The sequence below is a fragment of the Mytilus trossulus genome, chromosome 3 (genome assembly GCF_036588685.1).
Source record: "Mytilus trossulus isolate FHL-02 chromosome 3, PNRI_Mtr1.1.1.hap1, whole genome shotgun sequence".
Lineage (NCBI taxonomy): Eukaryota > Metazoa > Mollusca > Bivalvia > Mytilida > Mytilidae > Mytilus > Mytilus trossulus.
This window is the reverse complement of record NC_086375.1, coordinates 27223529-27295617: the sequence shown is the minus strand read 5'-3', so window position 1 is coordinate 27295617 and position 72089 is coordinate 27223529. Positions and strand designations below refer to the sequence as shown.

At 32.5% G+C, this 72089-nt stretch overlaps 4 protein-coding genes and 1 long non-coding RNA gene across 5 annotated transcripts in view; all 5 read right to left on the bottom strand.

The window, feature by feature from the left end:
• Window positions 1–39873: 39873 nt before the first annotated feature.
• Window positions 39874–41013, bottom strand: LOC134710596 (uncharacterized). The gene has a single exon (XM_063570970.1). The coding sequence runs from the start codon at window positions 41011–41013 to the stop codon at window positions 39874–39876; it is 1140 nt and encodes a 379-aa protein (XP_063427040.1).
• Window positions 41014–41069: 56 nt separating this feature from the next.
• On the bottom strand, window positions 41070–42947 carry LOC134710595 (zinc finger MYM-type protein 1-like). Its single transcript, XM_063570969.1, has 2 exons — window positions 42890–42947; window positions 41070–42244 (listed from the first exon to the last, which is right to left on the bottom strand). Exons 1-2 carry the CDS (start codon window positions 42945–42947, stop codon window positions 41070–41072), a joined length of 1233 nt encoding a protein of 410 aa, XP_063427039.1.
• A 15785-nt stretch (window positions 42948–58732) lies between these two features.
• LOC134710594 (uncharacterized) lies at window positions 58733–59872 on the bottom strand. Its single transcript, XM_063570968.1, has one exon. The coding sequence runs from the start codon at window positions 59870–59872 to the stop codon at window positions 58733–58735; it is 1140 nt and encodes a 379-aa protein (XP_063427038.1).
• A 56-nt stretch (window positions 59873–59928) lies between these two features.
• LOC134710593 (zinc finger MYM-type protein 1-like) lies at window positions 59929–61806 on the bottom strand. Its single transcript, XM_063570967.1, has 2 exons — window positions 61749–61806; window positions 59929–61103 (listed from the first exon to the last, which is right to left on the bottom strand). The coding sequence occupies exons 1-2, from the start codon at window positions 61804–61806 to the stop codon at window positions 59929–59931; spliced, it is 1233 nt and encodes a 410-aa protein (XP_063427037.1).
• A 9438-nt stretch (window positions 61807–71244) lies between these two features.
• LOC134709328 (uncharacterized) overlaps window positions 71245–72089 on the bottom strand; it is a 1232-nt gene continuing 387 nt past the window's right edge. Inside the window, exon 2 of the long non-coding RNA XR_010105948.1 lies at window positions 71245–71460. This is a non-coding gene — a long non-coding RNA (uncharacterized LOC134709328). The remainder of the gene's footprint in view (window positions 71461–72089) is intronic.

The window sequence follows — 72089 nt, the reverse complement described above, 5'->3', positions numbered from 1 at the left end:
GGAAAATCTGGTATTGTTAGAGAAAATCAAAGCGTAAAAATGCGACTGAAGCCAGAAATGTTAAAAAAATCTTGCTTTTTTCGAGATAATTATACGGTATCTGCTTCATTTGCTTGACTTATACTAAAATCCTTTGACATCTACGGAAGGATATTTTTTTTTTATTCCAAATGGTTCCCTGTTATTAATAAGAACCAGTTTTAATCTATCAGCAGTGGTCTTCATTAAGAATACTCAAGTATTTTCAAAGGTTTTTCATTAGAAGTAGATACAAAAATGATTATTTGGGAAGGATATTTTTTTATTCCAAATGGTTCCCTGTTATTAATAAGAACCAGTTCTAATCTATCTGCAGAGGTCTTCATTAAGAATACTAAAGTATTTTCAAAGATTTGCATTAGAAGTAGATACTAGAATGATTATGTGGGATATGTTATACTCAGTATAATTATATCTCCCCACAATAAAATATGAGAATGCAACTACCAGGAGGTCTGACTATAAAATAAGACACGGACACTTTATTCACAGTAGTGTCCGTCGGATCGAATTTTGTCAGAAATCTTTACGAGCATTTTCACGCGTTGGATTATAATAAGTTCTTTTGGAAGTTGTTTATTCTATCATAGAAATTTTTATGAGTATTTTCACGCGTTGTAGGAAGTGGTTCCTATGGAGGTTGTTGGTTCTGGGGTTATTTAAAAAATACAAAGACTTTTACACAAAAAAAATAAACAAACAATTGAAATTATAAGTCGCATTTTATTATTTGTTTTTTAAAATTGGTAACTATTTATTCCATACTGCATTCAGACAGGAATAAGGAAGTAAAAGCAAATGCAAACAAAATATACAGCAAAATATCTTCGCAACATGAATATTATATTGTTTTGATTTTTGTTTCTAATCTAAATACGGATCTTATTTGACCAACAAGATGCCAAGCAAATAGAGATAAGAAATTTACAAACGGACAGTTTAAACAGATATTAGAAAGTCAATGACTTTCTGTGTTAATAATATAAGATACAAATCAATTCAGATATAGTGTACAAGAAAACATAAACTGTTGTTTTCTAGTGAAAAGAGAAAAAAAGAGGTTAAAATTACACGAATGATGCAAATGCAACCTTTTGATAAACAATAAAATTGACAAAAGTTGTTTTATTCTTGTAAATTGAAAATGTTTGACACAAAGAAACCGTATACATTTATTTATCTTAAAAAAAAAACACCAAAAAGAAAATAAAAAACAACAAATAACAGAGGAAGCAATATAGACAATAAAATGCTTCTATGGAAGAACCTATAATGGTCTTGTCTACAAACTGGAAATGATTACATACAAATTTTCCACGAAGACAATAGTAAACATATAAATAATTAAATGGACGCAAAACACAATCAATGTTTTGCTACTTTGGAGAAAAAATTAATAAAATGGAAACTGAGAAAACGATTCAAATACAAGGAAAAAAAACACCCAAAAAACACGGTCACATTTGGTTTCAAACAAAAACTTTTACTATTGTTAAAATTATTATATGACAATGTGTTTTTTTTTAATTCGTATTTAAAATCATATTAAAATTCCATTGGTAAACATATTCCAGATTTTATGGTTATTATATATTTAAAGCTATAGTCACGTTTGAAGATTTGGAAAAAAAAACAAACAAATATGTGCTTGCACTCTTAAACTAAAAAAAAAATATTCGATGATTCGACGAAATTGACCCATTTTATAATGCATGTTAACATTGCGTAAAAATGTAAATGTTTTTCGTTACATTATATAACTTTTAATAGACATTCAGTACTAAAATAACAAAAATTGTTTACAAAAACTACGCTGTTTCCTGAACATGTCATTCTGTTGAAACAATAGAACACTGGAATGCCATTACGTATAGGTCAAATGTCACTCCGCCATTATACTTAAACATAGGGTGGTATTTAGTCTGCATTTTGTCATACATGGATTTTTGGAGAAAAAAAATCTTATGTAAGATTTTTTTTATTTGATATAAAGTGATGTACAAAGAAGAATGAAGATTCACCCAAAAGGGGGAAAACAATCTTAATTCGGAAAAGAACAGACAAGACCAATGCTAAATATAAAAAATGACAAAAGGGCGAACAACTGTTTGTACACATGCAGAGAGTTAGATATTGCTTGCAAGGACCAAACCTTGAATTGGATGTGTTTAGACGAGGGTGCATTTATATATTTGTTCAAGAAAACAATAGCCCCTTTTGGTTGGATTTTTGGATGACAATGTTCGTTTTAACGATTTGATTTATGCTTTAAAAAAAGGAAACTTCTTATTTTGGATATAGTTTTCACATCATCACACACATTGAGTAGTAGTTTTTTCAAAAAGAAAGTATTTTTTCTTTGTTTTATATTTAATTTTAAGATTTGAGACGATATTCAATACACACTTTTTGCTAATATTAAGTTTTTTTCAAAAAAAAAGTAGCATTGTTTCGTCTTGTAGTTGAATCTGTTTTTTTGTATAATTTCGTTTTGTTTTGTAATGTTTTTGTATTACGGGATATTCCCTTGTTGTAGAACATGGCGTATTGTCGCGAATACTATTCATGCCATCACATAGATTTTCCTCAAATATACCCGCGAATCAAAGAAAACGTTTAGAGACATGGGATATTTGGCCCTTATTGATTTGGTACCTGTAGATTTTATTTAGTAGGCATTTTATAATTATTTGTAAATGCGTTTTATTGTGTTTAAACCTTTGGGTTTTTGATCTTTTAATTTTAAGAATAGAGATGAAATTTGAACAGATTATAAACGTTCAAAAATTTACTTTTCGTCATTTTAAAATTGATTATTAGGGGTTGTAACCAATTGGCTTATAAGTTAAAAATATATACTAAATGTTCATTGTGTATATTTCAGATTTTTACTGCATATTTGCTGGTATTTATTCTGTTTAATATAGTGCTAAATCATATATTTTTTGTTAAAAATTTATAGAAGATAGAATTAGTTCAACTAAATATTTGCAAAAATAGTTGGTTTGAATTGTAATTATTTACTGATATTTCCTGGTAAGGTTTCAATTGGACCAAACCCTTAACCGATAAAATTACAATTATCAAAAGGAGACATTCAAGTTCACTTTCAAAACTTTATATTTCATGCATGCTTTTGGGAATGTTTATAAAAAAGCCATACCAGTAGCTCAAGTTTAGGTAAAAGAAAACACAGACGCAATAGTTTTGCGTGTTCTCGGACCGAAAAGGGAAGCAAGAGTTTTAACTGCGAATTTGGCATTCGCACATAATTTGGAAAGCTTGCAAGACTACTCCTTTTATTATATTTGCCCCCATCTATCTGATTTCATGCATAAACCGCTTCCTAACATCCAATACAAATATGCGCATTCTGATGGAAAGCATATCATCAAATATATATAGTCACGGAGACTCCCGAGTAAGTAAATTTCAAGACATTTATTAAAACGCACTAAGAAAGTTCTTCGTCGGAAATAACAAAAAAATATTCCGAAACAAAAACAAAAAAACAGCAAAACAAAAACTAAACAAAACAAAAAGCAACATGGCGCATTGAATTACTTTAATATAGAAATAGCTTTCTTATAATGCAATTTATAAGAAAACACCCTCAAACCTACGGGATCTGATTGTCATACTGATCCCCTTTTAAGATAGATGAAAACATAACACCCCCATATGAGTCCGCGGTCAGCTAAACTATGTCGCAAGCACTAAACTCGTACAGACTTCACACACATTATATTATTGATGACTTCTAACAGCACACGGTAAATAACGAAGAAGAATATATTACTTGTAAAAAAATATATATTTCACTTCTCTTTGAAGGTTTCAACATAGACCATTATGTAGAAAAATTGCTCCTCGGTTGTCAACTTTGCGGATTAATGCTTTAGGACCCGTGTTCGAGCCAAGGGCACCTTTATACCATTAATAAGTCAATAAATTAATTTTTCCATCTGATAAGTTGACAAGATATATCTTTATCTCAAGACAACAATAGCTACAATTATTAGTTCAAAGATGTTTATCTTGAAAAATGATTTATTTAAAATATGGTTCCGTTATGTAAAGGGAGCTAACCGCTATATTTAATAAATCTCCGGTAATAGTCATGTTGATCGTAAAGCAGAATACCTATACTTACTGTTATAAATTTAATTTTATTAAATAATTTGAAAATATGTATAGCAATTAAGCATCAAATAAAGTATTTCAAATTCTTACTTAAATATTGGTTCTAATTGACAATATTGCATTTTTAATGAAAAGCGTTGAATTAAAGCATGAATATGCCAACTTTTATAAATTTAATTTTATTAAATAAAATGAAGATGTATAAAGCAATTAAGAATAGCACAAATCAAAGTATTTAAAATTCTTAGACACCTAAATAACTCACAAATGTTGCATTTTTAATGCAAAGCGTTGAAACAAAAGCTTGACATGAAAATATACAGACACGAACTAAAAAAAAAGAAATACGTCCGTGTAAATTGAATAGAAGATCGGAGTTGAAAATGATAAATTGTAAAAAGTCACTGACGCCGTCATTAGCAAACGAAATAATCTGATGTTAGCCTAACAAAAAACATAAATATTTTTTTGTAGGGAGAATCTTTGTGTAGAAACTACAAATTAAGACCATGATAAATGATTCACTCCGTTAGTGTCTATTTACTAATTGGAGCTTTCTTGATGGAGGAAATGAATATAGTAATAATTTCTATTTACTGACCAACTTTCTTTACAGAAAATCGATTCAGGACGGAAAAATACGGATATATTCGGATGTTGTTTGATAGACAAAGATGTATCTCTTTAGGAAATGCATGAAAACAAATACATCGTTATATGTTGCTTGCTGAGAACACAGTTGTGGTCCTTGACTCTACATTTGTCTTAAGACTTTACAATAGCATGGTTAATTAAAGTATGAAATTTGCTAAGAAAGCAGTTGTGTTGCTTTGCTTACATTTGTCTTAAAACTTTACAAATAGCATGGTTAATTAAAGGATGATTTTTTTCGTGATATTTTATTTTTTAAATATTAATATTTTCAAGAAAAACGAAAATAAAATAAATGAAATTTCACACAAAATGCAGAGACTGTTTTCTAATTCAATACACTATTAAATAAACATGCGATTTTGAGTGAAAAGTACGCTAGGGAAATAGTCGATTTTTCTGTTTCTGCCGTCGTCTCCTTTCCGTATTCACACTTTTATTAACTTTTTTCGTAAAATGCAGTAATTTAACACCTTTGTCTAGAACAAGCGTACTCCCTACGGACTAACTCTCATCATTAAACTTTACAAAATTACATTTCAACACATTGTTTACATATTTAACACCTAAACCAATGATGTAGAAGACAACGTTTTCAAATTTTTAACACCAGAGTTTGTCCGTGTACCGAAAAACCATATAAAACTGAATAAAAATTTCGCAAAATTCGTTTTTGAATTAAATGAGGAAAAAAGCTATACGTTAATAATGTCTGGGTACCTTGTATAGCAAAAACCTACATACAACACCTCTTGAATTAATGAAAACAAAAACCCATGGTATTTCTCTCCTCTGACACCGCTGAACCATTTATTTTTTAATTGGTTTTGACAAGTAGATACAAATACGAGAAATGATATATTTGCTTGGCTGTGTAAATTGCCCTGTTTTTGCTCCTATTTCAGAATTTAATTAGTATATCCCCACTATTTCCTTCAGTTATCAATTTGAAACTCTTAGTTTACGACAGTGTCTAGTTTGTGAAGATTTACGAGTGTACCGTCTAAAAACAGCGATAACAAGACACATATGAAAATTGATAAAAATAGTAAAAAGAATGGTACAGATTTAAAGATTTAAATTCTCATTGATGCTATTTTGGTAGTCTTTCAACCTACAGCGAAAGAGCTTCAAATGGATAAAGGGATAATCATCAACGAACCAGTAACCAAACAACGAAGGTTTATACAAAAAACCAATATCTATAGTAGGCAGCTGGACTCTTTTTTATTGTCAGATCTTTTATGTTTAATTTGGTAACTGGTATTTTATTTATCAACCCGTCTTTTGGTGGAGGTCGTTTTTCTCATTCTTTGGTATTCTGTGTAGTATTATGTAATTTGTTTGTATTTTCGTTTTTGCCATGGTGTTGTCAGTTCCTTTTTCGACGTAAGGGTTTTGAATGTCCCATTAGCCTCTTTTTGTACCGGTTCTATGTACCGACTGTCAGTGTTTCAGTGGCATGATTCCCAATGAGACCAACTTCATACAAGGCACCAAAATGACACAGAAATTAACAACTATAGGTAACTGCGTGACCTTCAACAATGACCAAGGCCTATACCGCAGTCATATTTATATCGGAGACAAACGCACATTGGTTTTTGGCTACAAGTTATATTTCACTATTTTTGGTCTTTACGAACTTGTGTGTTGACAGCAGAATTTCGACAGTATGCATACAATTAAAACTTGACAATTTCAAGTCCAGCGTACTATAATGTTTAGATGTAACTAGAATACACATGACTGGTTTTCCATTGAATATGAAAATGGTTGGCCGTTTAGGAGTTGAGGTAAAACAGCCTTTTACAACAAAAAACAGAAAACGAGTTTATATATAAAAGCTGTTCATCGAACATTTTAATTTCTTATTCAAATCCATGTTCAGTAAATTTACGTATTTTAACTGGGATATGTGCAAGATATAGACTACAAGTGTTATCCGAAACATTTTGGTTTAAAGACAACAGGTTTCTGACCGTAAAGCCAAACCGTCCGTTTGTCCGGTCTTGTTAGTGCTCTAACGTGTACAATTCTTGTCAGATTGATATTATACTTATATCATTTATGTTTATATCAGCAATGTCTAGGAAAAATTTGAATATCAGTTCCAATATTTATTTTTAATCAGGAACATATATATTATAAGAAAACAAAACATATTATAGATATATAATAATTAATATACTTTATAACTTTACCACAAGAGAGACGAACGATACAAAAGGGACATTCAAGCTCCAAAGCAGAACATAAACTGACAACGCAAAAGAAACTAAAATAAAAGACAATCTGACAACGCCAAAAACAATAGAAGACAAACAGACAAACAACAGTACACAAAACATCATAGAAAACTAATGACTGAGCAAAACGAACCCCATCCAAACACTTGGTGGTTATCTCGGGTGCTCCGGAACGGTAAGTAGAACCTGTTGACCATGTGGCTCTCGTCAATGTACTAATGTTAGTACACACTCGATAATACTTCTAATTCGGTAGGTCCCATTCGGATTAAAAGAGGACGAGATTGAACAACTGGAACATAACAGCTGTCACCTGTAAAATGGAAAGTCCATAACTTCCAACCCAACTTTTGATTACGTCAATTTTCGGAATGATTAATTTAATTACACCACTTGGAACTCTTCGTTTCAGGATTTCACTTCAGTAGGACGCTAAAAACCAAAGCATAAAAGTCTTGGATGTAAAAATAAATACCTGCATGAATACGTAAGGGACCTAAAACGAATAGCAAAATGTATCAAAAGTCGATTGAGGGAGTTAAATTATGTAATATCGAACATACAGGAAGACAAATATATTTTGGCACAGAATGCATTCATTCAGGTCTATTCTTGATCTTTGTAGTTTCATATTTGTTCAAACTTGTCAAGTGTTATTTTCAATCTGTATACCGGAGTTGATCGCAAACTTATTAAATTGAGAATCACCCTCATTTAAAGTATGCACAGACAAACCAAATTTTCAAAGGGAAAACACAGAAACATATAACCTTCTTAACATGACACATGGGGTGGAATTAGATTGGTTTTTGTTTGCCGTACGTCCAGTGGTAAATATTTCATGCATGATTAGGACGAGGAGTTTGGAATATTCAAAATAATTCTTTATATTGCAAGTTATATTCTGAACATATTTGAAGACATCGAATAACTGTTGTTTGGGATTTCTAATCGACGAGCTAATCTGTCTTCCAACATTTTGTTTCTCTGGTCTTTTTTGGGGTAAAGTCTGCGTGGTAATTTCCCAATTTTTTTTTTTTTTTATTTTTGTCTTACGTTCAGTGGCAAACATGTGACACAATGAATGCAGCATTTAAATCGTAAATGAAATTTCTAAGAAGATAGACATTCGGATGCTTTCTTTATATTTTATTGATTTACATAGTGCATCTATTGTCGTCTGGTAATAAATATTTCATAATTTTTGGTCCGACTTAAATTTGCCCGCACCTTAATCAATTGTCACCCTTCGCAAACCTCAACTTTTCACAGAAGTGTTATTGAATATACGTTTACAACAATAATGTTATTATTTTACTTAATCTTTCAATACATAATTGTCACATTTATAGTTTGTACATAGATCCCTTCATTTTTATCGACATTTAATGGCTATTTAACGTCCTAAGAAGGGTTGATATCGCTGGTTCAATGAAATTCTACCTGTGAAATCATAGTTTTGGCAGCAATTTAATTTGAAAAAATTCTGAAATGTTTGTATATGGTTCGGCAACTTTATATACCGAAATTAAGATTTTTACAGCCAAAACTAAAATGTCGTAAAACTTACACATGGGTAAATTATCAATTATTTATATATCGGACAATACTCAAGTCACTTTTCTGCGATAAAATCGCTATTACACTCATAAAGATCATTTAAGGGGAACTCAATGATTATATTTAAACACCAGGGCGTGAACAGACAGCAACTTTGGTCCGTTGTAATTTTCTCTAAATATATTTCAAATAAACGTCCTCCCGTCATCAAATTCTCTTATCTGTCGGCGATAGCTGCCAATTTAAATTTCGAATACCTTCATAAATATATTTTCCGATTGGATCACCAGATAAGAGCAATACAGACAGTAATATCCAAAAATAATAAAACGGTAGCTAAACACCCCGGGTATAGTAAAGTGAGTTTTTGTTCGCTCTTAGGTGATAAATTTAAAGCCGAGGAAAGGGTTATTGAAATCCTACTGAATAGCTGATCTCCGGGTGAATTTTTAGATGTTACAGATAAAAAGTGACGCTCATTATTGTTTTCATTGAAATTATTATATGCTTTATTGAATCGGCTCTATTGTTGTGTTGATGGATAAAATGAAATCTATCCATAGATATTAGAGTAGATAATTATATGGCAATAAGTAATTATATTTTTGTCAGTATTAACAGAGAAAGTTTATTAAGCATGGTCTATTATATGGTACTTTTTTAATTCTTTCATTGGATATTCACGTTTTCGCACTTCGGTGTAAATAAGACATCCTTTGTGAATTTAATGTAGTCTTATTACAAAGAACTTTATTTTTTCAAGATTTAATTACCGTGGTATAAATCAGCACTTTTTTTGTGGGTAATTATATTGACACCTGATGTGCTACCTTTCTGCTATTACTACGCTCAAAATTAACATACACGGCTAATAAGAACATTGTCCCGTTTCCTAGGTCCATTATGAATTTGTCATGTAAGTCATAAGATATTGGTTATGTATTTGTGTTTTTTTAATTCATTAAGTAAGACAAGCATGGCACTTTTGATGGGGTTGTTGCTTAACGTCTATTTGATTGACTAACAAGGACAGGATACTGATCTCAAAGAATATTTTAAAATCTGAAAATCGAATTCGATTGATTTATGCTTTATGTGCAGTGGCAGTTAACTTTATGTATTTTCTGAGACATGTAATAAAACAATACATCTGATAGGTATAGGCACTGCACAATGTGTTGTTCTGGATGAAAAGATTGAAATTTGGATTGTAACAGTAAAATAAAAGTATTGTGGATAGGGGCAGCTGTTTCCTCATGAAACAAGTCATACAGACCACTCTTACAGTCGTTAACGTGTATTGCGAACCTTGCATTTTCGCTACTCGCATTATAGACATAGTATTCTTTACCGGACAAGACGTGACTGTGTATTTGTGCACCCCGCATTGCAAATTACACAACCCTTGCGGTGAGTCCTTTCTAACATAGTAAGAAACAGGAATACATTACAATTGATCGGGGCACCCTCGAGTGGTAACCTTAGGACAATTTGAGGCCCAAATTCCGTACTATACACATCTAGTCGTATTTAACATTTATATCAGAGGCGAAAGATACCAGAGGAAAAGTCAAATAAAAAAAATAAATTGACAACGACATGGCGAAAAAATAATAAGACAAACAGACAAATAAAAGTAAAAGAGACACAACATAGAAAACTAAAGACTAAGCAACACGAACCCCACCAAAACTGGGGGTGATCTCATGTGCTCCGGAAGAGTAAACAGATCCTACTCCACATGTGGCAACCGTCGTGATGCTCATGTTATTACAAACCCGGTAAATATATTAGGGACAATACAATGTGTATACTTATACATTACACAATGTTGATTGCTTACTATTTAGTCACAGATTCGAAATGAAAATTAAAAACTCCAAGACGAGAGATAAGAAATCTTGCTCTAGTGTCAAAAATGTTGACGTGAATTCAACACAGTTGGAATACACACGAAAGTAACATATAAATTGAGTGAATCAGGGATGTATCAGTCAATAGTAACTGCGTGACAATGGTTTTAATGTTATTCTAATTTGTTTCATGCCTTGTGTGGCCCAGATATGAACCCTGCCTGTTTTGAAATTATTGCAAATTATATAAAAAAAATTATCAAGAATTTACAATCGGCAATGTTTAGTTCGGCTTGGTAGGTAGAGATTGTTCATGATTATTGCAAATGCTCATAACAAAGACACATTTAGTGCATATCATGTCACATAGTGAGAATCATTTGGAATCTTAGATGAGACGAAAACAAGACCTATACATAATCATAGAAACAAACATCTGACTCCCGGTACTACTTCATTTCATGTTACATCTTAATTACTTATCTATATAGGCATGTATCTTTTAATGTAACAATAATTCCACTTACTACTCATGCAGTTTTTACATCTACACTTTTATAGAAATGTCATAAACAATACACATATAAACCATGAAACGTTGAAAATCAATTCCGTTTTTATTTCTAAACTTTTTAAAGTACTTTCTTTTAACAGAATTATGATATTTGGACCTTGATAGTACTTCTTCAGGTCTTTTGTTATAATTGCCGCTTGTATTTGTTTAGAAAATTATGTTTGCGTTTCCGGATAGTCCACTTTCATCGAATTACGACTTCCTTCCGTCATACCACAGGCAATGGCATTCGTGTTGTCCCGCCAGAAATATAAATAAAATTTCATTTGGTTAAGATGTCTTAACGGAGGAAACCGAAATGTGCCATCGTCGTGATGAGATCATGAGGAGGATGTAGAACCTTCGACCGTTAGCGAGTAAAAGCGATAAAATCCTTTTAATAGCGTTCGATTGAATGAATTAAATAATATTTAAATTAAAATGGACATTTGGTATGTTATTACCCGCTTAGAAGTGGGAGTATGGGGTAATAAACATTTTATTATATTATTTCATATCATATGTTATATTGCAAAACCACAAATGTATGTTTTTATTCATATTCATTCGTTCATGTTAGCTATAAACCGCTTTTAACGACAGTGTGGTATTTAGTATGTTATAAAAACTTTCATAGTATCTTTTTGTTGATGTTGTTTTGTACTTTAGGAAGATTCTGCACATTCAGAGATTTGATGAAGTTTCATTGTAAGAAGATAAAAACATATACATCCAGCAGTTTCCTTCACGCGTCATAAATCATCGTCAGCGTGCCAGGAAGCTATAGTAATACGCTACCTTCCAATATTACTCAATATACAAGTTTTCCTCATTTTCACGTTCCGCCGATATGCATGAGTTGCAAAGAATATTAAAAAACTATATTAAAAACACATTTTAGGTATATTTTTGAGTAAATGACATGCTATGCCTCGACTACGCTGCAAACAATGTTAATTCTAACCAGCGTGAAATATGTTTCTGATTGCTGTCACAGGAGATGAAGAATGATCTTATCGAATATATATGTGGTACATGTTAACAAGGGCAAAGACTTCAGTCTTCTCTGTATTTACCCATCAAATATATATGTGGTACATATTAACAAGGGCAAAGATTTCCTGGCAGTTACCCTGTAGTAAATGTGGTCAAAGACTTCTCTGCAGTTACCCTGTGGTACATGTGGTCAAAGACTTCTCTGTATTTACCCATCGCATATATATGTGGTACATGTTGTCAGAAGCTTTTCTGCAGTTACCCTATAATAAATGTGGTCAAAGACTTCTCTGAAGTTACCCATCAAGTATATATGTGGTACAAGTCGTCAAAAACTCCTCTGCATTTACCCCGGTACAAATTAACAACGCAAAACAAAGACTTTGCAACGCAATCTAATATCTATTTACTACCCATCGAATATAAGTGGTGCATATTGTTAAAAACTTCCTTTCATCAGGCTACCCGTCAAATAGGTATTACGTATACATGTTAACAAAGGCAAATACTTCTTTGCATTTACCCCATTGAATATACATATGTTACCTGTTAACAAGGGCAAATATGTCTCTGGTTTTACCCATTGAATATATATTATATGTTATTCAGGTCTCAGGGGATATAAACTCTAAGCCGGGAATGTCACAGTATATACCCTGTCTGAGACCTGAATTACACATATATTACGGATTACCCCTGACTTAATGTTATTTTCCAATGCAGGTATTTGTTGACAACACATATATATTGAAAAATCCAACCTGATATTATCGGCATACGTGAAGGATTTTCTAATTTGCTGTGAACATAATTTTATCGTGTATATTATAATTTATAATAACACCTTAAACATTAAATTTAAGTATTAAAAGTGTTAATTGCGTAATTTTGCATTAAAAGGTATTATTGACTGAAGCACGTCATTATTTTCCCTCTGTGAGCCTCTGACAGTCTGATAGCTTTTGACTACGTCACATAGTAACTGGTGTTATGATGACGTTTTTGAGGTTCCAATTGGGAATAAAAACGTCGTATATACCCCGGCAGTTTCCTGAATATATGCTGACATCTCTGTGTTGTTATCCAATCACAAACCTCGACACATTTGTAATCCGTAATATTATATGTTATTCAGGTCTCAGACAGGGTATATACTGTGACATTCCCGGCTTAGAGTTTATATCCCCTGAGCCGACGGCGAAGGGGATATAAGCCCTAAGCCGGAAATGTCACAGTATATACCCTTTCTGAAACCTGAATTACACATATATTACGGATTACCGCTGACTTAATGTTATTTTCCAGTACAGGTATTTGTTGAAAACACATAAAAATAACTTGAAAAACCCAACCTTTGTTCGACATACGCGAAGGATTTTCTTATTTGCTGTGAACATAATTTTATCGTGTATGTAATAATTTATAATAACACTTTTAACATTAAATTTATGTATTAAAAGTGTTAATTGCGTGATTTTGTATCAAAATGTATTATTGACTGAAGCACGTAATTATTTTCCCTCTGTGAGCCTCTGACAGTCTGATAGCTTTTGACTACGTCACATAGTAACTGGTGTTATGATGACGTTTTTGAGGTTCCAATTGGGAATAAAAACGTCGTATATACCCCGGCAGTTTCCTGAATATATACTGACATCTCTGTATCGTTATCCAATCACAAACCTCGACACATTTGTAATCCGTAATATATATATTTATGAAGCACAGGTGGTCGTGTGGTCTAGCGGGACGGCTACAGTGCAGGCGATTTGGTGTCACGATATCGCAGTAGCATGGGTTCGAATCCCGGCGAGGGAAGAACAAAAAAATGCCAAAGCAAATTTATAGGTTAACATTGTTGGGTTGATGTTTAGACGAGTTGTATATACATTATGTACAAACCCATCACCACCATTGATGGTGATCCAATGGATACATCTGTTGTAGAGTTGTCACTGACTCAGACGTACTTATAAATATAATTATTTTCTGTGACTGTATCTTACATTAACTTGTAGGATCCTTTACTATAGATAATTTAGCTGATCTGTAACAATAACATCTTCATGCCTTATATATCATGTACTGTAGTACGCCGCTAGATTAAAACTGACGAGGAAAGGTAACACACGGCCAGCGAAAGCTCTATATTTTGTAGAGCCCAGGTGGTCGTGTGGTCCTGCGGGACAGCTGCAGTGCAGGCGATTTGGTGTCACGATATGACAGTAGCATGGGTTCGAATCCCGCCGAGGGAAGAACAAAAAGACTGTCAAAGACATCTCTGCATCGAATTTTAAAGTGGTGCATGTTAACAATTGGCAAAGACTTCTCTACATTTGCCCATCGCAGGCAACAATCAACCAAACCATCGAATAGTTCTATATCGTATACATTTGAACAAGGACAAAGACGACTATTCATGCATATATCCACATCTACTGTTTCAGATTGTGATAAATCTAAAAGATGAACTAAAGTCAAAGATCATATTTTTATCTATCAACTAAACTATAAAATACTAATAATTAAGAATGGTTAGTACCCGAGAAATAACTTCTTTTCAGTATTGACAACCTGTTTAATTTTACATGAATTGAATTTGTGACTGGTTGTTGCCTAACGCTAAGTGATATATGCAGTGAAACATGATTAAATCAAACCCTGAATAAACCGGAAACCTGTCTAATCCAAACTTGTTCTAAAGACCAGTCATGTCACTATTATGCCTTTTGAACCTGATGAAACCGAAAACCTGCCAAAACCGAACAAAATCTCAAATCCCGAAAGGGTTTGATTTAGTCAGATTTTACTGTATTTCATTTATATCCAAGACGATGAGGATGTTGTAGATCGTAGGAACATTTAAACCCTACTACCATTCTTTAAGATTAATTTTCTGACGACTGTTCAAAAATGGAATTTAGCCCTCGCCCACCCTCACAATCATGTAATTTTCCTTATTCGTTCAATCTTCTGAACCTGTTATTAAAATCAGAATTAGAATATTTATTTAAAAAGAAGACAATATATATTAATGTTGATTACTGCAGGTATAGCGAACACAAATTACAACCATTGTCGACTTTGAATATACCTTTAGTATCTTACATCTCTCTTTTATAATGCACAAAACGCATATAAAGAACTTGTTATGGCAAAATCATCTCGATAATCCGCTCAGCACCTTTCTTCTTTATTTAACAACTTCTTTTACATCAGACAATGCAGTTCTGATATTGATGTATCTTAAAGTGATTCTTACATACTCGATGGTAACATCAAAATACATCGCATTTATCAAAATGTTGTACATCATATATTTAAACAGACAACAGTAAATGATTTAATGGCTATTAAGAATGAAATATAAACCCCACTCTAACTAGGCTTTGATGACAAACAAATACAACAGTAGTATACCGCTTCGTAAAACGATTTGACTGGTACTAGTCCGAGTCACAAACCAACAAAACCAACTGCCATATTCCTGATTTGGTTAAAAAAAATAGTAGGTTGAACCTAGTATTACGGCTAGCATAACCTCTCGGTCATTGAACTTGTAATTGAATTCAGAAGTTTAAAAATATTTATTGAAAACAAATATGTAAGTATAATAATGTTGATTAATGCTGGTAAAGCGAACACAAATTACAACCATTGTCGACTTTCAATATCCCTTTAGTATCTTTCATCTCTCTTTTATAATGCACAAAACGCATATAAAGAACTTGTTATAGCAAAATTATCGCAATAATCCGCTCAGCACCTTTCCTCTTTATTTAACAACTTCTTATACATCAGACAATGCAGTTCGGATTATGATGTAAAGATACTAAAAGTGATTCTTACTTACTCGATAATAACATGAAAATACATCGCATTTATCAAAATGTTGTACATTATATACTAAGTTTAAACAGACGGTAAACGCATGCATCGATGGCTATTAAGATAAAAATGAGTAACCAACACTAACTCCAATTGTATGACAAATAAATGCAATAGTAGTATACAGCTGTTCAATAGTCATAAATCGATTCAACTGTAACAAATCCGGGTCACAAACCAAAATCTAGGGAAACAAATCAACTAAAAGGAGAAAACATGGAACAACAGAAAAACTGAACTGCTATAAAAAAAACCAACGCCAACATCCATAGGAACGCAATAATTGATAACAACTGCCATATTTCTGACTTGTTACAGGACATTTTAAGAAAAATGGTAGGTTGAACCTGATATTATGGCTAGCATAACCGCCTACTTACATGGCAATGTTAGATAGAAAATTAAGCATGAAAGACGTCAGACTCATCAGTGGCTTTCGAATCAAAACGATTTGAAGGCAACCTCTTACTGCAAACCAACCTAAATAATGTGTGCGAAATTTGACAAAACAAACATCCATGGCTATAGAGGAAAACCCTCAGTGTTTCGAATCATTTTGGTGGCTTATGAACAACTAAAAATTGTACATTCAAAGATCTCATCAATGTATACAAGTAATGTGTTCGCACATGCAGCCGATGGACTACAGCAGTGAATTTTAATTTACCCGGGACAAAACGCCCCCCAGCATTGGTATCGACTAAGTGGCTGTAAAAGTGATCAAAGATACCATGCAGGCTAACAATTACGTATGCAAAATAAGATGCATCAATGGAGCAGAAATTATGGATAATCATCAGATATTAAACATCAGGCAAATGCTTTTAATTTCGTGTTTATGATGATCTGAAGTCCAGAAAGTAACTTCAGTTATAATATAGAATTATAGTGTACATTTACCTGGTCAAATGTATCACTTATATTGTGTGCAAAATAAATTGCTGGACAACAAAAACATCGTCTGAGGTAAAACTAGCAGAGTGAACATGCTATTTTGAGAGCATTGAGTATGATAAAATAAATTGTTCTCTAATTGTTTGTATCATACGATTTCACAGTGTCTATATTCCATATTTGGTCTTGAGAGTAGACGCTATCTAGACGTGAAAACCCTATAGAAAACATTTGGCCAGTTATTAAACAATTTCTGTTAATCCCCTTTACGCAATGTGTCATGGTTGTGTCAAACTTGCATGGTCGGCCTGCTGGCTCAACCTTTCAGACGGTACTGTTTCTTGACCATAGTTAAGCATATCATATTCATGCCAGCAAATTAATAAATTTAAGTTTTTTTGTGTGAAAAATATGTAGAATATGACAAAGCGATTTGTATCAAATTTCTCGAGTTAATCAAATAATTAGAACTCGCTTGAGACAGTCTCCAATAGTTTTACCAACACATGTTATAGATATTTGTCACATCGCTGTTGCGCTCATAGTAAACCTTTCTGACAAGAAAAAAATAGTTTGGTTATCATAACATATTTATTATAATCAAATATTTATGGCATTTATCTCATAATTTTCTCTTTGTAACGTAATCTTTTGGCTGATACACATATGGATGCTGGACAAGTGTCGTATTAAAATCTACAGAGTTGTAAGATCTTACAATATTTGATGTTTAACACAACAAATGTGATGTTGTATAGAAACTCAATATTTTGATTCACATTTCCTGTCCTTGCTATAACAAATCATTTTAGCAAGTGTTTACGAAGTCCTTTGAATTTTCTGGTATTCCTTATAATGTTACAATCAGCTATCAAACAAACAGGGGAGGGAACACAAAGGGGACTTTAAAACGCAGAGTCGATACGACAGAGAACACAACGTCATATTTTTTTTTATAAAGACAAAACCATAGAAGCAATATATCTTAAAACACTTTCAGGACCAATAAAATTTGATCAACAAGCACCAAACCAAAAACTGTATTCGCCAATATTCATACATGTTCATTAGCTTCTGAATTGCTATCAACTGCCGTTGTGTCACTCCTGTCCCATTCAGTTGATGAGTAATAGAAGGTGATATACGACGTCAGGCTGCGAGTTTTTTTCGTAAATGATAATCTTGTGAATTATTTTCAATTCTTACAACTTTGATCTAATTTAACTTCAACTGAGGTTGCAACACAATCACGAAGTATTACCAATGAAACTTTAGGCTAATGCTCTAAATTTTTGGTGTTAATAATTAAGCACGTTTTATACAATTGGTTTTTAAAGCAAATGATTATTCAAAGTGTTCTTAATAAAGGATTTTAGTCTTTTTATGGTTGCGTATAGTACGAACTTAAAACGATTTCTTACAATTTACATTCAAGTATAGGGAGCAGGTCACAGTTCCTGGACTGTAAAACTTATGCGAAGTATATACAATTTCTAGTGTTTAGTGATTCAGTGTTTCGCTTAGCCTTATGTCAAACGGCACATTTTGGCTGTGAAAAAAGTAAAATCACAAAAAAAATTAACTCCGAGGAAAATTCAAAAAGGAAAGTCCCTAATCAAAAGGCAAAATCAAAAGCTCAAACATTTAACGAATTGATAACAACTATCATATTTCTGACTTGGTATATGCATTTCCTTGTGTAGAAAATGGTGGATTGCACCTGGGTTTTAGCTAACTAAACCTCTCACTTGTATGACAGTCGCGTCAAATTCAATTATATTGACGATGCGGGAACAAAACAAGCAGACACAATAGGTCAAAATGTCAAAAATAGGGATACAACAGTCAACATTGTTTTATCATCTTTAACACTATCAAAACAAACCATAGTAGATCCATGAGTATCAATAATGCGGTATTTTTTTTTTTAATTTCCTGTTAACAACAGTTTGAATTTTTCAAAAAACTAAGGATTTTCTTATCCCAGGCATAGATTACTTTAGCCGTATTTGGCACAACTTTTTGGAATTTTGGATCCTCAATGGTCTTCAACTTTGTACTTGTTTGGCTTTATAAATAGTTTGATATGAGCGACACAGAATAGTCTTTTCTATACAAGACGCGCATCTGGCGTACTTAATTATAATCCTGGTAACTTTGATAACTATCAAAACAAACAAATGTAAGAAAGAAGCACAAAAAGGTATACATCAAATTTAACAACCTCATTCGTTGCTTTATTATTAATGGATTATATATGATTCTAAAGAAAATAAAATAACATCTACCTAGAACCAATTTGACATTCAAACGTTTATAATATATTGATCGATATGACCCATTTGGATTGGCTAAAACTGTTGTATGAAATAACCAAGCAATATTTCGGTCTTGTCAAGACGTTTGGCCAGATATAAAACAATTTCTTTTTATCTCATATATATAGTCTTGCAATATCCAAATTTTTGTTTAAAAACACCATGTTCACTCTGCACTCTTCTTTTCAGTCGATACTATTTCTTGCCCATAATTAAGCATATTATAGTTATGCCAGCAAATTAATAAAGTATTGTGAAAAATATGTAGAACATGACGAAGCGATTTTTTACAAATTTCACAACATAGAAAGACACTATAAAATATCAATTGAAATGGCTTAACTAACACAAACAAGTGAACATACACTTAACGAATAAATTTGTCTATGATACAATGCTAATATAAAATCGTTAAAATAAAGGGTGATATGTTAAACAATTTCAGAAAGACAACCATAACCTTGAACAAAATGCCCAAAATAGAATAATGTAAACAGCAAGAAAAACTGAAAATAATTTTGTTGTAAGGTATACGTCAAATGGAAATCACAAAAAATTAGACTAAACAGTAATATTAATATTTATAAAGACAAATAATGCAGGTGAAGTAGGTATATTGCTGCTAAGGGGGAGATAATCAAACTCATAAGACGTGAAAATAAACTGAAAACGCCATGGAAAAAGGGACCACGTCAGATGGAAATCACCAAAAATGAGACTAAACAGTAAAAGTAATATTCATACAGACAAATAATGCAGACGAAGCTGGTAAATTGCTACTAAGGTGGAGTGGAGAGGTTCAAACTCATGAGTCGTAAATAAACTGACAGCGCCATGAAAAAATGAATAGAGAGACGAGATATCACTGCTGCGCCGGGAATAATCCTTTTTGACAAGAATAAAAAGTAAGGTTATCATAACAAATTTATTATTATCAAATATTTATGACATTTATCATCAAATTTTCACTTTGTAACGTAATCGTCCAAGTTAAGTTATTGCCGAGACGCATATGGATACTGCATGGGCATATAGAACAAGTGTCGTATTATAATGCAGATTTGTTAAATCTCACGATGTTTTAAATCACATTTGTGTTTCAGTGTTTGAATTTGCTATTTGATATAAGACATTTCGTTAATAATTTTCCCTGAAGTTCAGCGTTTTTGTTATTTTACTTTTTCCTGCCCTATAGATATAACAAATAATTTCTATAAGTATTACGAAGTTCTTTAAATTTTCAGTTATATCTTATATTGAAACAGTCAGCAAACAAAGAAACAGGAGAGGAAACAAAGAGTCGAAAACGACAGAGAACACAATGCCAAAAATAGACAAAACTACAAAAACTAAATATGTCCAAAAAAATTCCCGGAATAATAGATTTTTAGCGACAAGTACCACACAAAAACAGGGGGTTTATACTCTGGTCTCTGGTATTAAAAAAAGGTCAGTAGCTCCTGCTTTAGTATTAACGATCGTCGTACTACTCAGGTCCAAATCAGTGGTTGAGTAATAACAGGTGATTAGACATCATAAATAATACTTTATTAAAGTCTCTTGTCTAACCTCAATACACTACCTTTAGAATTCCCTAATAAAAGCTATTGATACATGCACATTATTTAACCCAGTATGATCGAATGTAAATTCAATTGCAAAATACAACAAAGAAAAAAACGAAACCCTTTAAAATTTAGAGCTAATACGGAAAGGCTAGTATAACTCCACTGTTCTTACCTTTGAGAAATTGTATTCGGCTAAGCCCCTTACAAGGACAGTATGATGGGAATTTGAAAACCACAAATGAATAGATATAGGAAGATGTGGTGTTAGTGCCAATGAGACAACTCTCCATCCAAATAACAATTTAAAAAGTAAACCATTATAGGTTCAAGTACGGCCTTCAACACGGAGCCTTGGCTCACACCGAACAACAAGCTATAAAGGGCCCCAAAATTACTAGTGTAAAACCATTCAAACGGGAAAACCAACGGTCTAATCTATATAAACAAAACGAGAAACGAGAAACACGTATATATTACATAAACAAACGACAACTACTGTACATCAGATTCCTGACTTAAGACAGGTGCAAACATTTGCAGCGGGATTAAACGTTTTAATGGATCCAAACCTTTTCCCTTTTTCTGAAACAATAGCATATCATCACAACATAGAAAACCATACGATAAAATATCAATTGGCAGACTTAACTCAATCAAAAAACGTATGATTACACAATGAAGCTTATTTGTGGTCATAGATGTGTCTATGTATGCGGTAGCGCCTTTTTCAAAGAACTAGGAAAGACACGCATTGCACAGATGTCTTTAGTAAACAGGTAATAATAGAAGCTACTATAATTGGAAATAAGTTTTATTTTAAAATCTATTTGCATAGCTGAATAAAGGTAACACTCAATAGTTTAAACAGAGAGACATTCGGTAAATAAAGGCAGTAGTATACCGCTCAGTGTTCGAAAGTCATAAATCGATTGAGAGAAAACAACTCCGGGTTGCAAACTGAAACCGAGGGAAACAAAATAACTTTAAGATAAAAAAAAAACATCCCCAAAGGAACAAGAAAAAATAAGTGTAACAAAAACAAACATAAAAACATACATTGAAGCGAACTACTAGATAACAACTGCTACTAGGTACAGGACATTTTAAGAAAAAAATCCTGCGTTAAACCTTGTTTTACGGCTAGTCAAACCTCCCGTTTATATGACAATGATAAAACAATATATATATCGTTAAAATAACAGCACTACTCATGTACTGTACGTGACAGAAATACAACACTAACAACTAATATAATAGTCGACACAACCTACAAACTTGCTTGATTAGTTTTTGTAAACGCACATGATTGTTGAACAGACAATTCTTAGAAAAAGTGTAACAATTCAATCATGCCAGTACCGAACCAGTCATCTGAGTCCTTGTTGTCGACCTTGCAATATAAGGTTGTCATATATATAACAGGATCTGTTTAGTGCTTACTCTGCTGGAAGACTCGGTCAACCTTAATGTTTGTTTTGTTTGTCGTAACATTGTAAGACTTCCTTTTTACTTTCAATGCTGTCGGTTTCCCTTCAAATAAAGGGTTTTGATTGTCTTTTTGGTATCACTCGCCTCCATTGTGTTAAGAAACCTGCTGGTCGTTGATATCTGCATATTTACCATTAGAATAGCTTATCGTATATCGTTTGTTTGCTCAATTTAATCAATAACTAAACTGTATATACTTTTTATGTATAATTATTATTATGTCCTTTCGTAATAAAGGACCAATCCTTTATGTATTCTACAATAGTTATCAAAGGTACCTGGATTATAATTTAGTACGCCAGACGCGCGTTTCGTCTACATAAGATTAATCAGTGACGCTCATATCAAAATATTTATAAAGCCAAATAAGTACAAAGTTGAAGAGCACTGAGGATCCAAATTCCAAAATGTTATGCCAAATACGGCTAAGGTAATCTATGCCAAGGGTGAGAAAATCCTTAGTTGTTTTTCGAAAAATTCAAAGTTTTGTAAACAGGAAATTTATACAAATGACCACATTATTGATATTCGTGTCAACACTTAATCGCTTAAACGTTGACTACTGGGCTGGTGATACCTTCGGGGACGAAATGTCCACCAGCAGTGGCATCGACCCAGTGGTGTAAATGGTTATCAAAGGTACCAGGTTTATAATTTAGTACGCCAAACGCTCGTTTCGTCTACATAAGACTCTTTAGGGACGCTTATATCAAAATATTTATAAATCCAAATAATTTATGAATACAGTATTTTGTCTCGGGCGTATTTTGTGAAGTTTATTCTAGACACAAGTCATGCACACTCAAATCGGTATCATATGTTCTTATCAACACATTTTTCTGCACTTTTCATGTACAACATATACAGATATTCGTCGCCCTTCTTTGCTTTGTATCATATAATGCACACGTAACGTCGCCAGCCTGACTAGCCAACTATTTCTGAAGTCTTTTGAGCACGAATACGAGTTATTTCCACGAATAAAAAAAGATGGGAACATATGTCAATAGGACAGCAACCTTAAGAAACATTTAGAGGTCAACATGCAGTCTCCATTAAAAGACAGTGACAATTCAATACGAGTTTGTAAAAGAGAGGCGAAAGATACTAAAGAGATCCAAAAGTAAAAAAAAGGACTGACCACGTCATGGCAAAAAAGAACAAAAGGACAAACAACAGTATATATTTATTCAAAAAACAACATAGAAAACTAAAGACTTAACAAAAAGAACCCCACCAAAAAATCGTTGCTCTACATGTAGCACCGGTTGTGTTACCTTGGGGTGTTGTATATTTTGTTAATTTCCTTACGAAATTCATATATCAATCAACCATAAAACATATTGCTTTACAATATCATTTCAATGCATTGGTAAAATTACGACAATTAAACGTAAAATGTGACAAAAGGAAATTGTTAACCAAAAACTCTATTTAGTTATATATGATGGAAGTGTTTAACGATCTTGACTGGCTTTACAGCCATTGCAAGGTTAGTTGAACTTTATATGGCTTTATAATGTCTTTCGGACACAAATCGACCCATTTCGTTAAAGACTTTTTTCTTAGCAATAGTTTGCAAAAACGTGTAACATTATTTGCCATATATAAAGCCTTAAATAGCAACATTTAGCGCAGAATAAAGCCTTAAGTTAATTGTTGTAAGAGTTCTCAACAAAGAGCGTGGCATTTTTGCAAAAAAGGACATCGGATAATTATACGATACAGATACAGGGGAGATTATAACTTGGCTAACGTAAAAGTAATATTTTGCAACGTCAATGTAACATATTGGGTGGGAAAAGATGCTTTTGTCGACTCATTTTTTTAACATTAGCTTAAAAACGAGCTGATTGTCCCTTCTTTTGGGAGATGAGATTTTGCTTGGTAATGTAAACAGATTATTTGTACCAATTTAATTAACAAATCACCAATGGAAAACTTTTAAACTCGACAAATATACCATAATAAATACTGTTTTTATCTGAAATCATGAAAAGATAATTAAATTGAATTGATGTCAAGGAATTTTTTCCACAAATTTAGAGCATTTAAATGTAAAAAGTTATTCAAAATGATTTTACAAAAAAAATTGTGTTTATCTTTTTGAAACTAGAAAGTTGGATTTGTCTTTCCAATAGCAAAGATCGGCGGTACTATAAATAAATTTGAAGTTATTTTTAGAATGACATCATTTGTTAAAGTGCCCGTATGTCATGCAAGCGGTATATGAGAGAAATATACAAGAAACTGAAATTTTTAGTAAATGTCTATGATTATGATCCCATTTACCTTTAAAAGTAGCTGTATATGAAAGTATATTGCATATAATTTGAATTGTCAAAAATCAGCGTAGGATCAAAACTATATCGTATGCCCTTAAACATGCATGCCTATTCTGACGGACGTGGCAGTGTATTTATACATCCCACGAATTAACTATGAATGCTGATCATATAGCGTGTATCTCCTGACAATAAAGGACTCCGTTTCAAAGAGAAGAACAGCTAGTACTCATATGAATACAAATCATTATTGTGATACTACACTGACTTGTATTTTTTCAAAGCCGAGAATAACGTTTCCGTCTTGTTTAGGTTGTATCGTTTTAGTTTTTTTGGGGAAAAGGGGGATATTTAAACTTTGCTGTGTTTTTTTGTTTTACTTATCAGTTCTGAAATTGATTTTAATGGGCGTGGGATAACTTAGAATTATCTGTATATTGACAATGAAAAGCATACTCATGTCCATAATTACTAAAGTTGAGAATGGAAATGGGGAATGTGTCAAAGAGACAACAACCCGACCAAAATAAAAAAAAACAACAGCAGAAGGTCACCAACAGGTCTTCAATGTAGCGAGAATTACGTATACATTCGATTAGGAACAACACTCTTTAGTTACCCTTATACTCCTTTACTTCAGTTTGCTTTCTTTTTTGTAATCGTGGTAAACCATCGGACATATTTTGTTTTCACTTTTGTTGTAAACCATAGTTTATATTGTTTGGTTCATGTTTGTAGTATCCGATTGGGTGTATTTGCTGGTTCCTGGTTCTTTTAGGTGATCGGACATATTTGTTGGTGCGTAGTTCGTTTAAACTGATCGGACATATTTGTTGGTTCATGGCTGAAATAACCGATCGGAAATATTCGCAAGTTCATGGTTGCTGTAACCGATCGGACATATATGCTGGATCGTGGTTGGTTTAACCGATCGGACATATTCGCTAGTTCATGGTTGTTGTTACCGATCGGACATATTCGCTATAGTTCATAGTTGTTGTTACCGATCGGACATATTCACTAGTTTATGGTTGTTGTAACCGATCGGACATTATCTGGTTCATGGTTGTTGTGATCCATCGGACGAAGGAGGTCATATAACCTCCTTGATCGAACTTAGTCGCTGGTTCATTGTGAATTAAATGATCGGACATTATAGCTAGTTCATGATTAGTGTAACATTTCAGACATATTTGCTGGTTCGTGGTTGTTGTAACCGATCAGACAATTACTGGTTCGTGATTATTGTAACCGATCAGACAATAACTGGTTCATGTTTGTTGTTATCGACTTTGACTGGCTATACATGTTGAAAGTGATTATAGGACATATTTGTGTTTGTTCATAATTATGATGTTGAAATGCATACCCCCAAAATCGTGGTTTGTCCGAAAACAATCGGAACAGCAATGCATAAAATTAAAATAGTTATAAGCATTTTTCATTGGGACACCTGTTGACCTAAATTGGTATCATAGGGAAAATCTTGAGTGGTTTTCATCATCCTATGTTATACCTATTTTTTGTTGTTTAGAATATAACATAAAACATCAGATCTTGTTTATTTGTTTTAAGATATAGTAAAACATGGATAACGTGTTTTTCATAAAGTTTCTTACTGTGTGATTCATCGATATTGTACTTTTCTTTTTACCTTTTAATGCTTACTACTTATAGTTTTTACATGCTTCAATATTCCAACTTATCCAGCACCTGTGAAGTTCAGCTTTTTCCTCGTTTTTTTTTTTAAAGCAGCACTTACACGCGTAATTGATTTATTGCTGATTGAAATGTGAAAAAGAATAAAATTATTAAATAAATTGAGTTATAAAGGTTTATCACATCATATTAAAAAAGTGAAACACGCATGAAGACAGTTTGTCAGAAAATTCGAAAAAAAAAGAACGAACATGATAAACACCTGCACCAGGACCGCATATATGAACGTTGATATGTGCACGTCGTATGCATAGTGTTTGCTGCACCAACAAATGGAATATTGTAGTAACGTAATGATTCAAAATTCCGTAAAATAGTCATGAATAAAGTAAACTTTGAAGATGGAGGATATCCTATGGTGTACTAAACACTAAGATATATTTTCAGTCTCCACACTAAAATTTAAGATAAAAAGGGCGATTTTTTGTTCCCAAATTTTAATTTTCTCTTTTTTTGGTTGTGATTTTCCTGCGACACCATCTTTTGGTGTGTCTTCATCACAACTCGTTCAGTATGCGCGTGTCTGTTATGAAGATTTGGATTTTAATTAACATAATCTTATGTTTTACTTGTTAATTGTTAAGTCAGTGATTTCGGTACCGCAAATTACTTTAAAACCTTTCTAAAAATTTTCCATAGATAAAAAAGATATGGTTTTGAAGCTTGTTTTTTTTTTTTTTTTACCGTGCACGGAAATTTAGAACTGATCCTGGCAAACTTAACTATCCTATTAAATGAACTTTACATGTTTAACCCCGCCACATTATTTAAATGTTTGTCCCAAGTCAGGAGCCTGTAATTCAGTGGTTGACGTTTGTTTTTGTGTTACATATTTGTTTTCGTTAATTTTTTATACAAATAAGGCCGTTACTTTTCTCATTTGAATTGTCATATCGGGGCCTTTTATACCTGACTATGCGGTATGGGCTTTGCTCATTGTTGAAGGCCGTACGGTGACCTCTAGTTGTTAATGTCTATGTCATTTTGGTCTCTTGTAGACAGTTTTCTCATTGGCAATCATACCACATCTTCTTTTTTATATTGTTCTTACCAAATCAACATTGTTATTATATCTTAGAATATTGTTTTAATTGGTGTTGATATTGATTTTTTTATCATTAAATTTAAAGCAAACTTAATACCATTGTTATCTACATATATGCACATTAATGTGCTGTATAATCTGTCAATAGATGTACCTGTATCTTTGTATTGCACACAATCATGGTTTCCGCGGACTGTTTATGACGTCTTTACACTAAATTCATTGGATGTTCGTTGTGCACTGATTAATAATTTAGTCTTAAATGCATATTTCTTTTTGTTAGTTGGTATTGGCTTTGCGCTAGCTTTCAGTAACTGCGAGTTCTCTCAGACCTGTACGTGGTGTCATTTTGTTGTTGGTATTTGCAAGTAACCGGCCACGCTCACTCTGTGTGTGTTTTTTTTTTATGTATTTGTGTTTGTATCCATGTGTTGAGTTAAGCCACTTTCTACCATGTCCAAGGTTACGGAAGAGTTTGGCGACCGCCAAACAGGTTTAACCTCGCCACATTATGTATGTATGTGCCTGTCCCAAGTCAGAAGTCTGTAATTCAGAGGTTTTCGTTGGTTCTTGTCTTGTCATATTTGTTTTTCATAAATTGTTTCGTTATACATTAGGTCGTTAGGTTTATCATGTAAATTGTTTCAAATTTTGCATGTAGGTGTATGTTAAAGCTGATTATACAATTTGGGTTTTTCTCATTGTTGAAGGCGTACGTTGTCTACAAATGTATACATCCACTTAATTTAAACTCTGCATGGTGGGTAGTTGTCTCATTGGCAATCATACCACTGGCATCTCCTTTTTTTTTATATATAGTTACGCATTGAATTAATGCAAAATTTCTTTTTTATTCATTTTATTGTGAGAAATGCCAAGTTTGCCAATTTCTTCTGTTTATCTAATTGTAATAATAATTCGGAATATAAATTAGCATGTTTTCGTAAGATCGTTATACTGGAGGGAACCGTTTTCATAGCACTAAAACGTTTCTAATTGTAAAAACTTAAACGATGTTATTTGTTGTCTCGAGGAACCACTTTAAACGTAAACGAAATAAAACATTTCATGAGTAATGGATAAAAATAAGGACCAATAGGGCCATAAAGTAATGCCCCTGATTAATCCCTCTATATACGAAAATAAACAATTAAAATAGTCGGCTTGATACAGGTGTGTTCAAATTATTCACAGAAAAAAATGCATAAGTTATAGTAATGTACAGAGCTGTAATAAGAGACTCAAAAATTTGTCGATTATCACGAATAGTTCAACTCTTTTTTTTTAATGTATCTTGGGAAAACCAAGTTTATATGCTGTTTGTATGAGGCATTTTTTTGGCTTTCATGATGTCTCATGTTGTCCAAGTTTTTACAACATTTCGATCACCATGTATCACGATTACACATGTTCAATGCTCTTCAACTTCGTACTTTATTTGACCCTTTAAACATTTTTTGATTCGAGCGTCACTGATGAGTCTTTTTGAGACGAAACGCGCGTCTGACGTTATTGTAAAATTTTAAACCTGGTATCTATGATGAGTTAATTATAGTCTTTATACAGATTTAATTTCAACATGAATGTATATAAGCATTCGGGATTTAGACTTCCCCATTTTTTCTTGTTTAAGCACGAACATTTGGAAGAACAAGTATTTCTTTTTCGCGTTGATTTTCCGGACATCGTTTGTCATCATATTATGAAAATAGTAATCAATTATATTTTTTAAAGTATAACCTGCATAAAAAGATCAAGATTGTCAAAACAATGGAACGAAGAACAGTTCTGTAGCGAAATTGAGAAAAGTAGTATTACCTCTTTACCTTAACCATTAAAATCAGCATTGATACCCATCTTAACCATGTGTATGCCAGATGCGTTAATACTTCTACAATAAACATTATTCAATGAAGTTCGAACCAAAAAGTTCAAATTATGAAGTTGAAGAACTTAAAACCCACAATTCCCAAATGTTCTTCCAAATACATCTGGGAAATTCGCACCGGTTTCGCGACAGCAATATCTGTATAATCCAGACAACTCCGGTATCCTTCTGAGAGCAATATGGACATGGGTCACAATTCTCCTATATATAACTGTTGTTTGTTTTAGTTAAATTTTGGGAAGTAGATTAAAAATATATATTTTGTGTAATCTATGCTCGAGGTTTGTCTGGCCAATGTAATACTATCCTCTTTGATGCACGGTTTTCACAATAAAGAACAAATGTTCGGCCATTACAGACAGTAATAAATGACCGTTGTTTCAACACACTTGTTTACAAATATGGAAATTGATTTCACAACAAATTTGTTATGGCTTTTATCCCTTACTGGTCACGTGGGACCAATACCATTACGTACATAGGGATTTTACCAAGGGGAACCTATACAGACTCGAAAGATAATTTCATTAATAGATTAATGTATTAAATGACAAGTTTAATATATTTTATGACAGCGTACATCATGATTATTTGAAAGGGAATGCATTTACTAAACATTATAAAAATGATTTATGCTAATTTGGATGTCTTCATTCACTCTCTCTGAGGTCTTTATTTTTTGTATTTCCTTCTACGAGGCTTTTTTAAACAGAGAAAAAGTTACGATTTTCCATCAATTTATAGATGTTGACAATAAAAAATATTACATTACCACTAGCTATTTAAAAAACGAGATTGAAAAAGAAACTATACATGTAGAACATAACCTGAAAAAAAAATCTTTTTATTAAAGCTTTTATGGCGAAGTAATTTAGAATTCTAATGTTAGTCTTGTCTCGTGTTACTATTTTTACAATTAAACTATTTAATTAAATTATAGTGTCTGTCTTCTATCTTATGCATAATGATGGGTTTAGTTTCCTAGTTATATTCATCCATTGTGGCTAAAAAGATTAATTTACACCATCAGTCATATATCAAACAAGTTTTCGTTGATTAATTCTGAAAGGTTGTACTTCGATTACATTTTATCTACATCTAAAAGACGAAATATGTTGGAACAGAAATGACATCAACGTTCTGGTGATATTTTAGGAATTTTACTTTTTCTGTTTGATAGTACAATAACTTTGGTAGATAAGTATTTTGATAGTTTCTCTCGTTCCATTCTTTTAGAATGACGATAGAAATAAACATATCATTGACATTTGTGTCTCATGTCGAATCTATTTTCAAGGACATGTGACGTTGATGTAGATTTCCGTGTTTACTTTTTAGCAATGAATTTAGTTATAGTTTAAACTGAGGAACTGTACTAATGATTTTTTTTTTATTATTTTGCATGTTCTTTTGTCTGTATATTTGTGCCAATGTCCGCTGTTGGGTCCAGACTACATCAAAAGGACACCTAACTATATATTTATTATGTGTTTTTAGTTAGAAATGTTATTTATAAAAGTAGTAACTGAGAAACTGATCGAATTGTCAATTTGTTTGTTTGTTTTTATTTTTATACAAAGATGTATTTCAACGAATAAACCTGAGAATAAATCAAGCACAATAAATATGCTATTTTCTTTAAATTTTAAGAAAATTTCGTTTATTCATTGTAGAACCCCTTCAGTCTTAGAAATAAATTCACATTTATCATTTACAAGACTAAGATGGATTTGTTTTAAAATAAATATTTTATATTAATTCGTTTTTTTTTTATTACTTTTCTTTTGCTGCATTCTTTTGTTTACTGTTTAATTAAATATATTTCTTACGAATTTAATATTTTAAATTGATTTTTTATTTGTAATAATGAACATTAAAAGTGTTTGTAATTAACAATATTAATTATCATGTTAAAATATAAAATACATAGACGAATAAATTATAAATAAAATATGATAAATAAAAACATATTTTTTTCTCTTTCGACAGTCGGACATGAGAAATGATTTCTCTTCTTATTAAAATAAGACAAGTTGGCAACTAAAGAAATCTTAATGACTGCTTTGTCATATTGACAGTTGTAAAACCAATTATTTTATTGCACATCTCAAACAAAATTTGAAGTACTATCGCATAGCTTACCTTCGGTAAAAATAAACTAAATTGCCGGCTATATATTTTATTACATTTTGTTCCTTTTCTATGTAGTTCTTGACAAAAATGCAATGATCATCTGGAATAAATAGGTTGAACACGACTGGCCCTTTATTAATGTAATAAATGAAATAAATGAAATAGATTTCTTCTACTAATAATAAATCAAAACTAAGATCAAAAGACTGTACGAGAACTGAAGATAATCTCCACTCAGGACAACTAAATAACGAACTGTGCTTACTGAAACAAGTGCTTTTTCAATCCATACATTTTTCCTAACTTGACAAGGAGCCGTTTGATGTATTTCGAGGATATGATTTACTATGCTGATAATAAAGAACATTTTAATTTCTTATCTAAAGCGTTGAGATTTCGTTTGCACGATTTTAAATCTCTGGAACTACTTTGCACCCTATGATTTGCCATTTCTGTGTATCAAATTGCCAATTAATAGAGTATTTATTAAAAAAATTATGTCTGCAAATATTTTTTTTTAGATTTTCAGAAGCCTACGTGCTGAAGGAAATTATAAGAAAAGATTTTGTCTGGCAAAAAATACAAAAAAGTGAGCAAGTATATTCAAACTATAAAATTGTATGAACTGAATGCATAAAAGCCGTTTTTTGTGCGTTCAATATTCTAGTACATGTTGTATTTGTTTTATCATCTTCAGAACCCTGTCAACATATAAACAGCATAGAGAATACAATATTAAATATTTAATTTTCCCTATTTTCTCAAAACATTGAATTATTAATACTTTCATTTAGATAAAGTCTATACTTTTCGGACATGACGCATGTGTTCTTGTATAAAAGACACTCACGAGTTATTTATTTTGTAGAGCAAAATTAAGTTGTATCATTTTTTTAACACACATACACACGAAAAGATTAGAAAAAAAACAACAGCCGATAACATTGAAATCTAATCATTATACATACGAAAATAGAAATTTCTGCAGAAATATATTTCTTTGGCATAAATTAAGATTCAAACTTTACAACATATTTTTATAAAAGCATGTAACAGAAACATGTGGCAACCCATGCAAAGTTAATCCCCTATTCATTTTCTTCCAAAGTTCATTCCAAATATGATTAGAGCGGAGAATTATTTTTTTACGATAGGACACTTCCCTGGCGAGATTTGAATTTCGGTTTTCTATCTCATATTACGCATCAATCATGCGCAGGAATAATTACTAATTTGATGTGGTAATAACATGAGAGAAGAAATTGACAAGATGGAGAAGGTAGAGAACATGATCATCGTTTCTAAGAAAGTCATTTCCCTTTGCGACTATTTTCTATGTGACCAAATGCCAAATCAATTTTTATTATTTTTTTTATTCGTTATTATTCAAATTCTATTTTCGCGGAGGAAAGTTTTACTATTGAACTATTAAATATTACAACAAATAAGCATACTGAATTATAAGTAATTATTCAAATTCTATGTTTGCCGAGGAAACTTTTACTATGGAACTATTTGATATTACTACAAAGTTAGATTGTGAGGCCTTTATCAAAACAGAAACCAAAAATAATACAGTCTTTATTTTACCATTTTTTTATTCGTAATTATTTGGGTTACAGTTTTATGATAAAAAAAACCCCTTATTATCAGATATTTTTGTTTGTCTTCAGTATATAATTACTCTTAAAAACAATCTTACCCCCTTCCCTATAAAAACCTACAAAAACAAACAAAAATCAATAATTCTATTTTCGCCCAGGATACTTTTACTATTGAACTATCAAATATTACTACAAAGTTTGATAATGAAGCCTTTATCTAAACTGAAACCAAAAATAAATACAGTTTTTATTCTTGGCAAAAATATTTCACCACTTCACAGAAATCAAAATATCTTTGGGTCCAATGTGTATTTGCTTCTTATCTTAATTAGTCTACCGATTTACACAATCAAACCAGTATAGATATGATTAAATGTTATGAAGCATTTATACTGATATATCAGTCAGACTGGTTTCATTTGTGGAACAGTTTTATGATAAAAAGTTAATTATCAGATATTTGTGTTTGTCTTAAGTTTATGTATACTATATTAAAAGCAATCCGATCCCTCTCTAGCAAAACACGACTGAAAAAAAAGTGTTGAAAATTATTTCATAAAGTGACATAACTCTGGAAGAATAACACTGGTGTTGTATGCTTCATATTTGTCATCAAAATCCATAAACATATGTATATTAAAGTTGTATCAACTGATTTCATTATATTTGGAGAGATAAACAGAAACAAAAAGAATACAAACAATATAGTTAAAACATACAGTATTATATAGCTCGTAGAGATTTTTTCACGACAGAAAAAACATTTGGAGGGAATTATAGTCATCTGAAACTTGATTTTCTAAACTTGTCTTTTTCGATACAACGACCATTTTTTTTTCAAAGTCTTCATCGTACGACCAGTGGTCAAATTTGAGTTTTTTTTTGCTGTAGTTTTTGGAAAAAATTAAGATTTCTCAATATATATTAGTGCAAAATCGTAATTTATATAACAACAGACAAATTGCAGTTCAAACGCTTTCAAATATGAACACAATGATATGAACACTAAATATTATATATACTTAAACAGCAAAATATTACTTTCAAAGTCATTAAAAACATACCACTCTTAAATAACACTTTATTCAGAGGAGACTTTAAATATGCAGTTATAATTTGCAGTTGAAATATCATGGCAGACATAAGTAGGGCTTAAAAAAAAGTTGCATTGCCTCGAAAACCGTTGGGAAATGAAAAAAAAATTATGCTTAGGCTTTCAAATTTATCTACATTACGTCTTCACACCTGAAAGGAAAACTATACATTAGATTCTTTCAGCTGCATATACAGTTGAAAGATGTGTTGACATTTTCCAATAACTGCCATCAGTCCATAACATTTAAAATCTTAAAGGCAGACAAATACTGAAGAAAAAGTTTTTATATCGGTTCCAAGGAGCACGTTGCTTTCTGAACGGCTATAAACTCAGATATCAACATAAACCCGTTAATTAAAGACTTTTATGTACTCTGGAATGGTTTTCTATATAGTAAAACTGTCCAATGTAAAACAAAAATTAACACAATCTCAAAGTACAAACCTTTCGACAGATTTAAACAACATAACAACATTTTATAAATACGATTAAATTTACAACATTATCACTAAACCAGAACAGACGAAGTTTCGTCTACAGAAGTCTCACCAGTGAAGCTCGAATCAAAAAGTTATAAAAACAAAAAAACAGTACTTTTCGAAGAGCATTGAGAACCAAAAATATCAAAGATTTACCCAAACACTCATGTGGCGAGCCGTAATATACGAAAGGACGGTAAGCATGCAAACAACAACAATCAATCAATCAATCGACCAATCATGAAATAAATCAATGTGATATAAAAAACAAAACGGGTGACTATCAGGTATGAAGGAAACTTATTCATTTTTTGTATTTTGCTTTAAAATAGTTTGTGAAGTTCATGCACCCGCTTCATACTTCATCCCTTCACTTGGACTTAACCAAACAATGGGCCTGTTATAAGTTTGCTCTCTATTCTAACATATATTTCATGGCTTTAATGTCACACTAAGAAGTTATCTGTATCCTTATTTAATAGACTTACTTATGTTTTTTGTAGTGTTTTATCAGCTCTTTAACGCTTGTATTATAGGTTTTGGATATTCAAAACTTTTGGCCTTAAACGATACTGCATCGTATTGCTTTTACTGTTCCTTGACCTTAAACAAAGTTGAACCTTAACATATTTCAGTTCTTTGAATAATTGAATAAAAAAAAATCAACAAACTAAGAATTAATATTTTTTTTACAGAAATAAATAAAATCATATTATAAGAAATAGTTATGTCAACTATTTTTTATATTAAATATTTAAAAACCATGTTATTTTTATATTTACAGCATTTTTAATATAAATTCATGAAGGTGTAACCAAATCAATGCATTATATTAATTTTTCGTCAGGGCTAGGGCATATTATTCATCAGGGCTAGGGCATATTATTCATTCAACGTAAAACTTTAAGGATACCATTTGAGAAAAATCAATCTGAATACATACACATAAACAGCAGTTATCCCAATATAAACGACCAATAGATCTCAATTTGCTTATTTTTCATTTTTTGCTGATCGCAGTTTTTCTCTATTCATTATTGTTTTAAAGATTACATTCAAACGCTTCAAAATTAAACAGATCAATAATATTGTCAATATTCGCCTAACATTGATAAATTTCGTTTTTCAGAATATCTGGCATCTTGATTATTTTGAATTGTCAACTTTTCCCTTAATATTATATTATATATATAAAAAGAAAATATGAATTACGAAAACTTTTGGACAGTACAACACAGCACTACCAACACATAATTATTTCGATTTTTTTTTAAAACTTTAACACTTGATCCATATATATTCACGGAAAACCAATACTATATATACATACGGTGGGACGAAAACAATTTTACGTTTACGTTTAGTTGAAATACGTCCAGTGGTTTTAGTGGATACAAGGATTTAGATATAAGATGTGGCATAAGTGCCAATGAGAAAACTCCTCATCCAAGTCCCAATTTGTAAAAGTAAACCATTATAGGCCAAAGTACGGCCTTCAACATGAAGCCTTGGCTCACACCGAAAAGCCAGCATGTAGAATCCTTGGTGGATATATGGCTTCAATAAGCAATGTAGTGATCTAAAACCAGTATCCGTATTTATTACCACAAGACTGATGTTTTTACAAAATAATCATTGTACATTAAGTCATATTTTCGAAGATTATATCTGGAGTGAAAAGGGCAACGTTGTTACTTTAGATTGCATACTTCTCTCTCTCTCTCTCTCTCTCTCTCTCTCTCTCTCTCTTTTAGCATTATTGGGTGTAACAGTGTGATCGTGCGCATATTACCGATAAGTGCAAAGGTGCACACGATCCACGCTTTTATACATCCTATTAAATGACAAATAAACAAGACTTATTAAAAGAATGCTTTCTAGCTGGCTGTGTGGTATATATATTGTTTTTTCATTGTTGAAGGCCGTATAGTGATCTACAGTAATTAACGTCTATGTGATTAAGTCTCATAGGAAATCATATACATCTTACTTTTAAGTCATTGACCAAATGCAACTTAAAACTTGAAGTTTTAAAATATGGTCGTCTTTTTAACCCGATGATGCAGAAAAAGGACACCCTTTTAAGAAGGCTTTAATCTAAAATACCAACACTATATGAATATAGTAAAAAAACATAGTTTGTTTCATAATAATTATAATAATGATAAAAAAAAATAACAAAATCTACATACATTGCCTACGAAACTAGTAATTATAGACCTACTTTATCATAGACATACATAGACACAGTTATACTAAATGCAACTTGAAAGTAAGAAGACTAAGAGAACTTAGGGATCGACTTATAAAGATAATCGATGTTTTCTTTAACAAAATTATACCGCCAAGAGAGTATGCAAACTTATTAAGGTTTGGTAAACTCTCCATCAAAATTGAAATAAACTGGTTACACGTTGTCGGGTACAGTCGCAGATCAGTGACACGGACTCCCAAGGGGAAGGTAAAGACACACCAGATCACATCTCTTTATATTCTACAAGACAAATTCAATTGACGTTGATGGATGAACTGGCAAAAAAGTAGTAATTTTCAAACATACAAAGGAAATATCAAATTTCTTTGATTAAATTCCTTTATCCCTATGACAATAGTCAAAGACGAAACATCACATTTGACACGTAAATATTCTAACGTTGTAAAATTAAGATCTTGTATACCTAAACGGTTCATTGTTTCCTGTTTTTGTCTTTATACATGATATCTGCTTCTGGACAATAAGCAAACTACTATAATTTTCTCTAAACGAATAAGAGTAAGTGAAATATATTGCCAATATAGACCAAATGAATATATGAGTATGGTCTTGTCATTCAATGAAAATAACCTTGAATATCGGTAATAGAACAGGCAAACAAATATGTTTTATAGTTTCAAAAACTCGATTTGTAGTGCCTTTTTAATTTGTAGTCAAATTTCCGTATATGCTCGATCAACTCAAGCCTCCAAACAAGATGAATAGTTAAGAACTGTTTTTAGAAATTCATTATTGTCATTTGAACAGTGCGTATGTTGGATAGAGCCAATTATTTATCTCGCAATAGGCCATCGAAAGCCCCATTGGAAGAGCTGTTGAATGCGTTCTGTGACATGAAAAATCGTGATACTCTCCCAAGTTGGGACATCAGAATTAAGTTTTCGTTTCCAACTGGATGTGACTTTGCTGTCATACATCCCTTACAGGAAAATGGCCAACCCCTCTTTAGCATGGGATGTTGGATGATCGTGTTTCCAATCCTCTGTATTATAATACACTTTTTTTAGAGACTTGTTATGAGAAAGAAATACCTACATGTATATAGTTTCATTATTTAAATTCCGAATCATAAATTCACTTTTCTTGGGCAAACAGTCTAACGACGTCTTTATACTAAATCCATTGGATTTGAGATGTGTACTGATTGATAATTAGAATAAGGATTTTTTTTAGTTGTTATTGGCTCTGAACTATCTGTCAGTAACTGCTAGTACTCTCAGGTCTGTCTTTTTATTGTTGGGATGTATACCATATACAAGTATATAACCGGCCACGTCCACTCAATATTTTTGTTAGATTTATGTATGTGTGTATCCATCTGATGGGTTCATCCTTTAACATTTGATTTGTATAGTTTGTTATCCTGTTGTACTTTTACAGCACTGCATGTTCCAGGTAAGGGGATTTGGCGCCCGCTAACATGTTTAACATCACCGCTTTCTGTATTTGCTTCTCCCAAGTAATGAGCCTGTAATTCTGTGGTTGTCGTTTGTTGCCTATTAACATATTTGTTTTTGTACATTAATTTGAACATAAATTAGATAGTTTTCTCGTTTTAATTGTTTTAAAGATGATTAAACGGTATGGAGTTTGGTCATTGTTGTAGGCCGTACATACTTATAGGTGTTAATTTCTTGTGAATAATTGTCTTATTGGCAATCATACCACATCTTCTTTTTTATATATGATATGACATTCTGTTGTTGGTGCATACTTTGATAAAAGAGGGACGAAAGACACCAAAGATAAATTGGTGCTGTTTTTTTTTTAGCATGGACATCTGATGATTTTAACCTTGTCCATGCGAAAGATTTTCCACGTTTACCTTAATAGATGTTTATTGAGGACCTACATTGAAGACCTGTTGGTGACCTTCTGCTGTTGTTTTTTCTATGGTCGGGTTGTTGTCTCTTTGACACATTCTCCATTTCCATTCTCAATTTTATTATTATGTGACCTTTCGGATTAAAATTATTGTCGGATTTGTATTTCATGAGCAACCAAGACGTATGTAGCATGATCTGCTTACTGAAGCACCACTGAATACGAGGTTCTTTGGTGGGTTTTGTGTTTCGTTGTCTTTGGTTTCTATGTTGTGTTTTGTATACTGTAATTTGCTTCTCTTTTGTCTGACTTTTTTTGCCATGGCGTTGTCAGATTATTTCGATTGGTAAGTTTGAATGGCTTTATGGTATCGTTGGTCTTTCTTTTGTCCATAGAAAACTATAGAATGAGCAAAACGACCCTTTAATGCTCATTGTTAAAGGCATAGTTTGTTCTTGTGTTTCTTCTGCTTTTATCCATTTGGTTACTTATTCTTAATGCTGATGCATCATATACGTTGAAGTAATTTGGCTGTAGATTTTGTAAGAAGTTTTGAAATTCTAAACATTGGGTTGTTTTTGTTTTTTTAAAAGGAATTAAGCTGTGGTGTTCTATTTTAATTATTCTTCCGTTTAGACCGTAATGATACTTTGCTCATTGAAATATGATTGTAGCAATATATCATTTTTTTGCAAATTAAAACAAAAATCGTTTTGATAATCACGGAACAAGAGAAAAACTGTTCCGGCAAAAATGAGTAAGGTTTATTTTTAAATCCGTTATATTTTTATTTCATTGGAAACATGAAGTTTTTACCTGGCTTCGTTTTCCGTAAAAATCCAATTAAGAGAAATCTTGTTTGTGTGATTTATCTTTTAACAAAACATTTTCTCGCCTTTTCCGTGAAAATAATTGTGGTACATAATTATTATATGAAAACGATACCCAATTTAATGCACCTTTACTAAATTAAACTTGAAATAGAATAAAACCTGCATTACAAAAAGCGATTCTAAACACAGGGAACATGAATGGCTTTGTAATAGAACTAAAATCCTAAATACAAGGCCGTAGCGCAAGGCCGAACGAAGTGAGGCAAATCGCCGAGCGGAGCGAGGCGAAAAATTTTTGAGCCGAGCGAAGCGAGGCGAAAATTTTTTTTGGGGGGGTTCGGGTGTCTGAAACGGGAAAAGCTTATTTCAGCATAACTATGGGAGAAGTCAATGTATTTATAATAAGAAACAAAAGAAACAAATTAACAGAAATGCGTTTTTTTTAATAGCTAGCCTAGTAAGTAACAAAACAAGTTTCACTGTATATCATAGTTAATCTCTGTTGGTCAACCAAAACTTCCCGATTCTCCTATGTCCTGTGCTATCGAATAGCTTCAATACACGTTCTTTGTCCACTGCATCATTCCTATGCACATGGAGCATGGCAAGCCCACAAAGCCTGTCACCACCCATTGTAGCCCGTTCCCATGTTTTCAAACGCCTTAAACTGGAAAACGATCTCTCACAACAGACTGATGTGACAGGCATAGTTAAAAGTACTTGCAATATTGTGAAAACATTTGGGTACAAGTCTTTGTTAGCCAGCTTAATTGCTGTCGTGAGGCTTCCTTCGTCTAGCATACCTACTGTCTTTCTTACCCACCTTTCAAGTTCACACGTTAACTCTTCCATGTTTGTTACGTCCGGAAATGCTTGGAAAAGGTGTTCAATTAATTCCGGTGTTAACTTGCCTACATTTTTTGGAATAAGGTAATATCCTAACATTTGATTTTTTACCTCATCAGGAAACCGGCGTTGCATTTCACTAATAACGTGATCCAAAAATGGGAAAAATAAATTAATTCGCCAATGCTGCTCTGCAGTAGAGGCAGTTGCTGCGTTCTCCCTATGAACCTGACGACCAACTCGCCTACGTGGCATTAAGTCTATTTCAATAGCATCTGCTATGACAGTACCTCGCCTGAAAAGTTCTGAAAAAATTTCCTCTGTTCTCTTTTCCTGCAATAATTCCAGAAGAATTTTTGATTCCTCAAAAGCATCCACCATGTTGCAGTCAGTCTTTTGAAGGAACAATGTTAGTGGCTTAAGAATGCTCAAAACAAATTGGGCAACTAACACGGCAACAATGCATTCGGGGTCTTCCAGGTAGCGCCGATAACCACTTGCATTTGTCCTAGCATCACTTGTGCTTACATTTTCAATTTTAGTCAGAGCAGCATGAACAGATTTGTAGTTTGCAAGAAGTGACGAAACCGTGTCTACTCTTGCTGTCCACCTTGTTTCGCATAAACGCTTCACCGAAACATCTGTTCCCTTTTTCAAAAGTTTTATGTCGACATCTTCTTCTTCATTTTGTAAACCTTCAAGCATATCATCTACTAATTTTGTATTACCTGTAAATGAGTTTAGGATGGTTTTACGCTTGTGGGATGCACACAAGAACCATGTCATTTGGCCGACTGATGACATCAAATTTCGTATCTGGCGCACATCCTTGCAACTCTGCGTCACGGTGACACCACAAGGTTAAGGTTGTGCGACTTGCAGTGCACGAAGGGTGCATCTGGACATTGTTCACGTATGCGCTGTTGTACACCTGATACATGTCCACTCATGACAGAGGCTCCATCGTACCCTTGTCCACGCAGTTTCTGCAATGGTAGTCCCCATTTGTCTAGGTTACTAACAATTGCATTAGCAATATGTTCAGCGTCAACTTCCTTAGGTTCAACAAATCCTAAAAAATCCTCTCTAACCTCATACGTGTCATTATCAACATATCTGATACACAGCGATAGTTGCTCTGTCACGGAAACATCCGTAGTTTCATCGGCCATTATGGAATAAAAACCAGATGCTTTACATTTTTGCACAATTCGTTCTCTTATTTCAAGTTCACAGCATTGTATCAATTCGTTCTGAATCTGTGGTGATAGGTATGTCATAGATTTGTGTGCTGTTTCGAGATGATCTTTTAATACCGTATCAAAGTTAGATTTCCAATTGATAAAAAATTGAAAGTTTCCGTCTTCCTGGTGAGATATTTTATCCCAATTTCCCCTTAATGCAATGTTCCTCTGCCCTAACACGATTATCACATCAATTATGGAAAGAAGTATATCATGATTTTTCTTGACCTTGTCTTCATATGCTTTGCTTAATGATGAACATATACTAGGTTTCTTGCCTTCGCATACAGAGATAAAATTTTCAGCCTTCTCAACTGCATTTCTATGGTCAACGGAGTCATCATGTGATTTTAAAGTTGATCTTTTATTACCCACTGCATTTTTCCAGTCCGTGAAACCTTTACTGCTAAAAAGTCCACCTTCATCCCGAAAAACAACACAATACTTGCAATATGCAGCATCTTCCGTACAGGAATATCTTAACCATGGAAACTGGGATTCCCAAGATGGCAAATATCGTCTCCCCCCTTTTTTAGGATAAACATTAGATATTTCGTCAGCATCTTTTAGCATCGCCAATTTCTGTTCATCTGTACTATGTTGGTTTTCAATAAGAAATATAGCTGGGTCAAGCCCCTTTTGACTACTAACTGACATTAGAGTGGACTTTTTACTAGTACTCGGCTCTGGTGTTTCCCTTATTTCTGGATCTGGTTCATTTTGAATGGGAGAGGATATATCTGGAGTTAATTTTTCTGTATCAGAATGGTCATCTACAAAGAAATTGAACAAATAAACCTAATGCTAGCATGATGATAATGATGATGAATGCCTTTTTCATCTCCTGTCCAGCAGCAAGTTATAAGCTTATAAAAGACGAGAACATATTATAAGCATCAATTAGGATATATCTATTTTTAATACATAATCATAATCCGCTGGAAGACATGTCAACCTAACTGGACACATTTATTCTACCAACTTTCAAGTCATTGGTTTTAACTATGAACAACCTGGATTCGAACCCACGACCTTACCGCTCAAGAAGCAATGGAACACATTAGCATACAACCAGACAATGCTGATCATAATCAAAAAAAGAAACACGAAAAAAATATTTTCAAACAATACTAAAAATATATTTCACACTTTTATTACTGATAAATAAATATAATGAATTGCCTTAAATTAATACATTAAAGATTTGAGTCTCCCATAAAAAGGCGCTTCATGATTTTTTTTAAAACTAATTATAAATAATTATTATATTTTTGGTCAATGAATTATTTTATCGATTAGCATTTGTTGTTCAGTGAATTGATAGTGTATACATTGGTAACTATAGCATTATCCATCCAAAAAATAAAACAAGCAGAAAGCCTGCATACTTATTGGGGGTGTTTATACTCATGAGTTACCTTTCTCATCTTTTTTTCTCTTTAAAGAACCCGTCTTCAACCAGTTTTGTAAAGACATCACGAGTTTGTTTCAATTTTCTATTTTGATTTGTATTCGGAACACTTATTGTTTTACCGTCAGCGCTATGGTAAAAGCTGCACGCTGCAACATAGTGGACACACTGTATGTAGTGTGCCGGTAGATAATTTGAAACTCGAAACTCGCAATGTGTATTTTACATTATCATACTAATATCATTATGCCGCATAATGATATTAGTATGATAATGTAAAATACATAATTGAAAAAAATGACACTTTTAAAAGTTTGGTCGTCGTTTCAAAAGTGAGGCATTTGCCTCATTTGCCTCCATTACGCTACGGCCCTGAAATAAAGAAAACAAATACTTTAGAATAAGTAACATGGCTCGACTATCAAGCTGATTGGCCATCTTGGGAATTTTCACAAAGATCAATACACCCCTTTATTATGTTCTGGCAAAATAAATTGTATCTGTAATTTGGGAAAATAACTAGTTGTCAATCACCCTCAAATGAAACGGTGGGTAAAGGATATCTGGTTTCGTCAGGGGTTCGTAGCTGACTCACTATTCTATGTCCCCAGCGTTCGATGGGTACTCCCTTGCAGGACATTCATCATATTTTCTTATCCATTTAAGATTGTAAATCAAGAAAAAAGATCCTCAATTGAATTCTTATTGTCAAGCTATGATCTAAGAGACATTAAATAATTTGAAGTAAAAGCGTAGAGAGATAGACAGAAAAAAACCCGCTTTGTCCTAGTTACAATTTAATTTTGCAATAAACGTTGGAACATTGTGTTTCCGTAAATGAAAATAACATTAGTTTAGTAAGAACAAACCCGTCTATCAGATCACACGATTGAGAAATTGGTGACTTTTATAAACTAGTTTTATATATACTAATCTGTTTGACTTATGTACATCAGTTTGTATTATATATGGATAATATAAAAAAGAAGATGTGGTATGATTGCCAATGAGACAACTATCCACAAAAGACCAAAATGACACAGACATTAACAACTATAGGTTACCATACGGCCTTCAACAATGAGCAAAGCCCATACCGCATAATCGGCAATAAAAGGCCCCGATAAGGTTAGTATAAATATTCGTTTTTACATGTATGTATAATTTTTTTTGCTACCTTCAGAATTACTACGGAAGCCAAAAAAATCAAACGGAGTATTGTAATCTCTTAAAATCATTCGGGGCAGAAACAATTTTGATTTTCATTCGACCTCAAATAAGCATTATGTTAAAACTAGTTTGTTTAAAATTAGCGAAATTAAGAATACAAGGTAAACAATTATTAATACGCATTATTTCATATCAAGATTTTTTTTAATAAACCGGTTCAAATTAAGAAGGCATGTCGATTATTATTACATACAAGATCTGCATTCATCTATATTATATTTGTATGCGTTCAAATAAATGAAATGCATATGACAAAAAAATCATTATATAGTATTGTTTTTTTTGTATACGATGTTACATGATTTGATGTTGATACGTGCTTTTAAAAGTAAAAATTAAAAAAAAAAACGAACTCCAGGGAAAATTAAAATCGGGAAGTCAAATGACAAAATCAAAGGACATCAAACTAAGAAAACAAGTTATAATCATGACATTGTACAAGCATTTCCTAATGTTGAAAATGGTGGATTGAACCTGGTTTTATAGCTATCTAAACCTATCACTTATATAACAATCGCATATTAAATTTCATAATATTAACAACAATAAAAATAACAACCAATTTTCATAGTCTCTGAAAGTTTGTAACAACACCACATGGTACTAAGTATGTATATAATCCAATAGAATAAAATATATCATTTAAAAGCTAGGACTACTATAAATATCTTTTCAGAGAAAACTGTGTTGTCGCCTGTAAATTTATAACGCTGAATTTTGTGCATATACGTATATTATTAATTTTTTACCACTAGCTTGTTCGCTATATACATTTCGTAATTGCGGCGACCACCAGAACTCTATAGTCGACCACAATGATTGGGAAGAATACGTTTATTTGGTTGTTGTCTGTTTTTTTTATGTTTACCTAAACTTCAATCTAAGGTTATCCTTTTCATCTTGTATAATTTTAATATGGTGCGCTTCCCGGTAGTGAAAGGCATAATTCACCAACCAAAGATATTAATATAGAGATTACTCCGTTTTTCATATTTTGAGATAGAGTGTAAGCCAATGAGACGGCATTCCAATGTGGTATTTTTTCAAGAGGATAGACTTATACTGAGACTTTAAGAAAGATGCACTCATATAACTAGTCGGTTAAATTCATTTGGATATAAGGTACTATATGGTATAAATCTTGAATACCTGCAAAAAAGGATATTGCTTTTTTCAGCCACAGAAAATCTCATTATATTCCCGTAAAGATTGAAGAAAGAATCGATACATACATTTCGATTGACATGACATGCAAGTATTATTGTACTATACGGCATTTAGAAGTTGGGTAAAATTAAACCAAAGAAATATAATTTGTTCAAAATTTTCGATTTAGAAAGCTCAGTTTTGAAATAAGGCCATACATCGTATATTAAATGGTCAAATGTTACATATTTGTTTTTCGTTCATTTTTTTACATAAATAAGGCCGTTAGTTTTCTCGTTTGAATTGTTTTACATTGTCTTATCGGGGCCTTTTATAGCTGACTATGCGGTATGGGCTATGCTCATTGTTAAAGGCCGTATGGTGACCTATAGTTGTTAATGTCTGTGTCATTTTGGTCTTTTGAGGATAGTTGTCTCATTGGCAATCATACCACATCTTCATTTTTATATAATAAAGACAATTAGCTTAGAATGGTTAACACTTTCACTGTTGAAAAATTACCAAAGCTTGGTATCATGGATTCAAAGGATCTTGATATCTACCCTGAACTTTGATTGATGAAGATCGAAAAGGGAGTTAACTCTCTTTGGTCAATTTTCTGTTATTGTACGGTCTTTGAGGTTAAATGTTATTCATCCACAAAATTGCAGGAAAAAAACGTCTTCCTAAATGACATCAAAACAATTTATTCCAAGAAAATGCATATTTTTTACAACAAATAAATAGTTTCCAACAGGAAAAAAAACCCAAAATAATAGCGTTAAGAAATAAATACAAAAATATATGCAATACTATAGATATCATAAAAATTTACATCTCCTTTCCGAGAAGATTGCAACAATATTTAAATAATCTGTGTCTATATGTTTTAACACTGTTTAACAAAAAAAACCCACATAAACTACCAGATGATATTTTAGTCTTTTGGGGTTGTGTGTGGGTTTGTTATTTTTTGTTTGAAGAAAACGCATAGAATGGCGCTCGATCATTATTTGCAAATTAAATGAAAAAATAGTGAGATAATACAAGCAAGAAATTGTTCGGTAAAAAATTATTCTCGACAATGCATATTTGCTTCTTTTTATCTGAAAACGCAAAATGGCAAAAATATAATCAGGAGTGATTCTCTAGAAATTACCTTACTTTTTATTTGATTTGACTCTCACGTGTAAATGTAACGGGAAATGGAATTTCGAAAAAGAAAAGTATGTAAACTTGCCGGTTTGTTAACACAAGTAATACCTGCATATGTCGTTAAATCTTATTTTGTCCGATTACGACAATCGCCAGCTGTTCCGTACCTGGCTCTCAATTAGGACTTGGTAAATAGAATATCCCCGGATTGTTAAACTTCCTGAGTTAATGGTTAGGAAACCTCTCAAGGCGTCTTTATACACATTAAAGGAAGCATCCAAGTCAGATATTTAATCTTTCTGGCGGAAAAGCAGTGACAAACTCGTAAAACTTCACTCCATTTCTGCCAGTTCTACAGTACGTAGTTAATAGTTCTAAGGACAGGTTGATCGATGACATCATTTGCTAAAATAACGAATTTCTAAAATACATGAAAATTCTTACCAAAAACACATTGGAAAGAGAATAGAAACGTTTAAAACAGGAGTGCTTTAATTTCCGTTTTGTTGTGTTTTATAACCCGATTTAAAAATTTCAAAAAATAATACCCTCACAAAATTACTATCAGTAATGCAATACATTTAGATTGACATATTCAAACATTAAAAATGTAAAAACACGAAAATCTTGAATGCATTTCAAAAGATCAGACAAGACGTTTTAGATAATGAATGAATGATGAAAAACACTTTGAAGCAATAATTCAATTTTAACAAGGTATGCCTTAATAAATGAATTATCCCTGTTAAGAGATACAGTTACAATGTATCGTATTTTGGCATTAATTTCACACATTCTTTACAAACAGTTACCGAGTGATTTTTTGTAGGATTCTGGGGCTTTACAGTTAAAGATTGGCAATTTTTTTGGATGTTCAGTTATATTTATGGTATCCTGCCGAGGAGATCAAATGTTGGCACCTCCAAAGAAGCAGCTAATGTGTTACATTAAGTTTTCTTCAATTTTGTTTCTTTAGAAATTATTTTGCGATCACAATGGCAGTTTCTTGGAGATATGAGTAGGTGCCGGCATCTGGTAATAATAATTTGACTAAGGAAGTGGAAGCGCTAGTTCTATTATAATTTGACGTTAATGTCAGAACTCGTCAGTAGGTGTGACAACTGATAGGATGTTTCTGATATTTATCCCCATCGCTCGCCGCTGATTTTTATCATCCTTTTATATTACGGAATTTTAACTGCATACTGCGCTACCAAAATATTCGGTAATAAGGGACACAATCTTATCAGATTTGACGGCAGATGTTATTTTGATTATTCATTACGTATGAAAGTACAATTCAAAGAGCGACAACTCCATTATTTATATTTTTACGTAACCGCGGTTTTATTTATATTAGTCGAAACCCTTTTACCTATAAAACCACAAATTCGTCTGAGTGACTCTCCCCTTCTTGTTAAACATACTGATGAGATCTTTATGTAACTTCAACTAGATTGATGAATGGTTGTCAAGTAAATACAATAAGTTTTGGACAGAATTATATGCTATGGACAGCAACACCTGATGTATCAAGTGTGCAATATAAGATGTCGGACTAGTTGACATTTCAGACACTAATGCATTAATATAACACTTATTTAACAAGAAACCTGCCACACGACCTATCAATTCTTCCTTTAAAACATCTTATTTAAACTGATATGCTTAATTGATAGTGCTTTACTTGTTGATTGGTAGATTTTTATTTTATTTGAACTGGTTTGCAGATATTGTTCGGACTGATTGGACATACATTATTTTTTGTTATTTTTTCAATGTTTGTTTTTTTTCAATTATGCATAAACTATTTTCAACTGGACACTAATTTAAATGGGAAGACGGTATATATTATAGTAAGTACACATCACATTATTTGTATCAAATATGCATGAAATATTTTCAACTGGAAACTAATGGAAATGTGAAGAAGGTATATATTGAGATACGGTACACGTCATAAGTTTATGGGTTACAATTCATGGATTCGTATGTGCATGTATTCAAAAGATGAAGTGAACATATAATAAATTAAAATTTTATTATTCACTTTAAATTTATATTTTTAAAATATTGCTTTTATATAAAGAGACAGATGTTAGGAGTCTATTTTATCAATTTTAGTATTTGTAACATTTTATGCAAATTGAGCAATTAAATGTATTTAACACCTTTGCCAATTATCTTCAATATATTAAATTTATTTATCGCGTTCCAATAAATTTTAATGATTTTTCACGGAGTTCAGTTTTCTTTGTTGATGATTATGTTTTCTATTATATATGGGTGGTGAAATATGATTTTTATTAACTTGGATAAAAGTGAATATGAAAAAACACCACATGAATGAAAATAACAAGATCAACGTGAGAACAATACAAATTAAGATATATCTCTGCAATAAACGATGTCGCAAGATGTTAAAATGTGAAGAAAAACAACTATGACTGCTAAATTCCACAAGAGCATTAATAAATCATATACGTCTTTATATTACTAGTTTCAGGCAAAATTCAACGCCGAATCCCGTTTTGTGGGAATTTCAAAGACGTTGCACTACAATGATGAATGTGCCGTGACTATTGTCGACCGAGCGAAGAGACAAGTTTATTTCTAGAAATGAGTTATTGCCCATTGTGTGACAGGTGGACGAAAATGATGGATAGGTGATGGTTTTTACCTGTAGTTTACCTGTCAACTGTTACAGGATTTATACCTTAGATTTGGTAATTAACTTTATACTTCCTTGAATAATATGACAATTAAGGAACAAATCTTAATTAAAGTAACACAGAATGTCAAAGAAATTAAATAATTGAAAGGCCACATATTAGTTGACTTGTTATAAAATCGAAATAAATAGACTGTCTATTTTAAAAGATCCCCAATAAAAAGGTATATGTTTTACATTTATACAAAAATAATAATAAATTGTCAAATAAAATCGACATAAATAGACTGTCTAATTTAAAGATCCCCAATAAAAAAAAATATCTGTTTTATTTATTTTTTTTAAATAATAATAAATTGTCACACTTTTGTTTGGTTATTAAATGTGAATAAAATCATAAAAAATAAAACAGGTCAATCGTGATAATATAATTTCTTAAGAAATAAAAATTATACCTTTTTTTGTTTGAAACGCGTAAAAAACCTAGATATAATTCAGAAATTTGTTTTTTTCCAATCTAAACTTTTCGAGTCAATTTGTGTTTTTTCGCCAAAATAAGGTGTTACAAAATTATTCCTCTCACAATTTGATGTAATGATTATTATTTACTGATATTACATTAATCTAATTTCAGGAAAGCTAATCGTTTGATACTTACTTGGCAGAATTAACGGATAGGCTGCTGTCGTCTTACATTGTTTTTTTTATTTACTTCATATACTGTTAAGAGACTTTAGAATTATATTAGGAAATTATTTTCCCGTTCAAACTTCAATTTTAAGTAATCGACCAGCTGTTTAAAAACAAAAAAAATGTATCTCATAGTTATAAAGGGAGGGTCAAATAAAGCCAATAGTAGTATACCGGTGTTCAAAAATCTTAAATCGATTGAGAGAAAATAAATACGTGTTTAAATTCCACCTAAATGTAAAACAGAGGGAATAGTTATCAAAGGTACCAGGATTATAACACGTAAACCATAAGAGGTACAAACAGATTTTTAGAACACTAATTTACATGTTTACGATTTTTTTTATTTATACACTTAATAAATAGTGTGGTATATACCCCGCAGCTTCAGCAATATTTGTATCAAAAATTGAAGTAGAATAGTATTTTTGAAAATTTATTAAGCTTTTTTTTTTTTCAATTTTCAATCTTTGTAGAGGAGTCTGAATCACATCTAGTTAGCATAAAAATTCTTGACGACACTAAAAAAAACTAGACAGATTTTTTTGTGACATTTTACTTAAAAATTTCAACTTTCAGCCTTCACACATTGTAGTTGTCATATCGTTACGAATATTTCAAATTTTACACGTTCATGTAATATTTTGCCTCTGAAGGTTACCTGTATAAGATGAATTGATCTGTATTTCATCAACGATATAGAAATATACACATTATATGAGAACGAATTTTATTCACCAAAATTGCTGTTTAAAGCAATTTTATATTTATGATGTAATTATAAATTAAGAATACGAAACTGTCGTCAGAACCTCAACAATTTTGTCAATTTATGAAAAAGATTCATTTCATGATAGTTTAAATTAAAGTGGCAAAAAATTTTATTTAATTTTGATGGTGTGTAAAAAATGTAATATCACAAAAATACTGAACTCAGAGTAAAATCAATACGGAAAGTCCATAATCACATGGCAAAATCAAATAACAAAACGCATCAAAAACGAATAGACAAGAACTGTCATATTCCTGACTTAGTACAGGCATTTTCAAATGTAGAAAATGGTGGATTAAACCTGGTTCTATAGCGCTAACCCTATCTCTTTAGAGTAGTTTTTTGATAATCTTGTAAAGCAGAAATTTTCTCTGGTACATATTTATCTTGTCTCTCTTGATAGTTGTTGCCCTATGCAGTTAGTCTCTATTTATTATTGTCCATAGTCACGATCCTGATTAGACTTGCTACAATTCCCTTTCTTTTATTTCTTTCTTACAAATTTATAACTGAACTGAACAAAGAAATAACAGTACAGGTGCCGTATACGGTGCAGGAAATGCCTACCCTTCCGGAGCACCTGATTTCACTTCTGGTTTTTAGTGGAGTTCGTGTTGTTTCTTAATTATTATTTTTAACTGTTTATGTAAATGTCCTTTGGTTTTATGAGTCTTAGTTTACTCCTTGGTTTTGATTGTTATTGTCTTGTATGTTTACTGATAAGTGCCAGTTTACTGATTGTCCTTGGAGGAAGGATTAAGGCCTTCCTCCTTCAGATGTCAGTATAATGGTATTCTTCTAGTTATAGCAGTAAAATTGTAAAAGGGGCAAAACTGATTAAAAAATATAATTAGGAAGGGACATGTAGCAAGTCTAGATCTTGATATTCAGTGGGTATTGTTAGTTGCTGTATGTCATATTTGTTGTTCGTTCATGGTTTTGTCATATTCAGGTCTGTGGTTATTTCTTTTGAATTGGTTCAATTTAAATCATGTCGGAGCCTTTTTTGCTGCTGAATGTACGGTATGGGTTTAAAAAAAAAATAATGAATAGTTGCTTAAAGCCTCTACATTTGGACTCTTTCAAATAGCTGTTTCACTTTCAAACTTAACAAATCTCTTTTTATTTAATAAATTATCAAACACAACCATCTAATACGCATATTTAACAAAAGTTTCTTGTAATAAGAATGTTTGAACAGATATTACCCTTGTTTTTCGTCGGTGTAAGTACAAGCGATTCTGTTATTAGCCCGACCACTACCATGCAACAAGGCTAATATACATCCACTTATTTGTTTACTTTAAAATATCGCGATAAGTGTGGAACTAACCAGAAAAAAGCTAATATATACTTTTAGATGTTATTGTTATTTTTCAACAACGGAATATTTCATTGTTCTTGCAGATATCTTATCAGTATTTTCCCCAATTTAATAAATTTTAATTATTATTCCGTACTGATACATATATTTCTTTCAATAAGCTTTGAAGAAAATATTTCTTTTGGCAGCTTTGCTCATCAACACAAAAACAGGTAGAAAGCATAGGTTCCTTTATAACAAAAAAGTCATTGGCACTAAGGATAGGGGACTTATAATTGAATTTTGAACTATTTTCATTAGTTTGTTTAATAAGATTATACATGCTTTTTTTCTTGTCATAGTGTGAATGATGTTTTTGACACAAATCGTACAAGTTGGTTAATTTGGCTATAACAATTTTGATTTGATTTGTGTTTTTTTCGTTGTAAAAACCCAATCACATAAAAAAAAAATGATATACAGACTATTGAACAATTTTCGACTGACATTTAAATAATTTTGAATTGAAAAGAATGAGATATTATTTACTGCAACTTGCTTTCATTTCAGCTGGGAACATGGGACCTGTTTATCGAAACTGTCCTAAGATCGGTCCTTAAGCCCTGTCTTTAGTTTTCTATACTGTTGTTTGTAAAGGCACGATACTGTCCCAAGCCTCGCCTTGGGTTAAAGTTCTGTTTAAACAAGAAGTGGCTGTGTATTAATACATCCCATACAGGCAATCGGACTCTGATAAAAACTTACCGCGGGACGGGAGAAGTCGAAGTCTACCATAGACATTTTGGTATTTTTTTTCAGGCGAGAATGTCAGTCAAGCGTTCCTCAATGCTAGACTATATCCTAGACTTTTAGTCATACTTATCATTAGCTGAGAATGATACATGTTTTTTAGTCCAAGATATTAGGTGCACAATTTAATTGCGATATAATAAAGAACAACACCCGAGTTATTTATGCTTTGATACTATTTGGATACATTGTATGGATGTTTATTTCTATACCATTTCCAGAACTACCCTTTAGAACTTTATAAGCGATCTATAGAACAAAAGGACCACGGAGAACCATTTAACAACCCCAGAATAATAAAGATTATGTCAAGTCAAGCATTAACAAATCCATAAATTTCTTCCATTAATCTGACAATTTTGTACTCAAAGGGAAACAACTCGAGAAATCTTTACAATACCACTGTAATATTTCTTTTCCAAATTTTTTTTGAAAGTGATTTATAAATTGCTGTTTGCTTTGCATCCAGTGACAATCATTTAAGGTATTTTAAGCAAGTGAACAATACATAATAGATTCTAAAATTAAGACTTTTACTGTTTGTTGTTTTTGTTATCAATCAGGTCGTTTGTGTTCGTTTAAATTATTTTAGATTTTGTCGTGCTGACTCCACAATACGTGTTTTGCTCATTATTAAAGCCCATAGTTTGACCTTTTGTAACACTATCACACTATTTGTACTGTGGTGGACATGGTAATCATACCACATATTTTCATTTGCAAAGATGGTCTACCGAGATGAAGTGCTAGTTAACGTGTCCGGGAAGCATCACTTTGTACGACTATTTTGAGATGTGTTTTACGCTGTTGGTTTGCCATCTCTAATGCCACCAGAATTTCAAATGTTAAATCACAAAAATACTGAACTCCGATTAACTTAAAAAAACGCAAAACACATCAAACGAATGTCATTTTCCTCACTTGGTACAAACATTTCTTAAGTAGATTATGGTGGATTAAACCTGGATTTATAGCTAGCGAAATCTCACTTGTATGACAGTTGCATCAAGTTCCATTATATTGACAACGATGTGTAAACAACTACAAACAGGCACATTAAGTAAAAAATGTCAAAAATAGGGTTACAGCAGTCATCATTGTGATATAATCTTAATCACAAAAATTACCAAAACATATATGTATCAAAGAAGCATGTGCAAAACTTAATGACGGGATGTAAAAGTACAGAGCCACGTCATATATGTACCAAGGAAACACAAACAAGCCTACAGTTAAAGCACATTACAAAAAAGAACGACAAGCATTCAAACATGTTTCACCATAGCACAAATACGGGATGTTAAAGCATAGAGCCACGCTATATGTAACGAAGTAACCCCAAAGGCACTTAAATATTGCACATTAGCAAAAATGAAAGACACTAATACGTGAATATTATAAACAATAACAGAATGTACAAGTTCAAAACGTATCTTAATCACTATAAAACAAACAAATATTTAACAAAGAAGCACAATATGACAGAAATTACATTTAACAACATCATTCATTGCTTTAAATTATAAGTATATAGTTATCAAAGGTACCAGGATTATAATTTAATACGCCAGACGCGCATCTTTTCTACAAAACACTATCCAGTGACGCTCAGATAAAAATATTTATAAAGCCAAACAAGTAAAAAATTGAAGAGCATTGAGGACCTACAATTCCAAAACCTTGTGCCAAATACGGCTAATATTATCTATTCCCGAGGAAAGAAAAAAATCCTTAATTTTTTGAAAAATTCAAAGTTTAGTGACAGGAAAAATATAAATATGACCATACATTTGATATTCATGTCAACACCGAAGTGCTGACTACTGGACTGGTGATACCTTTCCTTCTTGCCGCATTTTTATATGTTTGTGTATTTTTCTAAAATAAGTGCCGCGTCATTGTGTTTATAAAAAATTCAAAATCAAAATCGTCTCGTTTGTCATAGATTCTGGAACTGAGATGACTATAAACGCATCATAGATACCAGGAATACAATTTAATATTTACGTCAGACGCACGTTTTGTCAACAAAAGACTCATCAGTGACGCTCGAATCAAAAATGTTACAAAAGACCAAATAAAGTACGAAATTGAAGAACATTGGGGACCAAAAATTTCTAAAAGTTTTGCCAAATCAAAAAATATGTCAAAATCGACGTACAAGTCTAAAAATGAAGCGGAGTAAGCCGTGTGTGTTGTTTCTTTGTTACATTGCTTGTAACTTGTTGCCTTTTATTAGCTATTATTCGTGTTTCTTTGTCAATTATGTTCTACTTATTTATATTGTAGTCCTGTAATGCTGTGTTGTCATTTTAATGTTATATTTCACATGGCCATGAAAGAGGGAGGTTTGGCATGCCACAAAACTAGGTTCAACCCAACATTTTCCCCTTTAATAGTTATCAAAAGTACCAGGATTATAATTTTATACGCCAGACGCGCGTTTCGTCTACATAAGACTCATCAGTGACGCTCAGATCAAATTAATTAAAAAGCCAAACAAATACAAAGTTGAAGAGCATTGACGACTCAAAATTTCAAAAAGTTGTGCCAAATACGGCTAAGGTAATCTAAAAAAATGTTAAAAATGTCCTGTACCAAGTTCTTATATTATAGTTCGTTTCTTTTCTCTTATTTTAGATTGTGAATTTACATTACTATAAGACGGTACTTATTTATTCCAAATTTGGTTTTGATGTTATACTTGTTATTCTCATAGCTTTTTGTCTACTGCTTAGTCCGTTTCTGTGTGTGTTGCATTTAAATGTTGTCGTTGTTCTCCTCTTATATTTAATGCGTTTCCCTCAGTTTTAGTTTGTTACCCCGATTTTGTTTTTTGTCCATGGATGTATGAGTTTTGAACAGCGGTATACTACTGTTGCCTTTATTTACATATGACGTGAATCGGTTACGTTTTTGAACATCAACATTTTCAATGTAATACTAGTAGTGTACTTTTTGGCAAGATTCCTCTTATTTGGAACAAGAGACAATTTGGTGGAAGAGTACATTTTTTCCATCTACATTTTTAATAAATGTTGATGTACAAAATGTTCCCAGGACTACAATATAAATAAGTATGAGAACATAATTGACAAAGAAACACACGAATAATACATCAGGGATAGATAACCTTAGCTTTATTTGGCAAAACTTTAAGAAATTTTTGGTCATATTCGACTCTTGTTCAAAATAAGTGGAATTTTTCTAAAAGTACATTTTTACATTTGCCGTTAGAGGGTCGCTGCATTACGAATATCCCACCTCAAGTGATAATGATATCAAGTATAAAAAATGTAGCAATAGTAAAAAGGAAATAACTTTTCCGATAAAAAGATTGTTTCCCTCCAAAGAAAATGAAAAAAAAAACCCTGAAAAAACAACTTAGCATGTGATGGTTGGAGAGTGATAGTGTTGGATTTACTGGCTTACTAACTCAAAACTTCATGTTAGAAGTGATACGCCCAAATCTTAACAATACAAGTAGTATAGAAGGAAACAGATAGGGACTACAATGTATCAAGTACTGGATCTTCTTAGGAAGAAAGATAAGAAGTTAGCATCATACTTTTACTCTATTTTTCGCTATATTGTAATGTTCGATATGTGTGATAAATATGTTCGTTGATTGGGGGAATATGTCATCTGAACGAAACGGGTTACTGGGTGGATTTATAATAGAATATATAATGACATGTTGTTTGGAGTGTTTATATGCTTACTTTATATCGTATCAATGATTAGGAAATGGTCGTTGTTGTTTGTAATACCGTATTTGGTTTAGAACAGCAGATATTGAGGTCTTCATGATCAATTTTGGTTTCACATGTTTTGTAAAGGAAGTCAAGTTGTCGCTTCTAATACTACTTCTCCTTGATGTAGATACTAGGTAGTCCTATATGAGTGGCCGTTCGTGTCATTTGCGCGATTATATACGCGTATATAATTTTCAACGCGTATATATACGCGTATATTGTGGTTTTCAACGCGTATATTGTGGGTTTCAACGCGTATATTGTGGTTTTCAACGCGTATATTATCGTTTTATACGCGTATATTGTTAAAATAAACACGTTTATACTTTATTCCAATTTATTTATCATATACGCGTTAGTATACGCGTTATTTGTGTTAATATACGCGTATGAAATCATTATATACGCGTTAATAAACATTCGTTTGTCTTATTGTTTTAACCAATGAAAGCTGCGTTCTTAAACTGGTTTGCATGTGACAATTGTATAACGGTCCGTGTAACACTTATCAAATCAAAGTTTTAAAAAGTTTTGAAATTTTAGATTTTTGGAATTTTGATCCAAGTTTTAAAATATCAAAATTTCAAATTGTGTTAAAGTTTTGAAATTTTGAAATTTTAACCAAATTATTAAAATATCAAAATTCTTAATATCGTTTATAAATTTGATAGTTTAGAAATTTGATCAAACTTCTAAAATACTAAATCTAACGCGCAATTTTAATTATTTCACTTTTTGAAAGTTTGATTTTTCAAATGTTTGCTTAAAATATCGAAATAGAAAAGGGGCAATAAGAGGGATACCTGTAAAAAGCGAAAGGAAATAAAAGCGGAACGATAAGAAACAATATGAATTAAAAACATACTGATACTTAAAAGTTTATGTATGAAATAAAACGGACAGTTGTAAGCGGTGAAAAAATAATGACAAAATTAATATTTCTTCAAAGAAGATACCAGACGTACGGCTCTGATATTGACCATTTTACCTGCTGGTTTTTCTAGCACCCATATTTTTGGAGAAACAGGAGTAACAGTAAAAACTGAACAACTCGCAGTAGTTCATATAGTATGGTTATGTTGAGCATGTATATATACATTTTCTACTAAACTCTTAAGCAATAAAAAAGCCCAATACACGATGTATTACTTCTTTTGATTTCATTTTTTTTTCTGTTTTGCTTTACGACTTCTTACTTTCTGCAATCATGGTGGCTAAAGAATATGTCATTTGATGTACAGAATGAACGATCATCTTAAACGTTTCTATCTATTCTTTGTAAGTTGTTTGCCCTAAATATTCAGCTTTAAAGTCATAAGAAACGAGTGACCGGTGAAAAATAACGTTCTTCCAATTCTTGAACCAATGCATACAAACATCATAAACTTAGTCTTCTGTGCTCGAATTTATATTTTTTTTCGTGTAAATTTCGTATGATTGTCAATTTTTTTTTCAATCGGTCAGTGTTGTTGTGAAAATATGGCAGGTAATTAAAGTTCGTGTTTTGAAGCCGAAGTTTAACGATTGTCACCTGTTTGTCAACAATTGACGAAAAATAAACAAAAAAGCATGGAAATTGAGCACGTGTTTAACATGTAAATTCAGATTATAGTTTATTTTAAGGACATCCATGCGTATTGTGGTCACCGGATTTTTACGAGATGGGTCACATTGAGGTCACCTTGCATACGGAAAATATGTCGGGGGGAATTGCTTGCTGGAAGGAAGCTATTCAAATAAAGTAAACTTCTTCTAAATATGAATAAATTAAAGAATTTTCTTCAGAAAAAAGTATATGTACAAAACTTTTACAATGAAAACTATCCATTGAGTTATAAAAAACATATGCATTATTTTTTTTTGATTTGAGGTTTCTTATGACTTTAAGCGTTCCGTAAGAAGGTTGGTCAAGAAAAGCGCTTCATGATACTGAATGCACGGTGTCCTAATTAAGGTTGTGCTAGTCCACAACGTGGGAGGTTTTTAATATAATCTTATTTACGCTGAAATTAAGACGGTACTAAGATCCAATATCACAAAATTGGAGCCAAGATATCAAGGCCGTAGCGCAAGGCCGAACGAAGTGAGGCAAATCGCCGAGCGGAGCGAGGCGAAAAATTTTTGAGCCGAGCGAAGCGAGGCGAAAATTTTTTTTGGGGGGGTTCGGGTGTCTGAAACGGGAAAAGCTTATTTCAGCATAACTATGGGAGAAGTCAATGTATTTATAATAAGAAACAAAAGAAACAAATTAACAGAAATGCGTTTTTTTTAATAGCTAGCCTAGTAAGTAACAAAACAAGTTTCACTGTATATCATAGTTAATCTCTGTTGGTCAACCAAAACTTCCCGATTCTCCTATGTCCTGTGCTATCGAATAGCTTCAATACACGTTCTTTGTCCACTGCATCATTCCTATGCACATGGAGCATGGCAAGCCCACAAAGCCTGTCACCACCCATTGTAGCCCGTTCCCATGTTTTCAAACGCCTTAAACTGGAAAACGATCTCTCACAACAGACTGATGTGACAGGCATAGTTAAAAGTACTTGCAATATTGTGAAAACATTTGGGTACAAGTCTTTGTTAGCCAGCTTAATTGCTGTCGTGAGGCTTCCTTCGTCTAGCATACCTACTGTCTTTCTTACCCACCTTTCAAGTTCACACGTTAACTCTTCCATGTTTGTTACGTCCGGAAATGCTTGGAAAAGGTGTTCAATTAATTCCGGTGTTAACTTGCCTACATTTTTTGGAATAAGGTAATATCCTAACATTTGATTTTTTACCTCATCAGGAAACCGGCGTTGCATTTCACTAATAACGTGATCCAAAAATGGGAAAAATAAATTAATTCGCCAATGCTGCTCTGCAGTAGAGGCAGTTGCTGCGTTCTCCCTATGAACCTGACGACCAACTCGCCTACGTGGCATTAAGTCTATTTCAATAGCATCTGCTATGACAGTACCTCGCCTGAAAAGTTCTGAAAAAATTTCCTCTGTTCTCTTTTCCTGCAATAATTCCAGAAGAATTTTTGATTCCTCAAAAGCATCCACCATGTTGCAGTCAGTCTTTTGAAGGAACAATGTTAGTGGCTTAAGAATGCTCAAAACAAATTGGGCAACTAACACGGCAACAATGCATTCGGGGTCTTCCAGGTAGCGCCGATAACCACTTGCATTTGTCCTAGCATCACTTGTGCTTACATTTTCAATTTTAGTCAGAGCAGCATGAACAGATTTGTAGTTTGCAAGAAGTGACGAAACCGTGTCTACTCTTGCTGTCCACCTTGTTTCGCATAAACGCTTCACCGAAACATCTGTTCCCTTTTTCAAAAGTTTTATGTCGACATCTTCTTCTTCATTTTGTAAACCTTCAAGCATATCATCTACTAATTTTGTATTACCTGTAAATGAGTTTAGGATGGTTTTACGCTTGTGGGATGCACACAAGAACCATGTCATTTGGCCGACTGATGACATCAAATTTCGTATCTGGCGCACATCCTTGCAACTCTGCGTCACGGTGACACCACAAGGTTAAGGTTGTGCGACTTGCAGTGCACGAAGGGTGCATCTGGACATTGTTCACGTATGCGCTGTTGTACACCTGATACATGTCCACTCATGACAGAGGCTCCATCGTACCCTTGTCCACGCAGTTTCTGCAATGGTAGTCCCCATTTGTCTAGGTTACTAACAATTGCATTAGCAATATGTTCAGCGTCAACTTCCTTAGGTTCAACAAATCCTAAAAAATCCTCTCTAACCTCATACGTGTCATTATCAACATATCTGATACACAGCGATAGTTGCTCTGTCACGGAAACATCCGTAGTTTCATCGGCCATTATGGAATAAAAACCAGATGCTTTACATTTTTGCACAATTCGTTCTCTTATTTCAAGTTCACAGCATTGTATCAATTCGTTCTGAATCTGTGGTGATAGGTATGTCATAGATTTGTGTGCTGTTTCGAGATGATCTTTTAATACCGTATCAAAGTTAGATTTCCAATTGATAAAAAATTGAAAGTTTCCGTCTTCCTGGTGAGATATTTTATCCCAATTTCCCCTTAATGCAATGTTCCTCTGCCCTAACACGATTATCACATCAATTATGGAAAGAAGTATATCATGATTTTTCTTGACCTTGTCTTCATATGCTTTGCTTAATGATGAACATATACTAGGTTTCTTGCCTTCGCATACAGAGATAAAATTTTCAGCCTTCTCAACTGCATTTCTATGGTCAACGGAGTCATCATGTGATTTTAAAGTTGATCTTTTATTACCCACTGCATTTTTCCAGTCCGTGAAACCTTTACTGCTAAAAAGTCCACCTTCATCCCGAAAAACAACACAATACTTGCAATATGCAGCATCTTCCGTACAGGAATATCTTAACCATGGAAACTGGGATTCCCAAGATGGCAAATATCGTCTCCCCCCTTTTTTAGGATAAACATTAGATATTTCGTCAGCATCTTTTAGCATCGCCAATTTCTGTTCATCTGTACTATGTTGGTTTTCAATAAGAAATATAGCTGGGTCAAGCCCCTTTTGACTACTAACTGACATTAGAGTGGACTTTTTACTAGTACTCGGCTCTGGTGTTTCCCTTATTTCTGGATCTGGTTCATTTTGAATGGGAGAGGATATATCTGGAGTTAATTTTTCTGTATCAGAATGGTCATCTACAAAGAAATTGAACAAATAAACCTAATGCTAGCATGATGATAATGATGATGAATGCCTTTTTCATCTCCTGTCCAGCAGCAAGTTATAAGCTTATAAAAGACGAGAACATATTATAAGCATCAATTAGGATATATCTATTTTTAATACATAATCATAATCCGCTGGAAGACATGTCAACCTAACTGGACACATTTATTCTACCAACTTTCAAGTCATTGGTTTTAACTATGAACAACCTGGATTCGAACCCACGACCTTACCGCTCAAGAAGCAATGGAACACATTAGCATACAACCAGACAATGCTGATCATAATCAAAAAAAGAAACACGAAAAAAATATTTTCAAACAATACTAAAAATATATTTCACACTTTTATTACTGATAAATAAATATAATGAATTGCCTTAAATTAATACATTAAAGATTTGAGTCTCCCATAAAAAGGCGCTTCATGATTTTTTTTAAAACTAATTATAAATAATTATTATATTTTTGGTCAATGAATTATTTTATCGATTAGCATTTGTTGTTCAGTGAATTGATAGTGTATACATTGGTAACTATAGCATTATCCATCCAAAAAATAAAACAAGCAGAAAGCCTGCATACTTATTGGGGGTGTTTATACTCATGAGTTACCTTTCTCATCTTTTTTTCTCTTTAAAGAACCCGTCTTCAACCAGTTTTGTAAAGACATCACGAGTTTGTTTCAATTTTCTATTTTGATTTGTATTCGGAACACTTATTGTTTTACCGTCAGCGCTATGGTAAAAGCTGCACGCTGCAACATAGTGGACACACTGTATGTAGTGTGCCGGTAGATAATTTGAAACTCGAAACTCGCAATGTGTATTTTACATTATCATACTAATATCATTATGCCGCATAATGATATTAGTATGATAATGTAAAATACATAATTGAAAAAAATGACACTTTTAAAAGTTTGGTCGTCGTTTCAAAAGTGAGGCATTTGCCTCATTTGCCTCCATTACGCTACGGCCCTGGATATTGTTACAAGGTATCTACAACAACTCATCATAGATTGATACCAGGTTATAAATTTTGCCGCTTTTTGCGCCAGACGCACGTTTCGTCTACAAAAGACTTATCATTGACACTCGAACCAAATTAAGTTAAAAAGGCAAATAAAGTCAAATGAAATTGAAAAGGCCAAATAAAGTAAACTTTTAAATCCAACGTATAGCTCTGGTTTTGTAAAAGTTGAAACCTTTCATATCATATATAAATGTATACCATAAACATTATTTTCACGAGCATTTATATTTATGTAATAGTTACCGCTGTACTACATTTAGCACCCAACTTTCATTCATGTTTATGTAATATTTGCCGCTGTACTACATTAAGCACCCATCTATCCAGTTGTAGGTGTTGGCATTTTGAAAGTTGAAAATTGTTTTCAAAAGTTTATATCAGCGATAAATAGTAATCTTCTGGGAAACCAATATTTAGATAGTCACTATTTTTTTACTTGATACTACCACTAGGGGCTTCGTTAATGGTACATTAAAATTATTATGATCCTCAATTTGATGATATAATATTCTGTGCCAGCAGAGGACAAAAGAAAAATTCTCCATGCCTTTAATGTTAGATATGAACCAGATAAGTTGATTAATAGCGATGAAAAACTTAAAAAAAAGTTAGCGCTTCGACAAAACAACCCACTTTTAAATTTAAATGGTTGCTCCCTTAAAGACAACGTTTGGACTGGTTATCACACACGTAGCTCCATTATAGGTTCTAAATCAACCACTGTTTTATAATAGTAAACAAAAGCAATAGATTTTTTTGTATTAAAGGATATTGTTGTCCCGTATTTGAATTTTGTTATTTGGGTATTTTTAAGTTATCGTACGACAATCGACTTTGAGCAAACTAAAAGTTCACATGTACACCCAGTCATAATGGAGTGTGCAAAGAGAAGCCGCACTGTCAGCTGCATGATGATTTTTTTTCCATTTTTGGCCGTACACCAATGTTGCTCTCGAAAAACCAGTCCAATGTAAAACGCTGATTTTTAAGTAAAGAATTCACCTACGGAACGCTGAAACTGAAATTTGAAATTCAAGAAAAATAAGAACGAAACAATTAAAGAGGTTTTTGACCAAAGTGAAGTTAAAACATATCTACTAGTAGTTTAATTGAGGTATCGAGCTGGCGTATGACAGTAACTGCTAGACTTATATATAGAAGTCCTTTGTTAGTTTATTATCATTGTCATATTGATTAGTTTCTTTTGTTTCCTATTCTGACACATTAAAGTGCGTTTTACTGTTCGTATTACTGTGTGTTTTTCATTCTTTATTGGCTAGAGGTATAGGGGGAGGGTTGTGATCTCACGAAACATATTAAACCCCGCTGCATTTGTGCGCCTGTCCCAATCCAGGAGCCTCTGTCCTTCTAAGTCTTGTATGATTTTGATTTTAGTTCATTGTTATATTTCGGAGTTTAGTATTACGTCTATAATCACTGAACCAGTACACTTTTTGTCTAGGGGCCAGCTGAAACACGCATAGCACAACTTTCATTGCGACGCTATATATTAAGTATTCCTTCCGTGTCATTTCTGGGAACTGAAATAAATCTTAAAAGGCAATATATGTTCATCAGGCAATCGATAAACATGAAGGAAAACGTTTTAAGTTGTATATGCGACCGAAGCGCTCTTTCTGGATCTACCTTCATCAGGAACATCAAGGCGAATAATGCTATTTGGTTAACTGCATGCGAGTTGGTCATTTTTCACTGGTACTTCTAAAGGTTGGGCACTGGGAACACAAGATAGCTTTGAATTATTTATCTCAAACACTAACCTTATACATGTATAAGAGATTTAAATCAACGTAGTTGATTCCGGATTAAATAGGTTTAATTATATTTTTTTTTTGATAGATGCACAACCTTAAAATTTCAGGATACTGTTATCCCATGTGATGTCTAATATGTTTCATAAAAAAAACCGACTTCTTCTTTTCATTATTTATTTTGTTATTAAGAATGTTTTGATATATTTCATGCTATTTATTTATAACTAAGAATAGTTCTTATCAGAGCCGTGTTTACATCAGTGTTTACAGGTACCCCTCTTGTCGCCCCTTTATATTTTTGATATTTTAAGCAAACATTTGAAAAATCAAACTTTCAAAAAGTGAAATTATCAAAATTGCACGTTATGTTTAGTATTTTAAAAGTTTGATCAAGTTTCTTAACTATCAAATTTATAAACGATATTTAGAATTTTGATATTTTAATAATTTGGTTAAAATTTCAAAATTTCAAAACTTTAACACAATTTGAAATTTTGATATTTTAAAACTTGGATCAAAATTCCAAAAATCTAAAATTTCAAAACTTTTTAAAACTTTTTATATTTATATTAACGCGTATATTAACGCGTATATTTATGCAAATAACGCGTATATTAACGCGTATATGATAAATAAATTGGAATAAAGTATAAACGTGTTTATTTTAACAATATACGCGTATAAAACGATAATATACGCGTTGAAAACCACAATATACGCGTTGAAAACCACAATATACGCGTATATATACGCGTTGAAAATTATATACGCGTATATAATCGCGCAAATGACATGAACGGCCACTCATAGTCCTATAACATATGACCTCGGGGGCATTATTCACTATTTCTATTTGCTGTTCTATTATTTTCTTTTTACTATCAATGTGCCACCCGTTCAAAAAAAATATAAAATGAAAATATCAGTATAAAAACGTTAAAAATTGAATAAGAATGCGAAGTCATATGTTATAGGACTAAGATACTAGGCAACCCAAAAGCTTAAGGCTCATCGGTAAGAAAGTTCGGTTTCGAGCCACATACACTTCAAACTAAGAATATGACAAACTATAAAGCTTTACAAATAAAATATATTATTAGTTTGATTAAATGTTACATAAATACAAGTCTAGAAAGGTACAATAACATAAACAGTAATGGTCACGTGATTATTAGAGTAAGGAGAATATTGTTGGAACCAATCGTAAAGCATAAATTCTCCTACACTGCTGGCGCTGACGTATAAAAGCTCAGAAGCGGCAAAGTTCGAATTTGGTTAAGCTAGTAATAAAAATAAGCTGCTTCTCCTCAGTATACCTGTGCTGTAATTAACAGTATCAACAGAAAAAGGTATGTTTGACTGTGGTCAATAGCTGAGTAAATTTATGAACATGAGAAAAAGAAGAAAAGTTAAAGTTTTATCTTGTTGTGAGGATGGGGCTTTTCTCTAGAAGTTACAATATATTGGGCCATGTATGTTAATAAAGTTGCAGAGATCTTGCAAATGATATGAAGATTTAGGGGAATAAACCTTAAATTTTTATCCGTATTTTTAGCGTGTAACTTGGGAATATGGATTATCCTAGTGCTAGTTTTACAAGTAAATTTTAACTGGAGAGTAAGTCGCCTGTGCTATGTTTTAGCTCTTTACTAGAATGATATTTTTATTTACAAAAAAAAAAAGGGGGGGGGGGGGGTCACACTCTGAAGAATCTCCTTTTTGTCATGTTCAGTGAAAATAGTTGTAAATATCTTTAGTTATTGTTGAAATTTGTAATATATAACATATAAATAATTACTAATGGCTCTGTAGATTGGAGAAATATCTCTAAAAACAATTCAAGAGGAGCGCTCTTGCTATATGAAATATATGCTATAATATATGTCGTTCTTCGGAATGACTATGGCTGACTACACGTAGGTGTACTATGGTAAAGAAACTGTCAGAAATATAGACAGTACGAAAGCCAGTCGAGACTTCCTTTAGACTTGCTCATCTTCTTTGGTTAATTAGTTTCAAATTAGTTATTTTATTTCCAAGTCGAACGAATGTTACTGTAAATACAGACTAAGAATGTAGTAAAGAAATAACCACAAAGCCAGACCGTCACAATAAAGATGATGTTCTTTCACTAAATAATTCAAAATTTGGTGACTATGTCGAACGTAAACTTTCCATTTCTAAGTAGCAACATTCCAGCAGCACCTGCATACGGTATACATATCTCCCAATTGTTATGATATTCCCGTGCTTGCATTTCCCACATGATTTTCATGATAGAGGGTTGTTGCTCACAAAGAAGCTATTAAATCAAGAGTTTCAAATGGTGTATTTGAAATCATTTCTTCGTAAATTTAACGGACGCCATAACGAGTTGTTTGATCGTTATGGAATAACTTTCACAAATGATATCGGATATGTTCCTCAAGTCGTAACTACAACCCCCCTCCTTAACATAAATGTGACTTACAGAATTAAGTCTATTTACCGGATTTGTTATCTCATAAGCAGCACGATGGGTGCCACATGTGGAGCTGGATCTGCTTACCCTTCCGGAGCACCTGAGGTCTTCTCTAGTTTTTGGTGGGGTTCGTGTTGTTTATTCTTTAGTTTTTTATGATGTGTCGTGTGTACTACTGTTTGTTTGTCCTATTCATATTTAGCCATGACGTTGTCAGTTTATTTTCGATTATGAGTTTGCCTGTCCCTCTGGTATCTTTTGTCCCTCTCTTATACTGACGTTGTATACAATGTATTAAAATAATAACGTGAATTATAGTTCCTTTATTTGTCTTTATAAATATTTCATTTACTGTTTGGTCGGTCTTTGGGAATATTCATTCGACGTGGCTCGGTACTTCTGCATCCCGTCGATGTGTTTTATTTATTATCTTAAAAAACTGCTAGTGTGCTTTGTCCGTGTAACGAGACTCTGTATTTTTAAACATCTAGCCATTTTTTGTTATGTTATTAGTTTAAGGCTTTAAGTGCTTCTTTGTGAAATATTTGTTTGTTTTTTGTTCTGATTGAGATCGTGACACGATGATGAGTGCTTTACCCCTATTTTGAGAATTTTATCTATTTTTCTTTTTAGCATGCATCGTTGTCAATATAATCGAATTTGATACGATTGTCATACAAGTGAGAGGTTTAGCGCTATAAAACCAGGTTAAATCCACCATTTTCTACATAAACAAAGGCCTGTATCAAAAGAGGGACGAAAGATACCAAAGGGACAGTCAAACTCGTAAATCTAAAACAAACTGACAACGCCATGGCTAAAAATGAAAAAGACAAACAGAAAAACAATAGTACACATGACACAACATAGAAAACTAAAGAATAAACAACACGAACCCCACCAAAAACTAGGTGTGATCTCAGGTGCTCCGGAAGGGTAAGCAGATTCTGCTCCACATGCGGCACCCGTCGTGTTGCTTATGTGATTACAAATACGGTAAATAGTCTAATTCGGTAGATCAAATTCATGAAAGGGAAGGGGATTGTAGTTACGACGTATCAAGACAGGTATATGACAGTGGTTGTCAGTTTGATGTGTTTGAGCTTTTGATTTTGCCGTTTGATTAGGGATTTCCGTTTTAAATTTTCTGGGTGTTTTTTTTTGGTGATTTCACTTTTAAAACACCTTGTTGCTATTACCCCTATATACTAACATAGTAGATACTGGAATCTGCACTTATCGTAGACTTACTTAAATCATTCGGGCTGCTCGTCGTTCGTAACTTTCTACGGCACAATATGGCAGTACCCATAGGACTTTACATTTCCTATAAACTTTTGATCAAAAGCATTGTTGATAGAGAAAATTGGTAATTGTCTGTATAATATGAAGGATAAATGTCTTTGATAGCGTAAGCATTGCCAAAAAATTTGCGGTAAAAAGTAAAATCATATAAGTACTAAACTCCAAGGAAAATTTCAAACATGAAGTCCCTAATCAAATAAAGAATTTAACAGAACGACAAAACAAATCGGCAAACCACGAGTAAAGTTTCTTGAGAAATGGGAAACATAACACTGAAAACACAAATAATATAAAATGCTTAATAATGAAACAAAATGTATAAATATATACGGTGACATAAATTTTGAAATTATTATGAAATCTATTTTTTGTATTTTTGACATGTAGCTCTTTAACGATTTTCGGTACTTATACATCTTTGGATTTCAAATGTTTGGCTTTGAGCGTTCTTGATGAAGGTAAATCCAGAAAAGCGCTTCTGACGCAATCAACGATTAAACGTGTTGTTTTCTATTTTTTTTTCTCTCAGTAAAGGTGGATTCATCAATATTTAAAGACTTGATACAAGTCCACGGAATGTTTAACTTCGTGATTTGTCCTGCTATTCATGTTATAACTGTTGTGATTAAAGTTATTCCTGTACTAGAGAAGCCGGAACTTTTCGTCAATATAAACTTGTGAATGAAATGGGCGTTATTAAAAGACTATTAATCCCAAACAGCGACGAAAACCGTTTCATTGAATCAATGAAATCTGGGATCATATTAACTGTTTTTACGGACGAGCGAAGGACGAGTCTGGAGTAGATTACAATTATATGGTCATTCTTATAAATTTTCTGTTTACAAAACTTAAAATGTTTCGAAAAACTAAGGATTTTCTTACCCCAGGAGTAGATTACCTTAGCCGTATTTGGCACAACGTTTTGGAATTTTGGGTCCTCAATGCTCTTCAACTTTGTATTTGTTTGGTTTTTTACATTTTTGATCTGAGCGTCACTGATGAGTCTTATGTAGACGAAACGCGCGTCTGGCGTTTAAATTATAATCCTGGTACTTATGATAACTGTTTACTATATTTTAAAATGTTTATCAGAATTTAAACAATTTAAGCAAGCAACATTAGATAACTATCGAGCCAAGGGCAAGGCTCAAGTAATTGAAGAGGTGTATTTCGACAACTTGTATGACAGGGAAAATACAATTCCACATTATTCAAATTATTAACATATTCTAAAACAAAATATTATTTTTTCTGATCACCGCGTCCGGAAGTTGTCAAGATATTTTTTTTCCAGGGGTTGACAGGATACACATCATCTTTAAAAATGTTATCTTCACGGTTATGTAAGCAAATTAAATAAAAAATAATTTTATACAATTGTTTATTTTTGTTATCGCCTGTCATAGGGCTTTATTTTTAATCTGATTTCTGTGTACACAATTCTAAATCTACATAATTCACCTTTATCAATATTAGGCAATCCATTTGGACGATTCCATATACCATTAGGCCAGACTTTTTAGCTAACCTGGCCCGAAGAGCCAAGTGAGCTTTTCCCATCACTTTGCGTCCGGTGTCTGTCGTCGTCCGTCGTCGTTAACTTTTACAAAAATCTTCCCCTCTGAAACTACTGGGCCAAATTAAACCAAACTTGGCCACAATCATCATTGGGGTATCTAGTTTAAAAAATGTGTCCGATGACCCGGCCAACCAACCAAGATGGCCGCCATGGCTAAAAATAGAACATAGGGGTAAAATGCAGTTTTTGGCTTATAACTAAAAAAAAAAAGCATTTAGAGCAAATCTGACATCATGTAAAAATGATTATCAGGTCAAGATCTATGTGCCCTGAAATTTTCAGATGAATCAGACAACCCGTTGTTGGGTTGCTGCCCCTGAATTGGTAATTGTAAGGACATTTTGCTGTTTTTGGTACTATCTTGAATATTATTATAGATAGAGATCAATTGTAAACAGCAATAATGTTCAGCAAAGTAAGATCTACAAATAAATCAACATGAACGAAATGTGTCAGTTGACCCCTTTAGGAGTTATTGCTCTTTATAGTCATTTTTTAACCATTTTTCATAAATCTTAGTAATCTTTTACAAAAATCTTCTCCTCTGAAACTACTGGGCCTAGTTCATTATAGATAAAGATAATTGTAAAGTAAATAAAGGCAACAGTAGTAAACTCATAAATCCATGGACAAAAAACAAAATCGGGGTAACAAACTAAAACCGAGGGAAACGCATTAAATATAAGAGAACAACGACACAGCACCGAAACGCAACAGCACACAGAAACGGACCAAGCAACAGACAAAACACCACGAGAAAAACAAATATAACATCAAAACCAAATATATGAATTTGGGATAGACAAGTACCGTGCCACGTCTTATCTCAAAAATAAGAGAAAACATAAACGACACTACAGGACACTTTTAAAGGGGAATAAAAGTGGTGGGTTGAACCTGGTTTTATGGCAAGCCAAACCTCGCACTTTAAAAGTGGTGGGTTGAACCTGGTTTTACGGCATGCCAAACCTCGCACTTTAAAAGTGGTGGGTTGAACCTGGTTTTATGGCATGCCAAACCTCGCCCTATAAAGTAAGATGTACAAACACATTACCATCACCAAAACACAATTTTGTCATGAATCCATCTGCGTCCTTTGTTTAATATTCACATAGACCAAGGTGAGCGACACAGGCTCTTTAGAGCCTCTAGTTTTATTATCTGTGTAACGAGAAAATTTGTAAAAAAATAGGGTCGAGGGGACGAAAAAAAATTAATTAAAATGCAAAATTGGTCTAATATAAAACCAATCTAAGTGACCCTTTTTTTTTAATAATAATTTATCAAAATACAAGTACAATGGAATGAAAAAAGACCAGTATAGAACCCTTCTATTAATTTGAACATAAAAAACTATGTTTTTTTTTCATGTATTTACTCTAATATAGATCCATGGCACCAGGCAAATATATCAACTTGGCTGCATATACACTATATATATGTATATATCAAAATATTTATAAAGCCAAACACGTACAAAGTTGAAGAGCATTGAGGATCCAAAATTCCCAAAAGTTGTGCCAAATACGGCTAAGGTAATCTATGCCTGGGATAAGAAAATCCTTAGTTTTTCGAAAAATTCAAAGTTTTGTAACAGGAAATTTATTAAAATGATCACATTATTGATATTCATGTCAACACCGGAATGTTGACTACTGGGCTGGTGATACCATCGGGGACGAAACGTCCACCAGCATTTATACTGAATATGATATTTGTTTTATATATATTAATCAAGCTGTTTGTATAAACAAAGTCTGAATTGTTTTACACTGGTCAACTTTGGTGCCCTTTATAGCCTACTTTTAATATGGTGAGAGCCAAAGTTCTATATTGAAGGTCATACGTTAACAATAATTGCTTAAGACAACAAAACAGTCTTGGATGGAGAGTTGTGACATTGGCAATCATACAAGATTATTTTTTCTTATTATAAATGTAAAATTAACAAAATATCAAGAGATGGATTTTATTATTCATAATCATTGTTCATTTTTATTTCTTTTTAGCATTTCTTGTTATGATCTTCAGACCAGTTCATGAACGATGCACATATAGGTCTAACGATAGCGTTGTCGTTCTTCAGCCTACTTATCTCATGATTGTCATTCCTAACTACTTCATGGTCGCCACAATATATACAGATGCTATCAAACACCTGTGTCTGGCCTGAAAGAAGGAAATATAAATATAAAATATTATGCATGTAAGAACTATATTAATCTATGCTTCTTCATGTTCTTGTGCTTTGCTTTTAAATGATTATTTATAACAAAAACATTATCTTATACATTTGGTACAGTTTATAGTATACATGTGTAACAAAATGTATATATATATGATTTGCATATTAGGGAATACGTTCATATGATTGGTCGAGGAGACTTTCTGTCGTCCCTCTTGAAGTTGTTTATTTTTCGATAGACGACGTCGACAGACCCACTTTTTTGTAACTAATGGCGACAAAAATAATAAAGACCGACTCGAAGTTAAAAATACTAATTTTCACTTATCCCCAACTTTAAAGAATTATAAGTATTAAACGGCTTTTAAAAGGAATTTATTTGTGTATAAACTGGACCAAGTCACTCACAAACATTTCATAGTGAGTAAATTGGTCCAGTTTATACACCAAAAAATTCCTTTAAAAAGGCGTTTAATATTCTATATTTAACCTGTTTATTTACTTTTGACCTTATGATTTATTCAACACAGAAATAAAATACTGGCCAATCTGACTTTATTCACAAATTATCAAACACAAAACCAATAAAAAAATTGTATGCGAACATGTACAG

What these genes read in the sequence shown, in the direction of transcription:
- LOC134710596 (XM_063570970.1), bottom strand. Translation starts at nt 41,013, where the DNA reads ATGACATGGTTCTTGTGTGCATCCCACAAGCGTAAAACCATCCTAAAC.
- LOC134710595 (XM_063570969.1), bottom strand. Translation starts at nt 42,947, where the DNA reads ATGTCTTTACAAAACTGGTTGAAGACGGGTTCTTTAAAGAGAAAAAAA. An exon ending in GAGAAAAAAAGATGAGAAAG is followed by an intron (nt 42,245 to 42,889) that starts GTAACTCATGAG and finishes ATTTCTTTGTAG; the next exon opens with ATGACCATTCTGATACAGAA.
- LOC134710594 (XM_063570968.1), bottom strand. Translation starts at nt 59,872, where the DNA reads ATGACATGGTTCTTGTGTGCATCCCACAAGCGTAAAACCATCCTAAAC.
- LOC134710593 (XM_063570967.1), bottom strand. Translation starts at nt 61,806, where the DNA reads ATGTCTTTACAAAACTGGTTGAAGACGGGTTCTTTAAAGAGAAAAAAA. An exon ending in GAGAAAAAAAGATGAGAAAG is followed by an intron (nt 61,104 to 61,748) that starts GTAACTCATGAG and finishes ATTTCTTTGTAG; the next exon opens with ATGACCATTCTGATACAGAA.